At 37.8% G+C, this 72,089-nt stretch overlaps 1 pseudogene; it reads left to right on the top strand.

Moving 5' to 3' along the window:
- The first annotated feature begins 40,612 nt into the window (after positions 1 to 40,612).
- On the top strand, positions 40,613 to 43,798 carry LOC100660852 (protein FAM3C-like; annotated as a pseudogene).
- Positions 43,799 to 72,089: the final 28,291 nt, after the last annotated feature.

The raw sequence follows: 72,089 nt of genomic DNA, 5'->3' as shown, positions 1-72,089 counted from the left end.
GTGACAGAATATTCCTTTAGGGGAAGATTCTTATCTCTCCCTGCTTCTGGTAGCCCCACAGATTTTTTTGGCATTCCTTGGCTTGTGGATGCATCTTGGCATGGCTGTGTTCAGGCCCTCCGTCTCCCCTCCCACCCCCAGCATGCTTCTCTCTGTGTCCCTTCTCCTCCTTTTATAATGACGCTGCTCAGAGTGACCCACCTAACTCCTGTATGACCTCATGTTCAAAGGCTCTACTTCCAGACAAGGTCACATTCGCAAGTACCAGGGGTTAGAACTTCAACATGTCTTTTGGGGGGGACACAATTCAGTTCATAATAGTAGGTGATAGCTGCCAAGTTAGATATAAATGTACACGTGTGTATATAGGTAACAACACTGTAACAGATCAAAGGATTCTCTCCCTCCCTCCTTCTCTCTGCCCTCTTCCCCTCTTCCTTCCTCACATTCTTCTTTTTTTTTTTTTTTTTTTTTTTGCTGTGACAAGTGGAGCTGTTTATCTGATGAGTACTAAGTGAAAATGTCTCCCCTTTCCATAAAACTATAGGCAAGCTGTGGTTTTGAAATCCATGGCCTCCAGAACTAGCTGTCTTTATCCTCCAAGGAGGTAAACATAGATTTTGTTGCTAATGTCTAGTCTTTCTCGATGCCTCATTGTCACATTGGAGAAAAAAAAAAAAAAGGAGAATGGGATTTTGACTAGGATGGAACAAAGAAGTGGGAGTTATAAGGATACCAGGACTCAGAGCCCTGGAATGCCATCTCTAAGCAAAATTCAAGAGTATATTGACTGGTTAAAAAATTTTAGAGTGAAGTATCCTAGAGGGAGAGTACCTCTGGAGACACTGCTCAAATTCCTGAAACCACAATAGTTCCAGAGAACTGATGCATCTGGTCATTTCATGAACCATTAAAATGAAAACACTTGGTAGCCACCTGGAGATATTGTCAACTCAATTCCTGAGGAGGAATATTTCCCTGATATTATGCAGAAACCTCTCTGTTACTGCCCAATAGTCAAACGATGGGCATGAGGCTTCTCACTCTGCATCATCCAGCTACTCCATGAAGACAATTCCCAGCAATACTCAGGACTTTTTAAATCAATGGAGGTAACAAAACTCCCAAGTGAGGTCAAAGGAAGGCTTCCCGAATCTATATTGGCACACTAGGATACTCTAGAGAAGATACCCCACTTTAATATATATTTCATAACAGCTAACATCTATTTATCTGCACGTGCCAAGCACTGACCTAATTACTTCACATGCATTACCTCATTGATTCTTCATCAGAACTCTGTGGAAAAGGCACTACACTCTTCTCCATTTTACAGATGACAAATGAAAAGCCTAAGAAGTTCAATAAACTGTAAGTCCTTCTCGTGTGGCTAGTAAATGGTAGAGTCAAAACTCTATTTCATGTCTGTCTGACACCAGCGTGTGTGTGTTTAATCACTACGAATGAAGTGAGAGGGACTATTACTCCCAAAACCAAGAGTGGGGGTGGAATTGAGGAGGGGAAGTGGGCAAGAGGTACTTCCATATCCTGAACTCAGCCCAGTTAAATAATTGCAAATTGGGAAGCTAATGCTCTTAGACTAAACAGGGTTGGTAAAGGACCTTACCTATAGATGAACGTAAAGATTTTTTCAAACAAGCAGAATGGGACACATACACCTTTGACTAATAATTGGTGTGCATGTAGTTACTTCCCAAATACATCCTGTTCTTATTTGTCTGTTTGGTAGGCAGTTCCTGCCTCAAGCCACAAATACACATGTCTGCATATCCAGGAAGTCTCTATCAATAGATTTGAGATGAAGGGAAAGCAATTAATCTCCCAAACACACACACATACACACACACACACACACACACACACATCCCTCCACCTTTTGGAAGGAAACATACAGCATACCAATTCTGAAGAAATCTTCTCTCTATATCCTATGCTTAGCCTGTCCAACTTCAATCCCTTTATTGCTTTGGAATGGTGACGGGACAAATTTCCCCACACCAGTTTTAAACCATTTCGTCTGTATGTCTTCCTTGGGTAGCCTATCTCACTTTCTTCTGTGGGAGGAAACAGAACCTTTCTTCTTGGGGACTGGTCAAACTTGAGACCACGACAGTTCCGTGTTAATATCTGTTGCTCCCCCAAAACAGGATAGAAACCTTGAACTCTTTCACTCCACATTAAATCCATCTTCTTACCTCTACCCTGTTCACCTGCTTCACTTTCATTGCTGGTTATAAAACAGTGGTTCTGTGATGAGGGTAATGACTTCCATTGTAAAGGTATGCAAATGAATTCCAAGTGTGCTGTCAGATGATGAGAGGAAAACTGATGACAATTTTATTCTACTTGTTCTAGAGTAAACATTGGTAAACCAATTACATAATACACCTCCACTGAATATCTATGAATGGAGAAAGAGTCTCTGATTACTGGTTTTGTCTTTATTTCTATTTGATGAATTACATTTAATCATAGTGTAATTAGGTAACACCTTTAGCATTAAAGAAAAATAAGCCATGTAATAACATATAATTTCTGAGAACAGCATAAATTCTGATGATTGTAAATAAAGAAACCACATGATAACTCTGTGAATTCATCATAACAGTTTGGTTTTTTTTTTGTTTTTTTTTAAAAAAAAAAAAGATTGCTTTGCATAATATGGAATGTTATTCAGTGTCAATTCTAGATTGCTTTATGAAAAAAGCAACTGAAGAAATCAGTCTTACATGTAAATAGGTAAAATCTGCCCACCTATAATAGGAAAATGAAGCCTTGACTTTTTCAAAAATCCCCACCACATTCTCAGTAATTGAAGCAAATGCTAATTTTAAAAAGTGGTTAACAAGTTAATCACCATTAAACAGTAAATTTCCAGCTCTCCCAGTTGACATTTAGCCAGGAATTTCCTATGTCTCTCTCTTCAGTTCCCTCATAATACCTTACTGTTTTCCTGCATGAGCAGGGTGGGATTTCTAGAAAACACTTTCAGCAGGGTCCATTTATCCAAAGATATTTCAGTGTATCTTTTTGGTCAAAACACAAATGAGTGCTATTCATAACTCATTTTCATATCCCATTAAGTAAATAAGTAAATGCCAACAAAGAGCAGAAATAGTTGTTGACAATAACAGTGGCAATTCCAAATCTTGCTACTCTACAGATTAGGGACAAAGGCTCATAAGAGGGTGGGGCATCTAGGCAGCTTTCACACAACTGCTCATCATATACTTTCTAACCCATTTCTCTATTGAGAGGAGAGGTGAAAGATCATTTCCTCCATGGCACAAAAACTTTGGGCACCACTGACGAAACTTCCAGGATATATTGAGATAAGATTATGCCTTCTCTAGCAAATCTGGGCATGACAATTCTAAGATTGTTCCCTCTGATAACTCTAAAAAGCACTTATAATATAGTTGCTCCCTTCAATTCTATTATCCTGTGATGATAGAAGTGTCTCTACTGAAAACTGTATCTAAAATCCACTCCCCACTGCATCTGGAATACTCATCTCATAAACTGAAGGCTTTGGTACTCAATCATGGTCTTAATCTCCACTTGCACTTGTCTTACCCAGACCCAGTGCCATCGAGTCAATTCCGACTCATAGCAACCCTATACGACAGAGTAGAACTGCCCCATAGAGTTTCCAAGGAGCGCCTGGTGGATTTGAACTGCTGAGCCTTTGGTTAGCAGCCGTAACACTTAACCACTATGCCATCAGGGTGATTCCAAATCAGTGTTGATGACACAAACAACATACCAGCCTTGCATTACCTTGATCTCTTTACCTTCAGGCTCTCCACTCCACCTCAATCAACAAGCCCTATAGATATATGCTGGGTAATTTCATTACCAAAACTTCCCCACCTTTGTAATACTAAATTCAAACATTATCCTTCATGACCACATCTTCCTCTTTCCATCTTGTTTCTTGAACCAGGTTAGCTACTGTTTTTCTACCTCACTGGGACCATTAATATACCAACCCCTCTACTTTCTAATATCAGTTCCCCTTTTCTTCAGTTTTATTCCTACATATAATTTATATTATAATTATATAATATATATGAACATTGTATGTGTATATACATGTATATTGTTCCCATTGTATTTTTCTTGCTCAATAGTCTATGTTTCTTTTACAACTGCCTCAGGGAAATAGGGGGAAAAATCTACCTGGAGAAAGAAGATGATATGGTATGGTGCTAGTTATTGTTCCAATAAGACTCTGACATTAAGGATTTCTAGCTTTTTGAGAGAAGCAGCTAAGAGAGAGGAAAAATGAGAAGTATAAGGACAAGAGGTAAACTTAAGGGCCCTTGTCCCCCAACAAATAGGTGTTGAATTCTATCAAGAGGCCATCTGGGAAGAAAGGGATGATGGTGGTACCCCATAAAATGACAGAAATATTCATGAAAATAATTCTGAACTTTGAATTAACGAAATATTTGCTCTGAACAAGACTATTTTAAAATGGAAGATCAAATTATTTTTAATTGGCAAGTTTGTTTTTACACTGTCATAGGAAATGAAAGACCCAGCTCATGATGAGTTCAGAAATTGAAAATGCAGATACATTTTTGCACATTGAAGTCATCATGTGTAACGCCAGTCTATCAATTCAATTCTGTGGCACATTAGTTTAAGCATTCTTTTGCCAATATGCTGAACATAATTTCCCCACTGTCCTTTAGTTATCCCCTCTGACAACATCCCAGCCTAGGATGTACCCAATCATCTGACATCCCCACTCACACTATGGAGCTAATATATGAAACTATTATAAACTCAATGGGGCCCTCAATCCTGCTCTGGAATCCTGCTAGATTTCTCTAGTTGGTCCTCTCTCACCTCCTGCCATTTCACTCACCCCCAAGAGATTATCTCACCATCTATTTCACAGAGAATCTAAAAACCTTGAGATGACACTATCTCTACTTCACACCACCACATCCATGAATCTACCTGAAATGGCTCCTGTCTTTTCCACCTTCCCTCCCATTAAAATGGATGAAATATCCCCATTCTTTAAGAAAAGAAATACTTTCATGACTTCAAATAAAACCCCTAAACACTGAGGTAGCATTCTTCTTCTCTTCAGGAAAACCTCTTTAAGATGTTTTCTATACATGATAGTCTTCATTTCTTTGCCTTTTTTCTCTCCTGAATCTCCTCTGAAAATCTACCCCACCACTCAGTTGATAACCTCCCCATGTTCCTGAACTTCAGGGACCAGAGAAAAGTATCCAAGGGCATCCTTGCAGTCTGCAGAGCACAGCAGGGAGGCCAAAGGAACACACATGTTGTATAAAGACAGTTTCTCTCCTGGCACCACCACTCTTCAAGCCTCCAGTGCTTCCTTATTCCCCAACTCCTGGAAATGTTTTTTATGCTGTTAGAAGGCCTTCCTTACTTTACAGTTGTCTTCATTGTGCTGTGGTTTTTTCTTATTTTCTCATATCACCACAGTGATGGAGGAGTAAGTCTGCAGTGTGACAGAGTTCCAGTTTTAGCTGACCAAGCTGTAATTTTGGCTGGGCCTTTAACAATCTAGAAATGGAAATATTACCTTAAAACCATGTGTGATCATTAAGGTTGTGTGTCAACTTGGTTGGGCCATGATTCTCAATGGTTTGGCAGTTATGATGTAGTTTGGCAGTGGTGTGATGATGTGATCATGTCTGTGATGAGATCTGATATAATGTGGTCACCTCCATCATGGGATTTGCTGTGAGTAGGCGATCAGTTGAAAGGGTGTTTCCTTGGGGGTGTGGCCTGGATCAAATATAAGTGGACTCTTTGGCAAGGCTTGTGGGCTTTTGCTCACTCTGGATCCTGCAGCCTGGCTCCTGTTCATCTGACCTCCAGTTCTTAAGACTTAAGCTAGCAGCCTACCTATGGTCCTGCCTGCTGATCTTGGGATTCATCCATCTTCACAGACTGTGAGCAAGAGCCTTGCTATTTGACCTGTTAATCTTGAATTCACCAGCCCTTGTGGTTACACGAATCAGGAGAAGCCTGACTTGGGATGTTCCAGCCTCTACAACCACTTGAGCCATTTTCTTGATATAAATCTCTCTGTATATTTTTATGCTGTACTGGTTTTGCTCCTCTAGAGAACCCAGCCTAAGATAGCATGTTATCTGTGAATTTCACCTAATCATGAATTAAATGTAGTTTGTTTAAATCATGCATTTACCACCCACACACATTCTACCACTGAGGTCACCTTCACTGAGGTCACCAATGGAGCGCAGATATCAAAGCCCAACCAGAACATTTATTATTATTACCTTACTTGACTTTTCAGGGGAATTTGACACAGTTTATTACTCATTCTTTTTACAAACAAACCAGCAAAACATTGCTCTTTTGTGACCATGTGAAAAACTCTCCTGGTTTTCTCTTCTGTCTCAGGCTGCTCCTTTCAGCCTCCTTTGCCAACTCTTTCTCCTCAGTTTGACTATTAAGTATTGGAATTGCACAAGGCTTCACACTAAGCCCCATTTTCTTTTCATTCTATCTTTTCTTTCCAGAAGATCTCACCAAGTGCAATGACTTTAATTTTTACCTGTGCATCGATCACTCCCAAATGTTTTATCTATAGCCAGATGATTCTTCTGATTTCATATCTGCATCAGAAACATAGAAAGCTTATGACGTCCAAAATAAAACTCATAATCCCAGTATTTCCCCTCCAAAAAGTGGACTTTTCCATTCTTATTTCCATTTTAGCACTAGCCTTTACCCAATTATTAAGCCAGATCCGAGATGCTTTGTGAACACATGTGTGTATATGATGATATAGAATGTTTTTTTACTGTGGATAGCATTCAGAAAAATGTTTGAAAGCTAAATTTAACAGATAAAGGACTTAAAATAGTATCTGACACAGGGTAACTAGAAATTAATTATTATTACTATTGTCCTTAACCTATCATTTTCCTTCACCACCTTCACACAGCCAGTCCATCACAAATCCTCTTGTTTGTATTACCTCCGTGTATCTTTAACCCATCTACTTTTCTGCAAGCTTCCTGCACTAGCCTATTTCAAATCAACATGTCTCTCAACCCATCCACTCTAACAAGCCTCCCAACTGCTCTCTTATATCCATTCTCGCCCCTCTTGAGCCCTTTCTCCACCTTGCCTTCCATGTAATGTCACCATGAAGCAAATCTGACCACATCAACATCAATGAACCAAAAACCAAACCCACTGCCATCAAGTCAAATTTGACTCATAGCCACCCCATAGGACAGAGTAGAACTGCCCTGTAGGGTTTCCACAGCTGTTATCTTTACACAAGCAGACTGCCACAGCTTTCTCTTGCGGAACAGCTGGTGGGTTCGAACTGGCAACCTTTTGGTTAGCAGCCGAGCACTTAACCACTGTACCACAAGGGCTTCTTCCATCAGCATCAATGCAACCCCCAATAGCATCCTTCAAAAAATTCATTATTAATAGGGTCTACACGGCCCTGAATCATACGCATGTATATTCACTCATATCACTCTCTCACCCCATCATATATTGCAGTTACACTGGCCCTTCTCTCAGTTTCCTGAACTCACCAAATTCCTTCCCAATTCTGAGCCTACAAACATTGTGTTTTCTCTGCCTGGGACACACATCCTTTACTTCATTGCCTAACTACCCTCTATTACTTTCTTATTTTAAGATCATAGCTTAAAGTTTACATTCTCCAAGAAGTTTTTTGTGCTTTTAATCAGCAATTTTTAAAATACATAATATGGCCCATAATGTTGCATGAAATTAATTCAGTGGGTCTATATCTAGAATTAAAAAAATATATATATGGTAGAATGGTGTGATGTGGCCTGCCTTGGTCTGGTGGGCAAGGGAAAGGAAAGGAGTGGAAAGGAAAAGAAAGTATAATACATGTAGTTAAGGTTATTTTATAAATGTGTGTGTGCACGTGCACATGTGGGTTGAGTGATAAAAGGAAGTGTATTTTTCTTACTGTGAGTCACATTCAAAGGTAAGTTTGAAAGCCCAAGTTTGAAATAAAACTGCTTTCGTTGATGTTCACGATTTATGTGCTTTCTTAGCACCAACACGTGTCATTCAGCAAAATGAAGACACTCATTCCATTATCTGTATCTTTGCATCAAAAATAATTATCTTAAATAAGATATAGGGAATAAAAGTAAATGAAGACATACTTCCATTAAATAATGTATCAAAATATAACCTCCACTGAACAATAGATTATTTTCTAAAGATGTACCTGCATCACTGAGGGTTTTTTTGTTTTGTTTTTTAACCCTGATGGCCTAGTGGTTAAGACCTACGGCTGCTAATCAAAAAGTCAGCAGTTCGAATCCACCAGGCGCTCCTTGGGAACCTTCTGAGGCAGCTCTACTCTGTCCTACAGGGTCAATATGAGTGGGAATCAACTCAGCTGCAATGAGTTTTTGTTATTGTTACAATGAAATGATGAAATGAGGAACATAATGGATCTTTTGCTACAGTTGTTGCTATTTCTGCCAGTTTCAGTTTCCACTACCTCTACAAACGTGAGTCTTCCAAGCAGACATGACTGAGCCTTAATCCCTTTGTCAGCTACCAATTTAAGACCTTTGGCAAGTTACATAACTCCTTGAAGTTCTTTTTTTTTAACTCATTTGTTTTTGCAGATGACATCCTGTACCTTACTGAGTTATGAATATTCAGTGAGGTAGCACATGCTTAGTATAGGGTCTATCAAGTGGCAGACGTTTAATAAAGGTCTATTTCCGTCCACTTCTTCATGCCTTTTACAGTCCTCAGATGTGATTTCATTCTTAATTGCAGTAAGCATCCGAAGACTCCTGGCTTGATCACCTCACAAATCCTTTCCTTACACACAATATATGATTATATTTCACACTTATTTTCTAATGTAATTTTAATGCAAAGAAACTAATTTTAACAACAATATAAGTCAAACTAATGGCACCATGAAATTTTCTTTAACTTTTTTTTTTTTTCCCCTTAATCATTTTCTCTTCTATTCTCCTGTTTGGAGCAGGCTGCCTTTTTGGACTAGTCTGTCTCAGTAATTCCAGAATTCATATTCAAATATTCCAAAGTCAGGATTGGAAATCTGGAATCTCTTCTGTATCCACGGAGCAGTTTGCCATCCAATATAGTTACACCCTCAGCTTCTTTCAGATAAAACACATCTCAAAAGGAAGATCCTATTGTAAAAAAAAAAAAATGCTTTAAGAAATAAATGCAGAGAATAGCACAATTTAATTGACTTAGCAAAAATTTCACATTTTACTCTGCCTCAAATCATGGCCAGAGAGTGTATCGTCGTCATTTGCTAAGAAATTCATGACTTTCTAAACAAATAACTTATCAAAAAAATGAGATGGGAAGAAGAAAGTAAATTAGAGATTTGAAAATGCAATAAAATTTGTAACAGAAGAAGAATTTTTGATACTAGTAAAAGTCTCATTAATAAAATAAATCCTTGGGTGATACAAACAGTTAACATACGTGGCTGCTAATAGAACTGTTGGAAGTTTGAGCCCACTGAAAAGCACCTCAGAAGAAAGGCCTGGAGATCTATTTCTGAAAAATAAGCCATTGAAAACCCTGTGGAGCACATTCCTACTCTGACATACATAAGGTCACCATGAGTTGGAATCTACTGATTCCAACTGGTTACTGGTATTGTCAGCACTAAATTAATGGAGGTCGGGAGTTAGAATTTATATGGCTTGATTGTCTTCTGTCCATCTGGCCACATTGATTTCAAAAATCCCTCAATATGGAAGACCTCTAGAAGAAACAAACCAAGGTGAATTAGCTACACCTAATTACCACAATAGCCCCAGAAATTCACATTAAAGATAAAGCTTCTATACTAATTCTTTAAAGTTTTTTTTTTTTTTCTTGCCTTTTAAAGAAAACTCTTTTCAACCAGACATGCCTCTGTTTCCGGATGTCAAAAAGAAAAAGAAAATTGAGCATAATAGTTTCAAGAGACACAACTCTGAAAGCAGCAATGCTTTATGAGCAATCTAGTCCTCAATTTGTAACTACCCTGATTTTCTAAATGTGCTTATTTCGTAACATGTTGAAACATTTCTACAATCTGGTAACAATATTTATTTGAGTACATTATTTTGGAAAGCGTTAGGCAGATAGTTTGCTCCTGAACAAGGTCACATATTTAAACGCTTCTGTATAGAGCTCGCATAATAAACATAACCACAATTTTGCTTTATGGTAGACATAGCCATAAATAACTTAATGCTGCATAATTTAAAAATGTTTTATTATATTATTATTATTTGTAATATGCTTTCATCCACAAATTTGAGTGGGGTCTTGCATTGTCACTTTATAAATGAAGAATGTATTAAACAATATGACTTTGATAATTTTCCCAGGGGATGGATCAAGCCCTATAATAACTGAACAGGTGTCTGCTCTGTGAACTAAAACCAGAATATAGGTTTATGGAAATAGGAAGTTTGGTTTAAACTGGGAAAAAACAGTTCAGTGCTATTATTTTTTAGTTGACTTGCTGAATCATTGTCACTGTACATCACCCATTCCACTCCTCTAGCTGACACACTTTATTTCAGTTGAGTTCCCCTAGGTTATATTATCTAATAGTAGAAATCAAAGGGAGGCACCAGGATCAAAATTCTAGGTAGAAATTTGACCAAATTCCCCTTTGTAAACATGCTGAATCTGAATATACACCTTCAGTTTTTTTTGTAATCCCATGTACAGAAAATTCACTGGGAAATCTCTTAATTTGTGAAAGATTGTGCCCAATTAAACAAAAAAGAAAATACTGCATTTTTTTTCTAATTTTTTAATTAAATTTCCCCTGTGAAAAACTGAACTAATCAAAAGTAAACTTTTTTGTTATTTTTGCCACAACTCATCAATTAGGGAATAAAAACCGGATCTCCAAAATTTTTATTTTAGGAAAAAAAAATATGCTTCAAAAATAATGAAGCAATATTTTTATCTTCTGGCTATCTAATAAATAGCATTAGTTATCTATCTCCCCTTGGGTCTGTATGCCTTGCACCATCTTTGGCCAAAACCCAATTCACACCTGCTCCCTCTCTATTAATAAATAAATAAATAAACCTGATTCCGACTCACAGCAAGCCTATAGAACAGAGTAGAACTGCTCCATAGAGTTTCCAAGGAGTGACTGGTGGATTGGAACTGCTGACATTTGAGTTAGTAGCTGTAGCTCTTAACCATTAGGCCACCAGGGCTTGTACCAATTCTAAAGCAGAGTCAAAAGAGGGAGTAGAAAACTAACATCATTTATGTTCATAACTATGGGATGGACATTACATTCATTAGACACTTAATATCTCTTATCGTACTTGATGCTCTGGTATTGTATATAACAGAAAATAAAAATTAGTAATACATAACTATATTAGCTTTAAGTCATTTGCAAATGATCAAAGAGTTTTGCCCTAAATTTCTAAAATGTAGTCTCTCCAACCATCATTTTGATTATTGGTGACATATTTTGACATTATGCTAAAGGCAGATCATTTTCATTTCTTGTTCTTAAACCCATTGCCTTTGAGCCAATTCTGACTGTAGCAACCCTACAGGACAGAGTAGAATTGTCCCATAGGGTTTCCAAGGCTGTAACCTTTACGGAAGCAGACTGCCACATCTTTCTCCCACATAGCAGCTGGTGGGTTTGAACAGCTAACCCTTCAGTTAGCAGTTGAGAGCTTAAACCACTGCACCACCAGGGCCCTTCTTGTCCTTAGTCACATTGAAATGTGTATGTTTTAAACTAATTAAATTTCAATTAATTTTGATTTGTTGATTCTTTTCAATCACACTGAATTTAGAAAATTAATTAACTTTATGACAAGATACAAAAAGAGGATTATGTGAAAGGCCCATATTTAAGACCACATGAAAAATAAAATGTCATCTGTCATTTTAATTTATTGTCCTTTATACTTAACTATCAAATGATATAGTTCTGACATTTAGAAGAAAGACAATGTGCATAATAAATGTCAAGACTATTTTTTCTCCAAATACAACTTATTTTCAAAAAGCATAACAACAACAAAAATGCAGGTGTCATGTAATTTCTTCTTTTTTTTTACACTATATGCTTTGCCTAGAAACACCCATCAGACAAACCTGATATCTGTTGCCTAGCAACCATCTGACAATTGTATGCCATAGATGACCTGGATATATTTCTTACTGTTAACCCTTATACAGCTGAGCTAATTAAAAAGAATATTCTTAGGGTAATAAAATATTGAAGTGGAATTTAATTTTAACCTTGGACAATTTAAATAGGTCAATTTTCTTATTAAAGAGTTGAAGAATTGGAAATAAACATTAAAAAGTTTTTCAAATAACAATAAACTATAGGAATAATGACTTGAATAGTCTCATCTGTGGACTTAAAAATAAAAAATATTCTTATAATTAAAGGTTCAGTTTCTACCTTTATCATCTAATTCACATGCATACATGTTTTTCCAAAATTTCAATGTCACCAAAGATTACCGAAAAATAAGATCATTGACGTTAGCTCAGTTTTGTCAATGACAGACTTCTCCGGTGCTTAACACAAAAATCGTAAAACTAAACAAAAAGATGTGAATTTGCCAAGCGTTCAGGCAAACATGTTAATATCTAATGCAAATACAGAGCAATAAAATTAAGCCCTGCATCTGCTGAGAACAGTTATACTTCCAACACTTATAGTTACTGGACGTATTACGCAAGCACTCACAAAGCAGGGATAAAGAGACAAAGGAGAGAGAGTCTAAAAGTCTTTTAAAAACAATGATATTTTAACAAGTAAAATTTTCTCACTTCTTGCAGCTGAAAAATAATCAAACACTTTGCTGGACTCTCTGAGCACATTTGTATCTTTAAAATGTTAATTTCTACTTGGAACAAAGTTTTCAAAGTTCTTAAAAATTTTAAAGTAGTTATAAATACATTCATTTCCCTCACCTCAGTAGTCAAATTATTAATAAATGTGATATGGCAAAGGTAGGCAAAACACACACACACACACAATTTATCAAAATTCATTCGCTTAGCAATTTTCAGAACGTATTTTGCACCAGGTACTAAATAACAAACATAGAATAAAAGTAACCAGCACCAGGCTTCTAACCTGGTTTTTTTTTCTCTGTTCCCTTCACACATTACCTTCTAATTTAAAGAAGCTAAATTGAATGCCTTTTTCCCTGGTGGTAAGCAACAAAGAGATTCTAACAAGGTAGCCATTGTTTTAATCAGCATAAAATATCTAAACCACAGGTTGAGTGGATTTAGTATATAAATCCCAGAGGAAAGTTAATGAAACTAGATTGTTGCACACTGTTACATATATATTCAGCCACGTTTGGCCAGGAGTAAATGTTGGTTTTATATAAGCAATCAAGCTAAAATAATTACACTGTGCTAGTATTAGTATTAGTAAAGATTCAAGTTAAAGGTTAATAGAATAGCTCACACATTTGACTAATATTTATTGAACACTTCCTAAGTGCCAAATATTGTGTTAGGAGTTGCAAGGGTAAGAATGAGCAAGACAAATGTGGGACTAGGTTTTAGAATCTACTGCAGGATAAAGATAAGCAAGCAGGTAATGGAGATACAGTGCAGTATGTGCTATGATGGGGCAAACAGGGTTATTATCATTGTGGCAGAAAATAATAACGTAAGAATGCAATTTCATCAGGATTTGGGGGTCAAGGAGTATGTTCTGGGGAAAAGATATCCATACTGAGACAGAAGGATAAATAATAAAGGTGGAGTAGAGAGAGAGAAGTATCTCAGGCAAAGAAAATGGCAGGGCAAAGCCTCTGAAGCAGGACAATGAATAACCTACTCCAGGAAGTGGAAAAGGATCGGAGGAGCTACAGCAGAGACTGCCGGGACAGGGGGTAGGGGAGAGGGATGAGGCTGGAATGGGTGACTAGAGCTAGATCATGAAGGAAACTGTAAAACAGGTCAATTAAGGAGTTGAACTTTCACTTTACGGCACAGGGGAGACATCCACATGTGGTGAGCAGGAGAGTGACGTGATACAAATTAGTCAGTGGTTTGAATCCACTGAGAGGCCCCTCGGTGAAAGACCTGGTGATCTACTTCCAAAAGATCATGCCACTGAAAACCCTGTAGAGCCCAGTTCTGTTCTGAAACTCATGGGGTTGTCATGCGGTGGAGTCAGCTACAAGGCAACTGGTTTGGTTTGGTTTTTATGGCTGTATTTGGATCTATGCAGAAAAGCCAAGTCGGATGCTACTGCAAGTAACCTCGGCAATGTATGCTCATGGCCTAAAAGGAAGTAGTGCTGTAGGGGTGGAGAGAAGGCAATGGATTCAGTAAGGAGGTAGAATTCAGAAGATTCAGTAATTGGTTCAACATGGGAGGGCTAATCAGGAGAAGGAGGCATTTCGGGTGATTTTCAGTTTTTTTAGTAAGTAAGCAAATATCTGGGTACTGTACCCTTTCATTAAGAATTAAGTGGAGTGAATGGATAAACAAGATGTGGTATATACACACAATGGAATACTACTCAGCCAGTAGGGGAAACAAAATCTTGATACATACTACAATATGGGTGGAAACGGAAGACAGTATGCTGAGTGAAATAAGTCAAATCACAAAACGACAAATACAGTATGATCTCATTTATATAAGGAGCACTAGGGGCACAGTGGTTAAGAGTTATGGCTGCTAACCAAAAAGCCAGCAGTTCAAATGCACTGGCTACTCCTTGGAAACCCTACGGGGTATTTTTACTCCAATTTATATGGTCACTATGAGTAACAATTGACTCGATGGCACAGAGGAAAAATAAAAGTATTATCACTTATATAAAAAGTCAAGAAAAGGCAAATGTATAAAGACCAAAGTTTATTAGTTGTTACCAGCGCAGAAGGGAAGGGGAAAAAGGTGGTTAACAGTGATAGAAATATTGCATGGATTAAGGGTAGAGCTGCACAGTCTATTGTAATTGCTGTCAAGAAATTGTATACTTGTAAAAAGTTGAATTGACAAAACTTGTATGATAGGTGCATTTACAACAATGACAAAAAAAAAAAAACAAGAGTAACTGCTGATGCTGCTTATGTACAACCCAAATACTCATGGAATTTGGCTTCTTTGCTTGGAGGTTTAGGGTCACGGTTTCATGGGACATCCCAGTTAATTGGCCTAATAACTTGTCTAGTGCTTCTGTTTACCTTCTAGTCTGTCATGTAGTGACTGGGGTCTTAAAAGCTTACAAGCAGGAGGCGGGGCCAAGATGGCCGACTAGGTGGACGCTACCATGGATCCCTCTTGCAACAAAGACTCGGAAAAACAAGTGAATCGATCACATACATAACAATCTACGAACTCTGAACAACAAAAACAGACTTAGAGACGGAGAACAAACAAATACGGGCAGACAGTGATCGTTTTCAGAACTAAGAGCCAGCGTACCAGGCAGGTGACCTTCAGAGCCCGGGCTGGGGCAGAGCCCAGGGGGGCAGACGGCACAGACAAGGGGCCCAGCCCTACCCCCCCTGAACCCATCCCAGGAGGAAGTCTAGCTGGTTGGCGTGGGCGGCGTAGCGGCGCAGCCGGAGGGAGAAGCACCCGGGAGGCAGTGACTGATCTTGGAGCGGGGAGAGCAGCGTCCCAGCCGGGGAGCCGTCCTGCCGAGAGTTTGGAGGGAAGCGGGCGGGGCCCGAGCGGGGGGGGGGAGTCAGCTATATATCCCTAAAGTGACCCCGGGGCAGGACCCACACGTTCGTGCGGGGGGACGTCCACCCAGTTCGCTTGTGTGGTGCGGCGCACCGGAGGGAGAAGTCCCCAGGAGGAAGTGACTGGTCTTGGAGTGGGGAGAGCAGAGTCCCAGCCAGGGAGCCGTCCCCCTGGGATTTTGGCGAAAGTGGGCGGGCTGTGAGCGCGGGGTCCAATTATATTCTCCTGAATAGACCCTGGGGGCGGGCCCACCCGTTCATGCAGCAGACGCCCACCCAGTTTGCGCGAGCGGTGCGGCGCACCGGAGGGAGAAATCCCTGGGAGGAAGTGACAGGTCTCGGAGCGGGGAGAGTAGCGTCCCAACCGGGGAGCCGTCCTGCTGGGATTTTGGTGGACGGGGGCGGAGCGTGAACACGGTGATCAGCTCTATATTCTGTGGTGCTACACTTCTAGCTCTCTGATCCCTCCCCCACCCTCCCCAGGCGGCTCCATTAACATCCGAATACCCGGAACCAGAGGGAGAATTCAGATAGGGAGCTGACTGCATTTTTTTTAGCTGATTACCTGGAAAATCTAGTTTCCCAGTGATGGCTCGGAGACAGCAGTCCATATCAAACCACACAAAGAAACAGACCATGACAGCTTCTCCAACCCCCAAACAAAAGAATCAAAATCTTTCCCAAATGAAGATACAATCCTGGAATTATCAGATACAGAATATAAAAAACTAATTTACAGAATGCTTAAAGATATCACAAATGAAATTAGGATAAATGCAGAAAAAGCCAAGGAACACACTGATAAAACTGTTGAAGAACTCAAAAAGATTATTCAAGAACATAGTGGAAAAATTAACAAGTTGCAAGAATCCATAGAGAGACAGCATGTAGAAATCCAAAAGATTAACAATAAAATTACAGAATTTGACAACACAATAGAAAGTCAGAGGAGCAGACTCGAGCAATTAGAATGTAGACTGGGACTTCTGGAGGACCAGGGAATCAACACCAACATAGCTGAAAAAAAAATCAGATAAAAGAATTAAAAAAAATGAAGAAACCCTAAGAATCATGTGGGACTCTATCAAGAAGGATAACTTGCAAGTGATTGGAGTCCCAGAACAGGGAGGGGGGACAGAAAACACAGAGAAAATAGTTGAAGAAATCCTGACACAAAATTTCCCTGACATCATGAAAGACGAAAGGATATCTATCCAAGATGCTCATCAAACCCCATTTAAGATTGATCCAAAAAGAAAAACACCAAGACATATTATCATCAAACTTGCCAAAACCAAAGACAAACAGAAAATTTTAAAAGCAGCCAGGGAGAAAAGAAAGGTTTCCTTCAAGGGAGAATCAATAAGAATAAGTTCCGACTACTCAGCAGAAACCATGCAGGCAAGAAGGGAATGGGACGACATATACAGAGCACTGAATGAGAAAAACTGCCAACCATCCAGCAAAACTCTCTCTGAAATATGAAGGAGAAATTAAGATATTTACAGATAAACACAAGTTTAGAGAATTTGCAAAAACTAAACCAAGACTGCAAGAAATGCTAAAGGAGATTGTTTGGCCAGATGACCAATAATATCAGGTACCAGCACAATACAAGGTCACAAAACAGAACGTCCTGATATCAACGCAACTCAAATAGGGTAAGCACAAAAACAAACAAATTAAGACTAATTCTAAAAAATAAATAAACAAAACACATAACAGGAAATCATGGAAATCAATAGATAAACGATCACAATAATCAAAAAGAGGGACTAAATATAGGAGGCATTGAACTGCCAGATGGAGAGTGATACAAGGCGATATAGAACGATACAAGTTAGGTTTTTACTTAGAAAAATAGGGGTAAATAATAAGGTAACCACAAAAAGGAAAATCAATTCCATAACTCAAGAAAAAAGCCAAGAAAAATGTAACGACTCAACTAACATAAAGTTAAACATTATGAAAATGAGGATCTCACAAGCTACTAAGAAAAACGTCTCTGCACAAAAAAGCATGTGGAAAAATGAAATGGCCAACAACACACATGAAAAGGCATCAAAATGACAGCACTAAAAACTTATTTATCTATAATTACGCTGAATGTAAATGGACTAAATGCACCAATAAAGAGACAGAGAGTCACGGACTGGATAAAGAAACACGATCCATCTATATGCTGCCTACAAGAGACACACCTTAGACTTAGAGACACAAACAAACTAAAACTCAAAGGATGGAAAAAAATATATCAAGCAAATAATAAGCAAAAAAGAAGAGTAGCAATATTAATTTCTGACAAAATAGACTTTAGACTTAAATCCGCCACAAAGGATAAAGAAGGACACTATATAATGATAAAAGGGACAATTGATCAGGAAGACATAACCATATTAAATATTTACACACCTAATGACAGGGCTGCAAGATACATAAATCAAATTTTAACAGAATTGAAAAGCGAGATAGACACCTCCACATTTATCGTAGGGGACCTCAACACACCGCTTTCGGAGAAGGACAGGACATCCAGTAAGAAGCTCAATAGAGACACGGAAGACCTACTTACAACAATCAACCAACTTGACCTCATTGACTTATACAGAACTCTCCACCCAACTGCTGCAAAATATACTTTTTTTTCTAGTGCACATGGAACATTCTCTAGAATAGACCACATATTAGGTCATAAAACAAATCTTTGCAGAGTCCAAAACATTGAAATATTACAAAGCATCTTCTCAGACCACAAGGCAATGAAACTAGAAATCAATAACAGAAAAACGAGGGAAAAGAAATCAAATACTTGGAAAACGAACAATACCCTCCTGAAAAAAGCCTGGGTTATAGAAGACATCAAGGAGGGAATAAGGAAATTCATAGAAAGCAACGAGAATGAAAATACTTCCTATCAAAACCTCTGGGACACAGCAAAAGCAGTGCTCAGAGGCCAATTTATATCGATAAATGCACACATACAAAAAGAAGAAAGAGCCAAAATCAGAGAACTGTCCCGACAACTTGAACAAATAGAAAGTGAGCAACAAAGGAACCCATCAGGCACCAGAAGAAAACAAATAATAAAAATTAGAGCTGAACTAAATGAATTAGAGAACAGAAAAACAATTGAAAGAATTAACAAAGCCAAAAGCTGGTTCTTTGAAAAAATTAACAAAATTGATCAACCATTGGCTAGACTGACTAAAGAAAAACAGGAAAGCAAACGAATAACCCGAATAAGAAACGAGAAGGACCACATCACAACATAGCCAAATGAAATTAAAAGAATCATTTCAGATTACTACGTAAAATTGTACTCTAACAAATTTGAAAACCTAGAAGAAATGGATAAATTCTTGGAACAATACTACCTACCTAAACTAACACATTCAGAAGTAGAACAACTAAATAGACCCATAACAAAAAAAGAGATTGAAACGGTAATCAAAAAACTTCCAACAAAAAAAAGTCCTGGCCCAGACGGCTTCACTGCAGAGTTCTACCAAACCTTCAGAGAAGACTTAACACCACTACTAATGAAGGTATTTCAAAGCATAGAAAATGACGGAATACTACCCAACTCATTCTATGAAGCTACCACCTCCCTGATACCAAAACCAGGTAAAGACATTACAAAAAAGAAAATTTTAGACCTATATCCCTCATGAACATAGATGCAAAAATCCTCAACCAAATTCTAGCCAATAGAATCCAACAACACATCAAAAAAATAATTCACTCTGATCGAGTGGGATTTATACCAGGTATGCAAGGCTGGTTTAATACCAGAAAAACCATTAAATGTAACCCATCACATAAATAAAACAAAAGATAAAAACCACATGATCTTATCAATAGATGCAGAAAAGGCATTTGACAAAGTTCAACACCCATTTATGATAAAAACTCTTACCAAAATAGGAATTGAAGGAAAATTCCTCAACATAATAAAGGGCATCTATGCAAAGCCAACAGCCAATATCACTCTAAATGGAGAGAACCTGAAAGCATTCCCCTTGAGAACGGGAACCGGACAAGGATGCCCTTTATCACCGCTCTTATTCAATATCATACTTGAAGTCCTAGCCAGGGCAATTAGGCTAGACAAAGAAATAAAGGGTATCCAGATTGGTAAGGAGGAAGTAAAGCTATCACTATTTGCAGATGACATGATCGTATACATGGAAAACCCTAAGGAATCCTCCAGAAAACTACTGAAACTAATAGAAGAGTTTGGCAGAGTCTCAGGTTATAAAATAAACATACAAAAATCACTTGGATTCCTCTACATCAAAAAAAGAACACCGAAGAGGAAATAACTAAATCAATACCATTCACAGTAGCCCCCAAGAAGATAAAATACTTAGGAATAAATCTTACCAAGGATGTAAAGGACCTATACAAAGAAAACTACAAAACGCTGCTACAAGAAATTCAAAAGGACATACTTAAGTGGAAAAACATACCCTGCTCATGGATAGGAAGACTTAACATAGTAAAAATGTCTATTCTACCAAAAGCCATCTATACATATAACGCACCTCCAATCCAAATACCAATGTCATATTTTAAGGGGATAGAGAAACAAATCACTAATTTCATATGGAAGGGAAAGAACCCCCGGATAAGCAAAGCATTACTGAAAAAGAAGAAGAAAGTGGGAGGCCTCACTCTACCTGATTTCAGAACCTATTATACAGCTACAGTAGTCAAAACATCCTGGTCCTGGTACAACAACAGGCACATAGACCAATGGAACAGAATTGAGAACCCAGATATAAATCCATCCACGTATGAGCAGCTGATATTTGACAAAGGACCAGTGTCAGTCAATTGGGGAAATGACAGTCTTTTTAACAAATGGTGCTGGCATAACTGGATATCCATTTGCAAAAGAATGAAACAGGACCCATACCTCACACCATGCACAAAAACTAACTCCAAGTGGATCAAAGACCTAAACATAAAGACTAAAACGATAAAGATCATGGAAGAAAAAATAGGGACAACCCTAGGAGCCCTAATACAGGGCATAAACAGAATACAAAACATTACCAAAAATGATGAAGAGGAACCAGATAACTGGGAGCTCCTAAAAATCAAACACCTATGCTCATCTAAAGACTTCACCAAAAGAGTAAAAAGACCACCTACAGACTGGGAAAGAATATTCAGCTATGACATCTCAGACCAACGCCTGATCTCTAAAATCTACATGATTCTGTCAAAACTCAACCACAAAAAGACAAACAACCCAATCAAGAAGTGGGCAAAGGATATGAACACACATTTCACTAAAGAAGATATTCAGGCAGCCAACAGATACATGAGAAAATGCTCTCCATCATTAGCCATTAGAGAAATGCAAATTAAAACTACGATGAGATTCCATCTCACACCAACTAGACTGGCATCAATCCAAAAAACACAAAATAATAAATGTTGGAGAGGCTGCGGAGAGATTGGAACTCTCGTACACTGCTGGTGGGATTGTAAAATGGTACAACCACTTTGGAAATCCATCTGGCGTTATCTTAAACAGTTAGAAATAGAACTACCATACAACCCAGAAATCCCACTCCTCGGAATATACCCTAGAGATACAAGAGCCTTCACACAAACAGATATATGCACACCCATATTTATTGCAGCTCTGTTTACAATAGCAAAAAGCTGGAAGCAACCAAGATGTCCGTCAATGGATGAATGGGTAAATAAATTGTGGTATATTCACACAATGGAATACTATGCATCAATAAAGAACAGTGACGAATCTCTGAAACATTTCATAACATGGAGGAATCTGGAAGGCATTATGCTGAGCGAAATGAGTCAGAGGCAAAAGGACAAATATTGTATAAGACCACTATTATAAGATCTTGAGAAATAGAAAAAGCGGAGAAGAACACATACTTTTGTGGTTACGAGGAGGGGAGGAAGGGAGGGAGGGAGAGGGCTTTTTATTGATCAATCTGTAGATAAGAACTGCTTTGGGTGAAGGGAAAGACAACACTCAATACAAGGAAGGTCAGCCTAATTGGACTGGACTAAAAGCAAAGAGGTTTCCGGGATAAAATGAAAGCTTCAAAGGTCAGCAGAGCAGGGGCTGGGGTCTGGGGAACTTGGTTTGAGGGGACTTCTAAGTCAATGGGCAAAATAATTCTATTATGAAAACATTCTGCATCCCACTTTGAATTGTGGCACCTGGAGTCCTAAATGTCAAGAAGCGGCCATCTAAGATACATCAATTGGTCTCAACCCACCTGGAGCAAAGGCAAAGGAAGAACACCAAGGCCACACGACAACTAAGAACCCAAGAGACAGAAAGGGCCACATGAACCAGAGACCTACATTATCCTGAGACTAGAAGAACTAGTTGGTGCACAGCCACAATTGATGTCTGCCCTGTCAGGGAGCACAACAGACAACTCCTGAGGGAGCAGGAGACCAATGGGATACAGACCCCAAATTCTCATGAAAAGACCATACCTAATGGTATGACTGCGACTAGAGGAATCCGAGAGACAATGCTCCCCAGAACTTCTGATGGCACAGGACAGGAACCATCCCCGAAGACAACTCATCAGGCATGAAAAGGACTGGTCAGCAGGGGGGAGAGAGATGCTGATGAAGAGTGAGCTAATTAAATCAGGTGGACACTGGAGAGTGTGTTGGCAACTCTTGACTGGAGTGGGGATGGGAAGATAGAGAGAGAGGGAAGATGGTAAAATTGGCACGAAACGAGAGACTGAAAGGGCTGACTCAATAGGTGGAGAGCAAGTGGAAGAAGGGAGTAAGATGTATGTAAACCTACATGTGACAGACTGATTGGAATGGTAAATGTTCACTTGAAGCTTAATAAAAATTAATTAAAAAAAAAAAAAAAAAAGCTTACAAGCAGCCATCCAAGGCACAACTGGTCTCTATTTACGTATAACACCAGAGGAAGAAGGAGCATTAAGAGTAGAAGCAGGATATGGAAATTGTGGGTAATTGCCTCCAGGAACAACTACCTCCTTTGCCATGATACCAGAAGAACTGGATGGTGCCCAGCTACCATTACTGAATATTTTGATCAAAGACTCTACAGAAGAATCCTGATCAAAAAAGGGAAAACGCGGAACAGAATATAAAATTCTCATGGATTCCAGACTTTCTAAAGCCATGAAGTTTGGCTGAACCCCTGAAACTATTGCCCTGAGGTCATCTTTAAACCTTAAATCCCTGAATATCCCCTGAAGTCTTCTTAAAACCAAACAACAGTTTTGCTTAACTAGTCAAAAACGTCTGCCTTGAAGCTACTGTCCAGAGGTGAGATGAGAAGGCAGAGGGGGAGAGGAGCTGGTTTAACAGACACAGGGAATACAGGATGGAGAGGAGGAGTGTGCTGCTTCATTAGGGGGAGAGCAGCTAGGAGTACAAAGCAAAGTGGGTATAAGTTTTTGTATAAGACTGACTTGATTTTTAAACTTTCACTTAAAGCAGAATAAATTTAAAAAAAAAAAAAAGCTTAAATCAACTAGAAAAAAAAATGTCTGCCTTGAGCATTATGCTCTTTTAAGAACTATCTATATGGGAACAAATTGACAACAGCAACTTGAAAGACTAGATGGGAACTTTAGGGGGCAGTGAATTTATGTTAATGAGGGAGGAACAACTTGGAAAAGGAGGGTGAGAATGGTAGCACAACTTGAAGAATATAATCGATGTCACTAAATGATACATGCAGAAGCTGTTGAATTGGTGTATGTTTTGCTGTGCATATTCTCAACAACGACAACAAAATTAATGAAATTTTAAAAAAGAACTGAATGGACGAAAAATTATGGGTTCAGCTCTTCCTATTTGTAGTTTAAATCTCTGTAAGATGTTGAGTAGGCACTTTGAAAAGCAGGCATGGAGTTCAAGGGAGATCTCAGATGGTTTTATAGATCGGGAAGTCTTTTGAACATTACAACTGTAGCCCCCTTGGAGAGAATGAGATTTCCCCAAAGAGAGCACTCTAACATTCTTATATAGTAAACTGACTGAGTTTAAAAATATATGGAAGAATCAATAAGGAACTTCAGTTACCTTTCCATTATTAATACAACATTGTTGGTAAGGAGAGCAATTTATAATAGACTGGAATCAGATGCTAAAATAATTCTGTGCCAACAACTAATAAAGAAAGAAACAACTATAGAAAAACACCCAACACTGATGTAAAAAGAGATAAAAAATTATTATAACTAATATTACTCAGGAGAGGTATTCAAGAATTTTGATATCAAATGAGATTTATTTTTCAAAGAAAGTACCAATCTATCAGCTTCATGTAATTCAGTGAAGGCTCAAGGAGCCATAGTTTATTCCATTTTCTTCAAAATGGATTTCAATAATATAGCTAGCCATCTATAGTGAAACAAGACCACAACTTTTATCTCAAGGTGAAATCTGAAGTTCCCGTTACAAAAAACTTCATATCATTTATGAAATAAAATTGTATCTTGAGGAAAATCACACGGCAGATTTCATGTGTCGTGTTATGTTCAGTGACTATTAAGTTGGTCAAACACCATTTTGTGCCATTAGTACAAAGCATCAGTCAAAAAGCCAAGGAGTGAGTCTAAAAATGTCAATATCATAACAATCCAAGTGGAATGCACATTGCTGTTCAAAAACTGTCCTTCATAAATACTATCCAAATAAAATAAATACAACTTTTTTTCTTTTTCTACTTTTCCTTGTTATTTTATGCTATATTGTTTCCCTCCAGTTTACCTTTTTTTCAGCTTTGGGATTCCAGTCTCCTGAGAGAGACATCAAAAAAGCTAGTTCCTATGAGACAGCCCCCACACTGCTGTATTAAAAATCCTATTTTCTTTGCTTGGCGTCCTCCCCCTCAGCTTCGCATTTGAATCCTGCTTTTATATAAACCCCATTGTACCTGCCTAGTATGATTAAGAATGTTGCTGACGCAACTTGTGTGAACTCCCTACTTGTAAACCCCTTAAAAGTAACTTGTCTGTCCGTCCGTGGAGAGCAGTCTTGGCAGCAGCACCTCTGAATGGCTCCTTTTCCTTGTACAATGAAATAAATGTGCCTTTCCTGTTCTCCCACTTCAATCTCTTATTTATTGGCCAATAGAAATCATGTCGAGTAAGAACCTGGGGTTTCCACCCAGTAGCACCTAAAAAAGAACACTCTCAGTATACATTTAGAAGAGAATAACAAATATATTTCCTATTGAAAGCAGAAAGAACTTCACAAAAAATGAAGAAAGGAAAAGCTAGAGTGGAAATGTAAAGATAATAACTATAATAATAACTAACATTTGTTGAATGATGCTGCATGACAGACACTGTCAAATACTTTACTTGCTAGTTAAAACAAAAATTTGAATAACAAAGCATTTTATTTAATGAAAGAAAATGCTACAAAAAAGGAAAAGGAAATAACATTTGTTGAAAACCAACAATGTACCAGAACCTTTGCAAATATTATTAAATTTATTCTTCTCGGCAACCTTTTTGTATTAGTTATCTATTGCTGCTATAATAGAAATACCACAAGTGGATGGCTTCAACAAAGAGAAATTTGTTCTTTTACAGTCTAGTAGGCTACAAGTTCAAATTCAGGGCATCACCTCGAGGGGAAGGTTTTCTCTGATAGCTCTGGAGGAGGGTTCTTCTCATCAATCTTCCCCTAGACTAGGAGCTTCTCCTCCCAGGAACCTCGGGTCCAAAGGACTTGCTCTGCTCCCAGCACTGCTTTCTTGGTAGTACGAGGTCCCCCACTCTCTGCTTGCTTCCCTTTCCTTTTATCTCTTGTAAGATGAAAGGCGATGCGGGCCACATCCCAGAGAAACTCCCTTTACATTGGATCAGGGATGTGACCTGAGCAAGGGTGCTACATCCCGCCCTAATCCTCTTTAACCACAGGCAAAGATTATGATTATATCAATCACAAAATGGAAGACAACCACACACGCAATACTGGAAATCATGGCCTAACCAAGTTGACACATATTTTTGGGGGACACAATTCAATCCATGACACTTTTCAAGAGAAATTAGGATTCAAAGGCAGAAATGTTTGGTCACCAAATCCTCATGCTTTTCCCAAACTAGGCTGCTTTCACCTTTAGCCTCATGAGGGAGGGAAAGACCCTGGTCCTAAGTTAGCTCAAAACCATACCTCTGGGAAAAGCATCCATAGATAAAAAAGGGCTCTGGAAATAAAAAGGAGAGATTAATTTTTTTTTAAGGACATAACTGGTGGCCTAACAAATAAAAGAAAACAAAAAAGGGCATAGTCAATAATGAGAGCAATCAATGGATACCCAAATTACGAGCAGATGAGAAATTTTCAGTAGTGAAAAATGAGGTGTTGCTATTTGGAACAGATTAACAAATGTACTCACATAACTCAGAACACAGAAGGTCTTTTTTTTTTTTTTTTTAAACAAATGCATGCCTCTGGGAGAAATCATTCCTAGCTAGCCACTTCCTAAAAGGAGTAAAATGGTGTTGTTATTATTATGAAATATTGGATCTTTCAATAAAATCTTCCATACATTTTAAATGACCTGGTTTAAGTTTGAAACATATGTAAATATGCTATTTTTAGTTGCATTTAAAGAGTAAATTATTGGAGAACTTGGTCTAAAATAAGAAAAACAATGTCAACAAAGAGCCAGGTTTTGTCTTAAACACCTGAAGAAATCAACTACATAGCTATAATTTCAGGGTTCTGGGGAAACAGACTGAATCAGAGAGTTACTGACCAACTTCTGTTCCATCGATTAAGAAAAACTCAGTCTTGAGACCCACTACGTTGTGTAAGGACCTTGTAGAGAAGACCTGATTCCAATTCAAATTAATGTCACTCTTAATTTTTTAAGATGTTCCATGGCATAATAGTTGAGGTCAAGACCTCTCCCATGTACAGAAAAATGTTATTGAACAATAGGGCTATGGAAAGATAGCATTGGTACTTCCTCACTGATATCAGATATACAAAGCTGGAATTTTTTTCAGGATATGCAATTGGAAGTATAGCTAAGAAAATACAAGCACTTTTGATGAGTCATTATTCTTTTCCTTGGTTGAAAAATAAAATTGAAACACAAGCTGTAATTCAGTCTAGTCAAAATAGGGCTGTCATTGGGATTTAATTTTAAAGGAATAAAAATTGACAGATAAGATCAGTTGAGAAAATTTGCTTGACTCTCATAGAGCTTGGAGCTGGGGCACAACACTTAAGGAGTGCCAAAAGACAGGATTAGTTCAAGCTGATTCTCTCCATTGACTTGTTAGTGAATATAAAAATAATACACACAGCAGTCCGCTACCCCAGATACATCTACTTGAAGAAAAGGAGGTCATTAATGATGATATGACTTAAAAAATTGTAATGTACTCTTTCATTATTCCATTAATTCCCCTTAAACTTGCAAGAGTTTAGGAGGTCATTAATGATGATATGACTTAAAAAATTGTAATGTACTCTTTCATTATTCCATTAATTCCCCTTAAACTTGCAAGAGTTTAATTTAGCTATCCTTAAATGTATAATCTTAATGAATATTAAAGACCTTTTTAAATGTAAATATAAAAATTGTCAATTTTCTTAAGGCTCCTATAATTTTTTTCTTTAAAGAAACACAAAGAAAAGAACTATTTGAAAAAGAGAACAGGATTTGTACAGCCATTACTGTCTATATTTACAAATATTTAGATCTGTATGTATTGTATATAATGAATTGATATTCACCCTAGCTTTTCCTTGTTTTAATGCATTCTATGTCCTTCTTCCATTTGTTGTTGTCATTAGGTGCTGTCCATTTTGTTCCAACTCATAATGATCCTATGTACAACAGAAAGAAACACTGCCTGGTCCTGCACCATCCTCACAATTGTTGTTATGCTTAAACCCATTGTTGCAGCCACTGTGTCTATCCATCTCATTGAGGGTCTTCTTCTTTTTCACTGACCCTGTACTTCACCAAGCATGATGTCCTTCTTCAGGAATTGATCCCTCCTGATAACATGTCCAAACCATGTGAGATGTAGTCCCGCCATTCTTGCTTCTAGGGAGCATTCTGGTTTTACTTCTACAGCTTCTAGCATCACAGCAAAATGCAAGCCCCCACGGTGTGACAAACTGACAGATGCATAGGAACCTCCCCCATTGGCCACTTTAAATGCCTGGAGCTTTACTGTTTTTGTGGAAAATATCTCTCCTGACATTGTGCTTTTGATTGAGTGACATGCAGAACACACACCACCAAAAAAAAAAAAAAAAAAAGTATGTCAAAGAACACGATATGATAAAACCAAACAATGTTTAATATTCTTTTGGTAATTTTCAAAAATTTAAACTTAATGGAATTTGCTGTGCCTCTGATAGGGTAACCTTATGAACTATACACCATGCTCTTCCTTTTATTTATGGAAAATTACAAACATATGCAAAAGTAAAGAAAATAGTATAATGAACACCCATTTTATCTACTACCTATCGTAACAATTATTAACCTTTTACCAATTTCAGCATGTCATTTAAAATTTTGTGCCCTTATAAAAAAAATAAACTCTACACCATGAAGTAATAAGACAACTACTATATTTTTCATTATAATTTAGGTTTAAACTAAATCCCGTACGCCCAAGAATTTAATAAAAAGGGCAAATACTTAATGGATGCTGAGTTTGAATAGAAAGCAGCACACTGGAAGCCAGATAAAATTATGCAAGTCAGATTTTCAGGACTCAGCTCCTTCTTTCCGGGATTAAGGGTTAAAATAAATGAGCTTTAAAGTCTCTTTCAGCTCTAAGATCTTGTATTTGCAAGAGAGCACACTTCAGTTTCATATACACCAAAATCATCATCAATATTTGAGATTTTGTTCTAATTTAAGTGGCTTTACCACAATTTCCAAATTTTTCTTTTGTTAAAAGAAACCCCCAAAACCCTTGCCGTCAAGTCGATTCTGACTCATAGAGACACTACTGGACAGAATAGAACTGCCCTACAGAGTTTCCAAGGAGCTCCTGGTGGATTTTGAACTGTTGACCTTTTGGTTAGCAGCCATAGCTCTTAACCACTATGCCGCCAGGGTTTCCTGTTAAAAGAAGTCAATTTAAATTGATCAAAATGTGTAGAATAAATGCTATACTAGAGGCAAAATTAAAGCAATATTCATGAACTATGCTGTATACCCCATCAGTAATTAAGGAGTCTTCTTTTTTTAATTCAGTGTTTTGTAAGAGCAATTATCCTAGAATGTGATCGAAATTTCTATGGGCCTACAGAAAAGTATATAAAGCAGTAAATTTGAGATTCATGACAGGAAACAAAACATTGAGTGAATGGCCCCAAAAGTAAGTACAGTGAAGAACATTCTCCCCAGATTATAAGACAAGCCTTTAATATTGAAGACCCCATTACAGTTCACAACTGGATTTATATTTGTTTTTTATACTGTAGTTAGTAGCCATGCATTTAGTGGTTTAAAGCAACACAAATATATTATCTTATATTTAAGTCGGTCAGAAGACTGGCACAGGTCTCACTGGGTTAAAATCATGGTTTTCACAGGGCTGTATTCCTTTCTGTAGGTTCTAGAGAAGGATCAATTTTCTCTCAGTGAGGGAAGTGACTTTATTTGGAACAGAATGTAGGAAATTTTGAGACTAAGAGTACTTTTTAAAATGGTAGAGATTATGGTGATATGAAATTACAAGGATGGTAGCTCTAGGAGAGGAAAAAGCTAAACCGTACACCAGCTAGATGTTTTTAAGAGAAAAGCAGGGAAAGAAATAGTTAAGACATGCCTCTTCAGAATGGAATAAACCTAAAGATTGGCCTCAAATATTACCCCAGCAAAAGTTTCTAGATTTAATTGCATAAGGCTGTGGAGCTTTTTATGGTAAAAGCATTATTGAAAACAATAGAATAGTCTGTTGTTAGTTGACCATAAAAGCTGCATGTAATATTGAGAGCGGCAGACAGCTTAACAGAGAGATTAAAGAAAGTGATAGTAAAAGAGAGCCCTGCTAAATCTACTGTATCCCAGGTAACTATGCACACAACCAAGGTAGTACCCTCTGAGTAATTACATCAGAGGGTTCACACTGTGGGAGAAATAGACTTCACTAAAATTGTTGAGCCAAGTAATTAAACACATAAACATGCAAAAAACAACAAACCATGAGGGTCAGAGAGGAAACCAGCATCCAGAGTTACTACATTTTATCCAAATGTCCAGTTTTCAACAATTTATGAGATATACAAAGAAATAGGAAAGTGTAACCCATATGCAATTAAAAAAAAAAAAAAAGTAGGCACCAGAAATTGCCTTTGAGAAGTCCCAGACGTTAAGCTTAACAAATAAAGACTTCAAAGAAACTATTATGAATTATGTTCAAAAAACTAAAGGAAATTACACTTAAAGAAGTAAAGGAAAATATAATGTATCATAGAATGTCAAATTACTTAAAAAACCAAACAGAAGCTCTGAAGTTGAAAACTATAATAACTGAAATGAATAATTCACTAGTAGGATCAACAGTAGATTTGAGCTGGAAAAAGAAAGAATCAGAAAATTTGAAGGTGGATCAATAGAGATTACTGAAGAACAAAGTAAATAAAGAATAAACAAAAATGAACAGTCTCAGAAAAAATGTGGGACACCATTAACACACTAACATGTGCATAACGGGAGTAACTTGAGATAGGAGAGACAAAGGAGCAGAAAAATGTTTGAAGAAATATGGCTGAAAACTTCTCATACTTGATTAAAAAAAAAGCATTAACCTATACATCCAGGAAACTCAATAAACTGAAAGTAGGAAGAACAAAAAGAGATTCACAAGGAGACATATCTTAATACAAATGTTGAAAACCAAAGACAAATAGGTAATCCAGAAAGCATGTACAAGGGTACCTCAATAAGCTTAACATCAGAAATAATGGAGGTCAGAAGATGGTGGGATGACATATTAAAATCCTGAAAGAAAAAAAAAAAACTGTAAACCAAGAAACTTAGATCCAGGAAAACTATCTTTCAACAATGAAGACACTATAAAGACATTCCATACACAAAAACTGAGAGAATTTGTTGCTAGCAGACCTGGCTTACAGGAAATACTAATGAAAGCAAATAAACCCAGACAGTAAATCAAACCTACAAAAAGAAAAAAAAAAAGAATTCTGGTAAACATAATTGTTATGGATTGAATTGTGTCCCCTAAAAATCTGTCAACTTGGCTAGGCCATGATTCCCAATATGGTGTGATTGTCCACCATTTTGTTATCTAATGTGATTTTCCTATGTGTTGTAAATCCTACCTCTATGCTGTTAATGAGGCAGGATTAGAGGCAGTTATGTTAATGAGGCAGGACTTAATCTACAAGATTAGGTGGTATCTTGAGCTAATCTCTTCTGAGATGTAAAAGAGAGAAGTGAGCAGAAAGACAGGAAGACCTCATACCACCAAGAAAGTAGTGCCAGAAGTAGAGTCCATTCTTTGGACCTGGGATTCTTGTGCTGAGAAGCTCCTAGACCACATGAAGGTCACTGACAAGGACTTTCCTCCACAGTCAACAGAGAGAAAGAAAGCCTTCCCCTGGAACTGGTGCACTGAATTCCGACCTCTAGAACCCAACACAGAAAATTAAGTGGATCAAAGAAAACATCAACAATACCAAAAAAAAAAAAAAAATCAAAATGACAACATAAACTCATATCTAAAAGTAATTACACAATATAAATGGCCTGAATGCACCAGTAAAGAGACAGAGTGGCAGAATCAATTAAAAAAAAATGATCCATCTATATGGTGTCTATAAGAGACACAACTTAGACACAAAGACATAAACAAACTAAAACTTAAAGCATGAAAAAAAAAATATATCAAGCAAACAATAACCAAAAAAGAGCAGGAGTGGCAATATTAATCTCCGATAAAATATATTTTAAAGCAAAACCCACCATAAAGGATAAGAAAGGACACTGTATAATGATAAAAGGGTTGATACACCAGGAGGACATAACTATAAAAATATATATACACCCAATGACAGGGCCTGAAAATACATAAAACAAACTCTAACAGCAATGAAAAGAGAAACTGACAGTTTCACAATAATAGCAGAAGATTTCAACACGGCACTTTTGATGAAGGACAGAACATCTAGAAAGAAACTCAATAAAGCTACAGAAGATCTAAATGCCGCAATCAACCAACTCAACCTCATAGTCATAAACAGAACATTCCACCCAACAGCAGCAAAGTATACATTTTTTTCCAAGGCACATGGAACGTTCTCCAGAATAGACCACATTTTAGGCCACAAAACAAGCCTTAACAAAATCCAAAACATCAAAATAATACAAAGCATCTTCTCTGATCATAATAGCATAAAAGTAGAAATTGATAACAGAAACAGCAAGGAAAAAATTCAAATACATGGAAATTGAACAAGTTTTTGCTTAAAAACTACTGGGTAATAGAAGAAATCAAGGATGGAATAAAAAAATACATAAAAATCTAATGAGAATGAAAACATATCTTACCAAAACCTTTAGGACACAGCAAAAGCAGTGCTTAGAGGTCAATTCATAGCAATAAATGCACACATCTAAAAAGAAGAAAGGACCAAAATGAAGACATTAACACTGCATGTCAAACAAATAGAAGGAAAGTACAAAAGAAGCCCTCAGGCACCAGAAGAAAGGAAATAATAAGTAGGGCAGAAATAAATGAAATAGAGAATAGAAAAACTATTGAAAGAATTCAACAAGACCAAAAGTTGGTTCCTTGAAAAGATCAACAAACTCAACAAACCACCAACCAAACTGACAAAAGAAATCAAATAACTCAAATAAGAAATGAGACAGGTGGTATGACAACAGACCCAACTGAAATAAAAAGGATCATAACAGCATTGCCCAAAGCAGGTCCTTCTCGGTGAGGCTTCTCATCAGTGAAGATACACCAAGGTGAGGAAAGAGGAAAAGCATTTATTGCAAGCATGCAGGCAAGGAGCAAGGATGTGTATACCCCAAATCAAGCTCCCTGAACAAAGGGAGGCAGAACTTTTTACACTGTCTCTCACAAGGAAGTACGTACAAACATTATGTACTACATAGGTTATCACAGCACACAGGTACAGTAAGACAAATTGCATTTTTTTGTTTGGCATGTAACCTAGTAAACTGGGTTTGACTCTCTTGAGCCACACCCAGCACTTTGAGGACAATGGACAGGAAGGGCAGATTCCTCTTGGTCTGAGCAGCTCCCAGTTGAGCCACACCCAGTGTTATCACTTAAGGCTTTGTTTGATAATAGCTAGGCAGTTCCTGGCTGCATGGGCTATCAACAAAACCAAAAAAACCAAACCCAGTTCCATAGAGTCAATTCTGACTCAGAGGCTATTAACAGAATAGTATGAAAAATTGTACTCTAACAAATTTGAAAACCTAGAGGAAATGGACAAATTTCTAGAAACACACTACGTACCTAAACTAACACAAACAGATGTAGAAAAACTAAACAGACACATAACAAAAGAAGAGATTGAAGAGGTAATTAAAAAAAAAAAAATGCCCTGGCCTGGAAGACTTCACTGGAGAACTCTACCAAACTTTCAGAAAAGAGCTAACACCAATACTGCTCAAGTTGTTTCAGAGAATAGGAATGGAAGGAATACTCCCAAACTCATTTTGTGAAGCTGGCATAATTCTGACGCCAAAGACAGGCACGGACACCGCAAAAAAAAAAAAAAAGAAAGAAAGAAAGAAAACTACAGACCCATATAGAAGCAAAAATTCTGAACAAAATTCTAGCCAACAGAATTCCACAGTTTATCAAAACAGTAAGACATCATGACCAAGTGGGATTCATACCAGTTATGCAGGGATGGTTCAATATCAGAAAATCAATCAACATAATCCACCACATAAATAAAACAAAAGAACCATTTGATGTTATCAATAGATATAGAAAAGGCATTTGACAAATTCCAATACTCATTTCTGATAAAGCTCTCACCAAAATAGGAATAGAAGGGAAATTCCTTGACATAATAAAGGCATTTTATACAAAGCCAGCAGCCATCATCATTCTAAATGGAGAGAGACTGAAAGCATTTCCCCTGAGAACTGGAACCAGACAAGGATGCCCTTTATCACCACTCTTATTCAACATTGTGCTGGAAGTCCTAGCTGGAGCAATAAGGCAAGAAAAAGAAATAAAAAGCATCCAAATTGGTAAGGAAAAGGTAAAACTATCCCTATTTGCAGGCGATATGATCTTATACACAGAAAATCCCAAAGAATCCGTAAGAAAACTATTGGAACTAATACAAAATTTCAGGAAAATAGCAAGATACAAGAATAACATACAAAAATCAGATGGATCTCTCCAAACCAACAAAGAGAACTTCGAAAAGGAAATCACCAAATCAATAGCACTTACAATAGCCTCCAAGAAGATAAAGTATATAGGAATAAATCTAACCAGGGACATAAAATACCTATACAAAGAAAACTACAAAACATTACTACAAGAAACCAAAAGAGACCTACATGAGTAAAAAAATATACTGTGCTTATGAATAGGAAGACTCAATATTATGAAAATGACAATTCTACACAAAGTGATCTACAGATACAATGCAATCCCCATCCGAATTCCAACAGCATTTTTTAATGAGATGGAGAAAAAAATCACCAGCTGTGTATGGAAAGGGAAGAGGCCCTGAATAAGTAAATCAATACTGAAGAAGAAGAACAAAGTGGGAGGCCTAACTACCTGATCTCAGAACTTATTATACAGCCACAGTAGTCAAAACAGCCTGGTACTGGTACAACAGACACATAGATCAATGGAATAGAATTGAGAACACAGACATAAAACCATTCATCTGTGAGAAGTTGATATTTGAAAAAGGGCCAAAGTCCATTAAGTGGGGGAAAAACAGTCTCTTAACAAATGGTGATGGCATAACTGGATGTCCATCTGTAAAAAAAAAGAAAATAGATCCATACTTTGCACCATACAAAAAAACTAACTGAAAATGGGTCAAAGGCTTAAATAAAAAATCTAAAATGATAAAGTTTAGGGAGGTAAAAATAGAGGCAATGCTAGGGGACCTAATTTACAAAAAAAAAAAAGAAAACATTGCCTTTGAATCAATTCTGACTCATAGCAACCCTATAGGACAGAGTAGAACTGACCCATAGGGTTTCCAAGGAGTGGTGATGGATTTGAACTGTTAGCTTTTTGGTTAGCAGTCAAGCTCTTAACCACTGTGCCACCTGGGCCCTAATATATGGCACAAATAGGATACAAACCATAACTTATGATGCACAAACACCAGAAAAGAAACTAGATAACTGTGAGCTCCTAAAAATTAAATACTTATGCTCATCAAAAAACTTCTCCAAAAGAGTAAAAAAGAGAACCTACAGGCTGAGAAAAAAATTTTGGTTATCACATATCCGACAAGACAAGGGTCTAATCTCTAAAATCTACAAGATACTCTAACACCTCAACAACAAAAAGACAAATAATCTAATTAAAAAATGGGCAAAGGACATGAACAGACACTTCACCAAAGAAGACATTCAGGTGGCTAAGAGACACATGAGGAAATGCCTATGAACATTAGCCATTAGAGAAATGCAAATGAAAACTACATTGGTATACCATCTCACCCTGACAATACAGCAAAACCCACTGCCATCGAGTTAATTCCAACTCATAGCGACCCCATAGGACAGAGTAGAACTGTCCCATATAGTTTCCAACGAGCACCTGGGGGACACCCTGACTATACTGGCACTAATTCAAAAACCACAAAATAACAAATGAAGAAGTTATGGAGAGATTGTAACCGTTACGCACTGCTGGTGGGAATGTAAAATGGTACAACCATTTTGGAACACAATATGGCACTTCCTTAAAAAGCTAGAAATAGAAATACCATACAATCCAGTAACCCCACACCTAGGAATATACCCCAGAGAAATACGAGCTGTCACACGAACAGATATATGCACACCCATGTTCGTTGCAGCATTATTCACAATAGCAAAAAGAAGGAAACAACCTAAATGCCCATCAACAGATGAATAAACAAATTATGGTACATACACACAATGGAATACTATGCAGTGATAAAGAACAATGATGAATCTGTGAAACACCTCACAACATGGATGAATCTGAAGGCCATTATGCTGAGTGACATAAGTCAGTCACAAAAGGACAAATATTGTATGAGACTACTAACATAAGAACTCAAGAAAAGATTTACACACAGAAAAAAGCATTCTTTGATGGTTACAAGGGAGTGGGAGAGGGGAAATCACTAACTAGATAATAGACAAGTGTCAACTTTGGTGAAAGGAAATATAACGCAAAATATAGGGGAAGTCAGCACAATTGGGACAAATGAAAAACTTAGAAGTTTCCTAGACACATTCAAATACTTTGAGGGGCTGAGTGAGTATTTGGGGCTGGGGGCTGGTGACCATAATCTCAGGGGACATCTAAGTCAATTGGCATAACATAGTTCATAAAGAAAATGTTCTACATCCTACTTTGGTGATTAGCATCTGGGGTCTTAAAAGCTTGCTAGTAGCCATCTAAGATACATCTATTGGTCCCATTTCACTCAGAGCAAAGGAAAATGAAGAAAATAAAGGCACAAGGAAAATATTAGCCCAAAGGACTAAAGAACCACATGAACCAGAGATTCCACCAGCTTGAGACAAAAAACATAGATGGTGCCCAGCTACCACCAACGAACGTTCTGACAGGGATCACAACAGACCTGCCCGGACAGAGCAGGAGAAAAATGTAGAACAATTGAAATTTATGAAAAAAGATCAGACTTACTGGTCTGACAGAGAAAGGAAGAACCCCAAAGCTATGGCCGTTGGACACTCTGAAACAATTCCCACAGCCTACCTTTCAGACAAAGATTAAGGAGGACTATAAAACAAAAAATGACACGTGAGGAATGTGCTTCTTAGTTCAATCGAATACACTAGACCAAATGGACAAGTCTTGCCTAAAAGCACAAGACGAGAAAGCAGGCAGGGACAGCAACTGAAAGAATGGGCACAAGGAACCTGGGGTGAAAAGAGCATGTTGTCACATTATGCAGATTGCAACCAATGTCATAAAACACTATGTGTATAAATTTTTGAATGAGAAATTAACTTGAGCTGCAAATTTTCACCTAAAGCACAATAAAAAAAAAAGTTACAGTAGAAAATATTAATTTAATGCCAAAGAAAATAGTAAAGGATGAATAGAGGAACAAAAAAGACATGACATATAGAAAACAAAATGTAAAATAGTACACTAAATATAACAGTACCAATAAGAACATTGAACAGGAATGAATTAATTCAATCAAAAGACAAAGAGTATCAAAATGGAAAAGGTAACAAGGCCCAGCTGTATGGTGTCTAGAGGACACACATTTTAGATTCAAAGATACAAACAGGTTGCAAGTTAAAGGACGGAAAAATATATATTATACAAATAGCAACCATAAGAAGGATAGAGTGACTATACTGTATTAAATAACATTCAAGTCAAGATAACTTTAATGGTGAATTCTACCAAATATTTAAAGAAGAATTAATATGAATTCTTCACAAAATTAAAAAGGAACACTTCCCAACTTATTCTATAAAGCTAGTATTACTCTGATACTAAAAAAAAAATAGATAACCACCCCCCAAAAACTATACACAGTATCACTCACGAATATAGGTACAAAAATCCTGACCAAAACGCTAGCAAACTGAATCCAGTTTATAAAAGCTGGATATCTGTTGTATAACAACCCTGCAGCACCTGATCCCAAGGTTGGCTGCATCTCCAAGAGACTGAAGAAAGACAATGGAACCATAGATAGTGGCATATGGTTTACTGGGAAGCTTATTTATGGAACCGTGGCCCAGGGTGGCAGCTGGACCGCTTTAGTACTCCATAATTGCCTAGGAAGGGACACAAGTTTATATACTGTTCCACCTGGGACCAAGGATCATTATTTTTCTCCCAAGTCTTTGATCAGTCAGCATTCCCAGGCACTTCATGTCCAGGCCCAGATGTTTTTCTTCTTGCTGCTAAGGCATTCCTCGGCCTTAGTCACCGACCCAGTCATGCCACTCCCAGCCTGGTACCTTAGCTGAGTTCATCCCCAGCATTCTTTGGGGAAGAGCGAAACTGGCCCCATTAGGAGGGAATGCATATAGCTGAATAGCATTACCCTACAATGTCAAAATGATTATACGTCACAACTAAGTGAGATTTCTCCTAGGATTGCAAGATTTTGCTACATTAAAAAATCAATTAACATAGCATATCATATTAATAGAATAAAGGACAGAAAACACATAGTCATTTCAATAGAAGCAGAAAAAGCCTTTCATAAAGCCTAGTTAAAAAAAAAAAAAAGCCTAGTACCCTTTCTTAATTAAAAAAAAAAAAATCAATAAACTGGGAATAGAAGGAAACTTTCTCAACCAAATAAAGGGCATCTCCCAAAAACTCATATTTAATTGTGAAAGACTGAATGTTCCCTTCTAGGATTAGGAACAAGACAAAGATCCACTCTCACCAGTTCTGGAGGTTCTAACCAGGTCAACTCAGCAAGAAAAAGAAATTTTAAAAATTCAGATTAGAAAGGAAGAAGTAAAACTTTCCCTACTTCAGATTACATGATCTTGTATTTAGAAAATCATAAGGAATTCATAAAAAAAAGTTTAGAACCAATAAGGGAATTCTTCAAGTTTACAAGGTATAGGATCAATATTAAAAAAAATCTGTTGTATTTATATACACTAGCAATAGGCAACTTGAAAATAAAATTACAAAGCAGGACAGAATACCTGGATGAGATTATCAGCCTGAATGAAGCATTCAGCAACAAACCATGTCCTCCCAGCCTGCAGGCTGCCTCGCTGGGTGCTCTCCCGCCTCCACAGCTGGCCAGAGACAGCAGACCTTGGGTCTAAGAAGGAGAGTGGTCTGGCTGGAATTTAAACAGAAATAACTGGTATAAAATAGAAAAAGGCTTGGGAGTACACTCAGATGTGGGTTTCAGGCCAGGAGCAAGTACAAGAAAACCTTTGACATTGTCCCAAGTGGGACTGACTTTCTTATGATGCAATATTTCCTCAAGGGGTAGCCATTGCAACCTCCAGGTGACTGCCCAATTTCCTTTGTGTGTTCTTGCTGAGGGATCAACCCATTTCTATGTGCACACTTCCAGGAGCAAGGGGCTCACTTCCTCCTGAGGAAGCCAATCTCACATTCAAGCCCTTCTGACTACTGAAAAGTCTCCTTTGGGAGAAGCTGAATCTGCTTCCCGACTGCATCCTGACTTTTGCCTTAGAGACTGTCTTGGTTATCTAGTGCTGCTATAACAAAAATACCACAAGGAAATGGCTTTAACAAACAAATTTATTCTCTCATGGTCTAGGGGGCTAGAAGTCCAAATTCAGGGTGCCAGCTCTCAGGGAAGGCTTTCTCTCTCTGTCAGCTCTCAGGGAAGGTCCTTATCATCTATCTTCCCCTGGTCTAGGAGCTTTTTAGTGCAGGGACCCTGGGTCCAAAGGACTCTCTCCCCTCCTCGTTCTTCATTCTTGGTGACATGAAGTCCCCCCGTCTTTCTGCTCACTTCTCTCTTTCATATCTCAAAAGATATTGACTCAAGATACAATCTAATCCAGTAGATTGAGTCCTGCCTTATTAACGTAACTACCTCTAATCCTGCCTCATTAACATTATAGAGGTAGGATGTACAACACAGAGGACAATCAAGTCAGATGACAAAATGGTAGACAATCGCATAATACTGGGAACCATGATCTAGTCAGTTGACACACATTTTGGGGGGACACAATTCAATCTATAACAGAGGCAGAGCAAATCCTTGATTTAGTGCCCCTAAGCTATTTTTTTTTTTTTTTTAAGCTATAAGACAGCACTTCAGATACCTAAAATCAGCATCCAACTGAGTTCTGAGGGCTGGGCAATTAGAGGGTGAGTACCACCTGCCCTTGTGGAGTAGGTATCTGGGGGTTGAGTGCAAATACGTACTAACCAAGACCACCTGAGGCAGCCTTGCTGGGTAAGAGCCTGAGAGTAGCCTATTGGGAAGATACGAGTTAGCCAAGGTCTTCAGTAGTGAAGTTGGTGCCAGAAAGTTGAGAGCAATAAGGGTGAGGTGTAAGGAGATAGTCAGAGTGACTGTGTCAGAAGCAAGTGTGGCTGTGAGGAGTTTGGGCTGGTGCTTCCCTTTTGATGGCACACAGCATATGACTTCCCTTACAGACCCTGCAGAGCTGGGATGACCAGGAGCACATTTCCCTGAGTCTCCTCTGAACTAACAAAAACAGGGGCTTTGAGATGGGTGTGAAGAGGGGCTTGGAGAACGAGCACTTTGAAATCAGACGTACCCAGACCCTGTCATATCCCAGCTGTGTGACCTTAGGCTGACAAATATGGTTTTTCTGAATCTTAGTTTTCTTATTGGTAAAACGGGAGTAATAAAAACTACGTCTTAATTTTCATTGTGAGCATTAAATGCTGAGGACCGTAGTTAGCACTTCCTGGCATATAGAAAGGGTTCATAAATTGCAGCTTTAAAAAAAAAAATTTTTTTTTTTTTCTTTGCTGGGCAGAAAAGTGAGGAGAAACATCTGCTATTTCTAAAGGCACCTGTGAAGTCAGCCCTTACTCCTTGAGGAAAATGTGTATCTTGGTTGATTCTCAATTTTTAACCACAGACCATTAGCTTCAACTGCTTGCCTTAGGATGTCGGCTTACAGTTTATCAGTGTCTCTTGGCTCCCACCATGATCCAGACCCTGAGAGTTTCATAAACAGCGTCTCATTTAATTTAACCCTTACCACAGCTCTCAGGGCTATTACCTCCATTCCTTCTGTACAGGTAGCTCCTGAGTCGTGCAAATGGTTAACATGCTCAGCTGATACCAAAAAGGCTGGAGCTTTGAGTTTACCCAGGGGACTTTTGGAGGAAAACCCTGATGATCTACCTCTGAAAAATCAGCCATTAGAAACCCTATGGTGCAATTCTACTCTGACACACATAGGGTGACCATGAGTCAGTATTACTCGATGGCAACTGCTTTTGTTTGTTTTTGTTTTGTGCGGTGGAGGGAACTGAGGCTCAGGGAAGTTAAGAGAGGCTAAGTGGCTTTCCCAAGGAATACAACTAATGAGTGAGGGGACCAGGAGCACTTTTTCCTGAGTCTCCTTCATTGTCTACCCTTCCAGAAGGGTCAGGGAGGCTCCCAGGGAAGGGAATGTTTGAGCTGGCTGGTCTCTGCATTCTGTCACTCCTTCTCAGCCCTCCACCATCTCCAGACTCTCCTGGGGAACCGGCCACCGGCAGGGAGCTGTCCCCAGACCTCTGGCCCTGCACCAGGTCCTGTGGCTAGCAAACTTCCTGACCCCTGCCAAGCCTAGCAAGAGGCTGTCACCCAGCTCTCCCAGGCAGTGCAGTGGCAGGCTGCTGGAAAGCATAATCAGCTGCAGCTAATCCAATCAAAGTGGGGCTCCAACAGCTGAGTGGTCTACCTCAAAACACATGCTCCTGGGCCCTTTTCTGAAATCTGTGGTCTTCCTGCTTGAAATTACCTTTAATTTCCCTCAGGAATCAACAAGCATTTAGAGGTAAAGAAAATCACACACACAAAAAATAATAATAACCAAAAATAATAAAATATACCAAGGAATAAATTTCATAAGAAAAGTGCAAAACTTACTCTGAAAACTATAAAACATTGTTGAAAAAATTAAAACAATCCAAATAAATGAGAAGGCATCCACGTTCATGAATCAGAAGACTTAACGTTCTTAAGATATCAATGCTCCCCACATAGATCTACAGATTCAACATGATCTCTGCCAATATCTTAGCTGGCATTTATTTTCAGAAATTGACAAGCTGATCTTAAAATTCATATGGAAATCAAAAACAAAAACAAACAAAAAAAAACCAAGCCTGTTTTCATCAAGTCAATTCTAATTCACGGAACAGAACAGAAATGCTCCATAGGGTTTCCAAGGAGTGGCTGGTGGATTCGAACTGCCAACCTTTTAGTTAGCAGCTGAGCTCTTAACCACCATGCCACCAGGGCTGGAAATCAAGGGACCCATAATAGTCGAAACAACCTAGTGAAAGAGGAACAGAATTTGAGGACTCAAACTTCCCTAAGCTTACTGCAAACCTACAGTAATTACAAGGTCCCATGAGTGACACTAAAGGATGGGAGCGCTAACCAACTCAGAGGTCCTGCAGAAGACAGTTTGGTGATCTGCTTCTGTATACATTACAGCCAAGAAAACTCCATGGGGCAGTTCTACCCTGTAACACATGGGGTTGCCATGAGTAAGAATTGACTCAATGGCAATGGCAATGGCAATGGGTTTGTTTTTTGTTCTTATTGTTTTGTTTTGTTTTGCTTTCGTACCGCCATAAGGATAAACATATAGACCAATGGAAAAGAATAAACTAGCAGTTCCTCAAAATATTAACCACAGAGTTACCACATGACCCAGCAGTTCCACCCCAGGTATATGCCCAAAAGGAATGAAAACATATGCCCACACAAAAACATCAACTGTCGTAGCAGTATTACCCATAATATCCCAAGAGTGAAAATGATCCAAATATCCATCAACTGAAGAATGGATAATAAAATTTTGTATATTCATGCAGTGTAAATATTATCCAGCAATAAAAAGGAATGAAGAACTGATACACGCTACTACAATGTGGATGACCCCAAAAAACGTTATGCTTAGTAGCCAGTCATAATAGAACACGTTACCAATTATTTAATTTATATGAAATCATGTACCATTAGCAGTCCCACCTATAGACCCTTTAGACCCCACCTCCCCCACCCCCGTAAGCCTAGACAAATCTTTTGTGACAGTAATATACCAATAGGCCCTTCAGCCTCCGGCAAGACTGACGGCAGGCAGGCCAGAGCAGCAGGCAGGTACAGTGGCGGTAGCTGCTGGATTATAAGTTTTTAAGCACAGTTCTGGTTTGGTAAATGAGAAGAACTGCAAGAAAAGGTTTAGAAGCTTATTTAACGAGAAAGTGCCATAGGCCGAAAAAACAAGCCTGAGGGTGGCAGGTGCCGCAAAGTTGGTGGTAGCTGTGGCAGCATATTTACTGACATTTTATGTAATATCTCAAGTATCTGAAAACAAATGGATGCAAGTTTAGGAAACATATTTGCAAGGTCAGCATTGAACACAGCTACCCGTTCTACTAAGCCTCCAAGATGTGAATGTGGCATCTCAAAATCTTGCCCTGAGAAGCATTTTGCTTCTAAAATGGCAAGTGGATCAGCCAACATGTTGGGCCCAAAAATTTGTTTGGAAGACAATGTTTTCATGAGTGGTGTTAAGAATAACATTGGAAGAGCAATCAGTGCTGCCTTGGTAGATGGAAAAGGAGGAGAAGTATTAGACAGTAAATATTTTGACATGTGTGGAGGGGAGCAGCACCATTTATTAAGTTTCAAAGTCTATACAAGATGGAACAGTAGTCATAATTGGAACATACGATGATGGAGCAACCAAACTCAACAACGAGGTATAGCGGCTCATTGCTGAATTGGGGAGTACATCTTTTACTAATTTTGGATTTAGAGATAGCTGGGTCTTCTGTGGTGGGAAACGCATTAAGATAAAAAGCCCTTTTGAACAGCACATAAAGAACAATAAGGATATGAACAAATACGAAGGATGGCCGGAAGCCGTAGAAATGGAAAGATGCATCACCCGGAAGCAAGACTAGAGGAACATGGGGACAATTAAAGGACGCGCACTTTCACTACTAATGGGAAAGCCGTCCCGAAGAAACTACAGGTACATATTTTAAGAGCATGCAGCTCTCTCGTTGTGTGCATGAGCGTTATCTCTTTTGATACCAGGATTATAATCGACTCTACGGCACTGGGTTTACTGGGAATGTAAATAGAGACCTTTGTAAATAGTCCCCATAAGGAGCAAATCAATGAACTATTTCTAAGCACACTTCCCTAGTATACAATATTTAGACGGCTGTGGTAATAACAGTTTTTAATTCTAAAAGCATACTGAGCAGATAACTGAACAGATCGTGAAAAATATATTGATATATAAACTGGCTGCTGTGAAAATCTATCATGGAATAACATGGATTTTAGGGAGGAGCTGTGTTTCCTTTTATATCTGTGTGTGTATATATATATATAGTCTTTTAAATTAAAAAGATATTTGGTTAGTCACGTGTGTAATGTTGCTTTGTAGTCTGACTCCCCATGAGCTTCATTTCCTGGTCTTTCTGTTTTCTACCCCACGTCTTTAGAAACCTAGAAATGTTTGATATGAAAACTTAAAGCACAACAAAATTCTTTGTTTAATGTACACAGTAAAAATGAATCTATAAATGTAGATGGCTTTCAGAACTACAGCTTGCTGGACTTTGTGTTAGCAATGTGAATAACTTTGTCCTAGCTACTTAGAGCGAGGCTAGTGGTGGTGACTCCACAGAACTAGAGAACCAGGGGAAGTCCCCAGCCCGACCTTATGAGGTCATTCGGAAAGGCTAAGTTAGTCTATTTAGGGCAACACTGGCATGCGTTTTCCCTATTTGTTACAGCTTGACCAAGTGATTTGGAAAGAGGACACGCTCGAATATCATGATAATTTTGATTGGTAAACTAAGAAATTAATCCTGTATTCATCTAACTTCATAGTAGCAATTTTTTTATTGAAGCTATAATGGCATATCTAGAAAGGTCCTAGGTACTGAGAGGACTGATCATAACATTTTAAAAATAATTTTATTTGACCCAAAATGGTTTTATACCCAATTATACATAAAAATATAGATGAGACACCTAACTTTTTTGTTAACTTCTGATAGCCACTAAATGATTAAATCTTTTTTTTTTAATTTTAGGGCATTAAATATTGTATACAAAGTATCTTAAACTGATACATAAACAAATTTAATGATCAAACTGCCATTCACACCATAAGTTAGCACTTAAATTTTCAAATTAAATTTTAGATGACTTGTGTACAAAAACTAAAAGCAGTATTCATTATTTTGCTGTGAACCAAGTTTCAAATTATTCAGATATTTCTTAAATATTAATGAGCTTTGAGGCACTGTTTACATTGAAAATACTTCCTTCAATTCTGTAAATCAAAAGAACAGTTATTTTACAGTTCCAAGTATTATGAAATCAATGTTGCATGCTTTTAAGTAGTAAAAATAAATACTCTTGGTTTTGCATTGTAAATTTTTTGTTATTATCTGGCGAAGTAAGATACCTATGGAATTTTACATCAATGTTTGCCAAGCATTTATTGTACCACTTAAGTCATTCCTGTATTTAAACGTACCGTTATCCTCTGGATAGCTCTTAAAGTGTATACCCACCCAATGCTGTAAAGTGTATAGAATTTAAGTATCAAGGTGGCAGGACATCACTTTCAATATAAAGGCTGTAAAATGATGGCTTTTTTGTAAAGGTCTATAAAATGTCAAAAAAAAAAAGAGGGGGGTAAAGATTAGTTGTGTAACTGCTTTGGTAGTTTGCTTTTGTCTCAATTCTATCTTGTATAGATTCTGCCAACTTAGCTTTGGAAGCAATAATTTTACTTCATTTCATTTACAGATCTCTTCTTAAAATCATAACATAAGTGAAACAATTGCTCATTTAATGTTCTTAGGAATTTTCTTTATTAAAAGCGGAAATTTGGCTTTGACATTCTGGTGTTGCAGATGGGATTTAAGGGCTTATGGATGTGTATTTTTCACTTGTAGTCACAGATGCTTTCCCAGAACAAGTGTATTATAACATGGCTATTGAAATCGAGCAAATGGAAAAGAGAAATAAGTAATATTTGGGAAATTAAAAAAAGTTGGGCCAGAGTCTTTATATTCCTGACTTTAACGTGATTAAAGTGAAATTTATTGTTTCCTAAAAAAAACACATATGTCTGTAATAGATTGAATTGTGTCCCCCAAAAACGTCTGTCAACTTGGCTAGACCATGATTCCCAGTATCATATGATTGTCTGCCATCTTGTATCTGATGTGATTGTCCTATGTGTTGTAAATCCTACCTCTGTGATGTTAATGAGGTGGCATTAGTGGTAGTTATATTAATGAGGCAGAACTCAATCTGTAAGATTAGGTTGTATCTTGAGTCAATATCTTTTGAGATATAAAAGAGAAAAGCAAGCAGAGAGACAGGGGGACCTCATACCACCAAGAAATAAGAGCCAGGAGAATAGTGTGTTCTTTGGAACTGGGGACCCTGTGCAGAGAAGCCCCTCAACCAGGGAAGATTGATGGTGAGGACTTTCCCCAGAGCTAACAGACAAGGAGTCTTCCCCTGGAGCTGGCACCCTGAATTTGGACTTCTAGCCTCCTGGACTATGAGAAAATAAATTTCTCTTTGTTAAAGCCACCCACTTGTGGTATTTCTTTTACAGCAGCACTAGATAACTAGACAATATCAATGGGCTAGGGGTGAAGGTACAAGACGTGTTCGACTGCTAATGCTACATGATTAATTTGGGGGGTGAAGAAAAGGTTCTAAACTTATGATGATTGTTACACAACTCTGAATATACTAAAAGCCATTGAATTTTACACTTTCTATGTGTGAATTGTATGGTATGTGAATTATATCCAATAGAACTATTTTTAAGAGTGTCTACTACAAATTTATTCCCAGCAGCCTGCTTGGTTTGTATATTGCTTTCTGATCTTCATTTCTTTTATTACTTTTTATCATACAATGTTTTCTTGTCTATTGTCAATGATTGCTTCTCTAATGTTAAACAGAAGCAATTACATGGGAATACATGTCTTGTTCCTCACTTTAAGGGAATGTTTCTAACACTTCATCATTAAGTATTATGTTTGCCATAGATCTTGGAAGATATCCTACTTATATCTTCTCCTTGTCATGGTTAGTTGCTGTTGAGTCGGTCCCCAACTTTTGGCAACCCCATGCACAATGGAATGAAATGCTGGACCATGGTGATTTATAGGGTTTTCATTAGCTTATTTTCAGAACTAGATTACCAGGCCCTTCTTCCTAGTCTGTCTTAGTCTGAAAGCTCCTCTGAAACCTGTTCAGCATCATAGCAACGTGCAAGCCTCCACTGACAGACAGCTGACGGCTATGCATGAGGTGAATTGGCTGGACTCAAACCCAGGTTTCCTACATGGAAGATGAGAATTTTACCACTGAACCACCAATGTCTCAACTTTTATCTCCTCCATGAACCATTCTCAGACCATCCCAGCCTTGAATCATCTTTACCTCTTTGAATACTTCTAGTACTTACTGTCTGCCTCACCAATGTAAAGGTCATATTGCTTAACACCAAACAATCTTCCAAGGGTCAACTGAATGTCCATAAATCTTCCTAGATCACACAAGTATAGAATGACTTAGTTCTCTAAATGCCCACATCAGTTATTTAACATGCAGTACTGAACTTATTTGAAACAACTTTTGCATGATTACCAACTTATATTTTATATATCTTTTCTGACTGGATCTTATTTCTCTGTTTAAGCTCCTAGTGGTCAAGCATTTATTTGCATTTCCATGAAGTTTTAAATCTGATAAATCCTTAATAAATATTGGTCAAATTGATATTATATAGTCCTTTAAAGGCTTGTGTTATCATTACCACGTCAGCGTTTTAAAAATGTACCCAACTCTTTTTCTTCCACGTCTCTGTAAACACAAACTGTTTTCAAAGGTGAGGGATATGAATTGAGAGCATTGGATTAATCACTATGAGCATGTTAATAATTATAACTGTAAAGTCAGCAGCAAAGTAGTCTAGGCAACGAGGGCTTGCGGAACACCAGTCCACCTGAGAATGAGATACAACTTTTTTGATTTCCCTTCATGTTTGTTTTTTCTTTTTTTTTTTAATTTGATCATTCTGTTTCAATGATCAACTGCTTCAGCTGTGATTTTGTGCAATCACAGAATCCAAGCAATTTTAAGAAACCATTCTTGAGGTAATTCAGTCCTACACTTTTCATTTTGAAGGTGAGCAAAGAAAAAAATAAACCACTCACCAAGCTCTTGTAGTGAGCTTGTATGAGTACTGTAGTTAAACCTTCCCGATTGTGTTCTGTTGATTGGGCAACAGAACTGTGCTCTACGTGCTTTGCTTTTGTACCCTTCCCACCCAAGACTTTTCACTTAATGAACTGGTTCTTGAGATTTGAATTGTTGCCATTCCTTGGGCTGCTGAGTTAAAAATATCCAGCCTTTATCAAAAGGAATTATTAGAGCTAGATTTTTTTTTCAAGTTTGCCAGTGTCATCATAAAAATGTGAATAACATGTTTAGATCAAATAGTACATAAAAGAAACTTTAGCAATAAAAATTAATAGTGTATCCATTTACTGCCTTATGGCCTCCTGCTTATTGAATTAGTCCAGTGGCTGATGTTAAAACCATGAAGCATACTAAAGAAAAATACCATAAAAGCGTATTTGTTTATGATCTCCCAATACCAAGAGAGGAATCAAATCTGTGATTTGAAAGCCATTGTTCAAAAATGCAACAGAATATAGAATAAAAAACAATTTACTCAGAAGGGTATGTTAAGACAGCAAGAATAAGGCAGGGAAACTCTCCACTATGCATGGTTTTTCAAGGTGAAAGAAATCCTTGTCAAACCCCAGCAGTGAAGGGAAATGAGTAAGGATGATTAATAACACTGTTGGCAAGAAAAATAAACCTTGAAATCTAAACAATCTACCATCACAAAGGAAGCACATGAATCTATTTTATCTCTGCATTTTAATTGTTGATTTGTTATTTCTAAGGTACTGTGGAACTCTGTTTAAATGTGTGCAAATATTTTTCAGCATTAAAGTGGAATTATGGAAATTGTTAGTGAGCCATATAAATACCTGATATCTCCTATTGCTCGTAAGTGCAGCTTCTCCTGTAGCCATTTAAAAGCAATTCCTAAATCAACATTGCTCACACACTGTGCATCTCACAGTTATGGGTGGGAGGGAAGTTTCAAGCTACAAAAACTAAATATCATTACTCCTTGGGATGCCCTATTCCAGATCATTATGTGAATTACTATGCCTACCCTTTAAAACAAACAGAAAGCAAATATAAGGATAAATATTTTTTATTATGTGGGTACCTTTATTTTAAATGAACCACAAGAGGCAAAAAAGTAACACAATAGCTCTAATATCCTCCCCAAGAATCTTTCACCTGATTGACAAACTCCTAAATATTATTTTTCTTTTTCACCTTGATTTATAGATTTTAGCCCTGGTGGTGCAGTGGTTAAAGTGCTCAACTGCTAACTGATAGGTCGGTGGTTGGAACCCACCAGTCCTTCCATGGGAGAAAGGTGTGGCAATCTGCAAGATTTAGGCCTTGGAAACCCTGTGGTTTCCTCTGTCCTATGGGTGACTGTGAAACCCTGGTGGTGTAGTAGTTAAGTGCTACGGATGCTAACCAAGGGGTCGGCAGTTTGAATCTGCCAGGCGCTCATTGGAAACTCTGCGAGGCAGTTCTACTCTGTCCTATAGGGTCGCTATGAGTCGGAATCGACTTGAAGGCACTGGCTTCAGTTTTTTTTTGTTTTTTTTTTTATGGGGTGGCTGAGTCGGAATCAGCCTGACAGCAATAGGTTTGGTTCAGGGAATGATAAATTGTGTCCTCTCTGAAATAGGATTCATCTCTTTAGAATTGTTCAAATTTGAGCATTCATTTTTCCTCATAAAATAATTATAGCAGTATTAGGGGAGAACTCTTAGCCTACATGATTGTATAAATTAGGGTAACACTAGCTGTTGTTAACAAATATATCCCCAAATGATTAAAAAACACATGAGATTATTTTGTTGTTTACATAATATCACTGGACAGGTGAATATGTTTGCAGGGCAGCTTTTGTCCAAGCAATAATTCAGAGACCTGAATGTGGTATAAGCCACTGCCCTTGAGTGGATTCCAAGTCATAGCAACCCCACAGGGTTTCCAAGGCTGTAACTCTCTACAGAAGCAGACTGCCATGTCTTTCTCCTACTGAGCCAGTGGTGGTTTCAAACCACCAACCTTTTGGTTGCCAGTTGATCACTTTAACTATTGTGCCACCAGGGCTCCTTGAATGCTGTATAGAGGCACTAAAAAGATTATAGAGATGATTGAGAAAATGTGTGAGAAAGTAGTCAATATTTCCAATATACACATATAATAGGTGCCCAATTGTGTTGTTTCAAACATCACTCAGACATTTTAACAAAGGAAAATTCACGCCTAGATGGTTTCACTGGTGAATTCTCCCAAATATTTAAAGAAGAAATAATGTAATTATGCACAATATCTTCCAAAAAATAGAGAAGACTCTTACCATCTCAGTTTTGTGAGGCCAGCATTACGTAAATACCAAAAGCAAAGACATTACAAGAAAATTACAGACCACCATCCTTCATGTATATACATACAAAAATCATCATTAAATATAACAAATTGAATAAAGCAATATATAAAAAGATAATATATTACAACCAAGTGGGTTTATCTTGGGAGGGCATGGTGGTTTGACATTCAAAAGTCAATCAGTATAGCTCACTATATAGATATGCTAAGGGAAAAAAAGCAAAACAAGATCCTCTCAAAATATGCAGAAAAAAACATTTAACAAAATTCCACATCCATTCCAGATTTAACAAAAAAAATTATCAGCAAACTAGGAATGAAAAAGAATGTCCATAATCTGATAAATGGCATCTAAAAAAATTACAGCATGTATCGTACTTAATAATGAAACACTAAATGTTTTCACCCTCGGATTAGGAAAAGCAAAGATGCCTACTTGCACCACTCCTATTCAACATAATAAGAGACGTTTTAGTCAGTGAAATAAGGCAAGAAAAAGAAATAAGCATCCGGATCAGAAGGGAAGAAATAAAAGCGTCACTAAACATAGACTACATGAATGTCTACATAAAAAATTTTGTGGAATCTTTTTTAAAAAAGGGTGAGACTTCTAGAATTATAAGTGAGTTTACAAAGTCACAGGTACAGGGTCAACATGCAAAGTTTAATTATTTTTCTGTGTACTAGTAATGAGCAATTGGAAATTAAAATTTAAAAAGTAATATTATTTATAGTAGTACACACAATGAAATACTTAGGTATATATTTAATAAATACGTATAGGATCTGTATGCTAAAAACACAAAGCACTGATAAAAGAAATCAAAAGCAACCTAAATAAATTAAGAGATAAAATATGATCATGGATTAGGAGACTCAATATTATAAAAATGTCTACTTACCCAATATATACATAGACTCAATGTAATCCCAATCAAAATTCCAGCAGTTCTTTTTTAGCAATAATCTAATTCTAAAATTTATGTGGAAAGGCAATGTAATTAAAATGGCCAAAACAATTTGAAAAGGACAAAGTTGGAGAGCTTGCACTACCTAATTTTAAGGTTTACTGTGAAGTAGCACTAATCAAGACAGTGTGGTTATTGGGGAAAATATAGGCATACAGACCAATAAAAAAGAACAGTGTGTAGAAATAGACACACGTTTATACGGATAATTGATTTTTATAAAAATGGAAAGGCAATTCAATAAAAAAAATAATAGTCTTCAAAATGAGGGTAAAACAATTGGACACACCTAATTATTTTTTCTTTTTTAATGCTGCAAAAGACCTCTTTAAAGTGTTTAAAAGCAAAAATGTCACTTTGAGGATTAAGGCGCGCCTGAATCAAGCCATGGTATTTTCAATCACCTTTTACGCATGCGAAAGCTGGACAACGGATAAGGAAGACCGAAGAAGAATTGACAACTTTGAACTACGGTGCTGGCGAAGAGTATTGACTATACCATGGACTGCCAGAAGAACGAACAGATCTGTCTTGGAAGAAGTACAGCCAGAGTGCTCCTTAGAAGGATGGTAAGACTTCATCTCACATACTTTGGACGTGTTATCAGGAGGGACCAGTCCCCAGAGAAGGCCATCATGCTTGGTAAAGTAAAGGGTCAGTGAAAAACAGGAAAACTCTCAATGAGATGGATTGACACAGTGGCTACAACAATGGGTTCAAACATAACAATGATTGTGAGGATGACACAGGACTGGGGAGTGTTTCATTCTTTTGTACATGGGGTCTCTATGAGTTGCAACTGACTTGACAGCACCTAACAACATTTCTTGTTTTATCTTAAAAGGATATGAAATTTTGTTTAATGCTTTTTCTGCATATTTAGAAAGGCTCTTGAGGATATTTTCCTTTAGTACATTTATATAGCAAATTATATCGACTGATTGTTGCACATCAAACTAGCCTTGCACTCCTAGGATAAACCCACTTGGTTATAATGTTTTATCTTTTATATATACTGCTATATTCAATTGGTTATATTTTTTTGATGATTTTTTTCACCTATATTCACGAGGGATATTATCCATCTGCCTACCCGTTTACCTACCTACTTATTTACCTATACCTCAATCTATGCAAAAATTAACTCAAAGTGAATCATAGACCTAATGTGCAATGTAAAACTATAAGCTTTCTAAAATATATACATATGAGAAAATCTGCATTAAATTAGGTTAAACAGAAATATTTAGATACAATTTCAACAGCATGATCCAAAAGAAGAAAAATTAATAAATTGAACTTTGTCAAAATTTAAAACATGTGCAAATGACACCCTTAATAAAAGACAAGCCACACACTGGGAGAAAACAGTTGCAGATCACATTTCTGACAACAGATTTATATCCAAAACATAGAATAAAAACTCTCAAAACACAACAGTAAGGAAAAACAAACGAAAGAATCCAGTTTTAATAAATGAGCAAAATATCTGAACAGACACTTCACAAGAGAAAATACAGGGATGGCAAAAAGCAGATGAAAAGATGCTAGCGTCATTAGTTTTTAGGAAATGCAAACAAAACCACAGTGAGATAACACTATCTATCTAGTAGAATAGCAAAAATCAGCAAAGCTTACAATATGAATTGCTATTGTGGAAGTGGGTAACTGGAACTCTCACACATTGCTAGAGAGAATGCAATATGGTACAGCTGCTTTGGGAACAGTTTGACATTTTCGTACAAAGTTAAACAAACACACAATCACCATATAATACGGTAATACCTCTCCTAGATATTTACCCAAGATAAAAGAAAACTTACGTTTAAACAAAAACATCTGTCTATGTTTTATACCTGCTTTTTTCATAATTGCCAAAAACTGGAAACTACCTATATTAGTTTTACATTGCTATCATAAAAAATTACTGCAAACTTACTCATTTTAAACAACATGAATTTATTATCTCAGTTTCTGTATGTCAGAAGTCAGGAAGGTTCAGCTGAGTTTTTGCTTAGACTCTCACAAGGCTAAAATCAAGGAGTTGGTAGAGCTATGTTCCTTTCTGGAGGCTCTAGGAGGCCGATCTGTTCTGTTGCTCATTTGGGTTGTTGGAAGAATTCAGTTCCTAGCAGTTGTACGACTGAGATTCCTAATTTCTTGTTCGCTGTCATTGAGGCCTATTCTCAGCTTCTGGAGGCCACCATATTCCTTGATTTATGTCCCTCTTTCCCCATTTTCAAACCAACAACAGCAGGTAAAGTTCTTCTCATATCACATCCCTCTCACTGACTCTTCCACATTCCTCTTCCCCTTTTAAGGGTCTGTGATTACATTGAGGAGTACCTGTGTGACAAACAATTAACACTCCTGACTGATAATCAAAAACGGTTGGTGGTTTGAGACCATCCAGAAGCACCTAGGAAGACAGCCCTGAGATCTACTTCCAAAAAATCAGCCATTGAAAACCCTGTGGAACACAGTTCTACTTTGACACACACTGAATGGCATTGAGTTGGAACTGACTCAACGGCAACTAGTACTGGTTGGACTATATTGGACCCCCCAGGGTAATTCAGGATAAATCCCCTATTTTAAGGTCAGATGACGATCAATCTTAATTCCATCTGAAGTCTTAATTCCCTTTTGTCATGTAAGGTAATATATTCACAGGCATAACACTAGAGGGGAAAGATCATGGGAACCCAAATCCTGCCTACCACACTACCCAAATACCCTTCATCTGGTGAATGAATAAACTGTGGAACATTCAAGCAATGCAATACTGCTCAGAACAAGAAGAAGAAGGAAAAAAAAAAATGCCATTGATACTCCCCATAATACAGATGAATCTCAAATGCATTATTCTAAGTGAAAAAAGTTAGACTCAATGTATGTGTCCATTCATATGAGAAGCTATAAGAACAGATCAGTGGTTTCTGGGATTAGGGTAAGTAGAGGGTTTGACTAGAAAGGCTCAACGTAAGGGAGATTTTTTGAAGTGAGGAAATTTATGCATCCTGATTATGATTTTGTCAAAGCCCACAGAACTGTAGACCAAAAAGTAAATTTTTCTGTATGCAAAATTAAAAATAAATTTTAAACATATAATTATGCATGGTCACTGATACTTTTCGCTTGCTTCAAAGTCTTAACAGTTTGACTTAGAAGGTACCAATATAAAGAAATGTAGCAATGGGGTATTTTCTCTCCACCTAACCGTAGGGAGTCCAAAGCCACTGATAAACTTCCTCAAAATTTTACCAAAAGTGCCTCTAAAAGTGAGTAGGTCACTGAGATAACTTTTCAAATTTTCCTAAAAGTTTCCATATCAGGTTCCTCTCTAGGTCTATCCTTGGTAGTGTGGCTCGTGAAGAACAGGGATTGTCAAATTTTAGAAAGGTATTAAAAGAAATTCCTATGATGTCATCCGACAGCCCCCACTCAAACTCTCACTAGGAGTGTGGGTGCCATCATCTAATAGACTGCTTGAAGAAATGAGGGAAAACTCATAAAGATAATAAAGATCCAGCTATGTAGTTCCATAATGGGGATGTCATTAATATTAAAGTTGTCCTCACAAAGAAAGACAGCTAAAACTGAGTTCTGGAGATTTAAAAAAAAAAAAAAACCACTGCCATCAAGTCAAGTCCGACTCATAGCAACCCTATAGAACAGAGTAGAACTGCCCCCCAGAGAGTTTCCAAGGAGCGCCTGGCAGATTTGAACTGCCAAACTCTTGGTTAGCAGCTGGAGTTCTGGGGATAGTGTTTACGTATTTATGGCTGCCAGAAAACTTTATCTGAAACTTCCTAAAATTTGGTTAGATACGCTTCGATTCTCATTTTACCAACTCATTCGAAAACTTTGGATATTTTCTGCACATATATGGGAGACAGAAACATTGGATCTTTAATGGATGCTTGGGAGCCCTGGTGGCATGCTGGTTAAGAGCTATGGCTACTAACCAAAAGGTCAACAGTTCCAATCCACAGCCACTCCTTGGAAACTCTATGGGGCAGTTCTACTCTGTTTTATAGAGTCACTATGAGTTGGAACTGACTCGATGGCACCTAACAACAACAACAACAATGGATGCTTAATGGTGGCACAGCAGTTAAGCACAGGGCTGCTAACTGAAAGGTTGGTGGTTCAGACTCACCAGCCTCTCTGTGGGTTAAAAAATGTGGCAGTCTACTTCTGTAAAGTTTACAGCCTCGGAAACCCTATGGAGTGGTTCTACTCTGTTCTATACAGTCACCATGAGTTGGAATTGACTCGACGGCAAGGTGTTTTTTAACGGATGCTTTGGAAATTTGTAAAAATGATAGCCAATTTGGAATTCTTCGGATCCAGACTGATTCCCAACTTTCACATCCCTCCTCATTCCAGAACCACAGACCAAAGTAGCTGCTGAGAACAAAGTCTTTAACTAGTTCTACCCTCATTATCTGGTGGTATCAGCATCACTGTTACTGTTAAAATAATCTTGAGGCAAGATCCCAGTTCTGATAACTGTGTTTCTATCTTGTTCCCAAACATCACTTTAGCTCATGTGTTCCCATTTCTTATGTCTGTCTTTCCATCTAGGTTGCTGTTTCTGAATTCCTTTTCCAGCACTTTGTACCATATTCTATTCACTTAGCAAGATAAGAGTATTTTTCTTAAGTTCCAGTCCAGTGTTTAAAGACCGTTTTACCCAATGACTATTTTCTGATGCTTGTTACAAGCACTTCTGAATATTGCTTTTGCCAGATTTTCATTTCCAATACTTACCCTCCCAATGGGATATCCTTTTTCATTTAGGCTTTTTTTTTTTTCTATTTCCTTTTCCAATTGCTTATTTGAAATTTATCATTGCCAGTACATCTTGCAAAAGGCAAAATTAGTCCCATAGTTGATAACTCATGGGATATGATGAAAGATTCATCACTGATGTTCAATCCATGTGATTATGTGTATATGTACATACATGCGTAAGAAGTAATAAACTGACCATTTCACTCAGTTCTCATATATTGACCACAAGGTAATAATAGTTAATGATATAGTAGTTGTTGAATATATAGTCTTTTACTCAAAATTCATTCATTTATAGCAATCACAATAACTGAAGCTTGGGATGAAAGCTTTAATTTTCTTGACCCATGTCTTCCTCTAGACAGTAAAATTTTTCTCAATTCATCCTTCATATTTAATCTAAAAAAAAAAAAATTTTTTTTTTTTATTTCATCTACTGCCATTACCCTGATGTAAGTACTTTTTACTCTATTCTTTGTCTATTGAATTACCCCCACCATCAATCTTCACAGTTTACCAGAATCAGGTTTGTCTTCCTAAAAAATTCTGGGATTTAGACTTTATGCTACTGCAAAACTTATAGTGATTCCCAATAGAAGTCCTGGATAAATATTTGTGAAATGAAATAATAAGTATTATTCAGAATGTCTACTGTGGTACTTTGCATATGACAGGGATTCAATAAGTATTTTCCAATTAATGTTTTTAATTGATCTTGAGAGAGGTCTGAAAGCTAGAAACTCTAAATATATTCTTCATAAAGAAGGAAATTGGACTTAGCTATCAAAAAAATAAATATGAACAGCGTTCCATCAGTGTTCCCAAATCCTTAAAATGGTCCTCTTAGCAATGTATGTTCTGATTTTGTCATTTTTAATAAGCTCATGATTTGCTTAGTTTTCTCTAAGTTTTTTCACATTTGAAGTTTCCCATAGTTTCAAACCTTTCCTCCAAACTCTTCATATTTTCTATAATATTTCTAGTATGCCAATATCGTAGTATTTGTTAAATAAACACACACAAAAATTCAACAAATGAGTAAATTATAAAAATCCAAAGTAAAGCTTTATGCTTATTTCAATACTTTATTTGTGACCAGAAGTACTTCTTAAAAATCAATTATTAGAGTAGTTTTACTTACTATAGGATCACTATGAGTCGGAATCGACTTCATCGCACACAACAACAAAAACTTATTTTCAGGGTTACTTTTTTTTTTTTTTGCACAGCTGCAATAGCCCCTTAGAATTCTAAATATCTAAAAGTTAAACCCTAAAAAAACGATAAACAACTTAGTGTGCTAGGCAGTTTAATAACTAGAAATTAGAAAACCAACTGGCTGGGTAATATAAATTCCTGCCGCAAAAAAAAAAAAAAAACCCAAAAAGCTAGCCTCAAGGATGTAATAGAAGAAACAGTAGTACTACAACGTATAAAGGCTAAAAAGGTTTCATTTTTAATCCCTTTTCTTTAATTTTTGTCATTTAGGTCATGCCAGTCATGTATGGTAATCACGTAATTTTATTTTGCTAACTGGTAATGAACATTTTTGCAGAAGATAATGTACAAGGTCAAAAACAGTGCGCATGGTTCTATAAGGAAAAGTGTTTTGAACAAAGTTCATTTAAGACCACTTACTACCACAGAGGTAGAAAACTGTTTCTATTATCCACATGAGCCAGCATTACTGCTGTAAGTCCAAAGCAGTTACCAAGAATGATGTGAGTCATTAAGCTTGGAGCACTTGCTAAGACTCAGAAGGTCCAGCACGTTGCACGCTGTTCCAGTATACTGCAGCCCATAACTTCTAGGTAATCAAAGGTCAAAAAAAGAGAGCAGAGTCTACTGTTATCGAAGATTATTTGGCACACACTCTCAATCTTCACTGTCTTCCCTGATGGTCGATAGCATTAACCTGAAATACTATAAATTTGATTCAGAACTTGACACAGGAAGCATAATTCCTTTAGACACAACTTCGAAATGAATTGCCTATAACACGAGTAGCTATTGCATGCCAATTTACTCTTTCAATGCCCAATTTTGAGTGAAAAGAGATTTAATAATTTCACTAGTCCCGATCTTTACATCATCACACCCTAGTCTCTGCACAGTAAATATGAAGACAGAGAACGTTCACTTGGGAAAAAGCACAGCACTTGGTATTTTCTCATACACACAGCCAGAATGGAGGACTACAAAAGGGAGAACCATAGACTTATTTACTCTTTCAATGCCCAATTTTGAGTGAAAAGAGATTTAATAATTTCACTAGTCCCGATCTTTACATCATCACACCCTAGTCTCTGCACAGTAAATATGAAGACAGAGAACGTTCACTTGGGAAAAAGCACAGCACTTGGTATTTTCTCATACACACAGCCAGAATGGAGGACTACAAAAGGGAGAACCATAGACTTTTCCTTGAAAGACATATCTCCGTTATTTTCATCTTAAATATGAGCCAAAGTAATAAACACTACTTTCACTCTCGAGAAGGGATATAAATTTAAAATCTAAGAGGTAATGATATAGAAATAGAGCAGCAAATATACCAAAATCCATCAGATAATTTAACAGTTTTCCAACATCCCGAGTTTCTCCCTCTATAACTTCTCCCTTTCTGCCTTCAGGTATGTTAATTACTATCCCAGCCCCGTAATTACTATACCTTATTAAAAAAATAATAATAATTCATACCACTTTTTTATCTCAGTTTTTAACTCTCATATTCTGCCTTCTTTTGTGCCGTCATTCCTCAATGTTTTCTCTGTGCTCACTTAGAACTCCATGGTCCAGCCATATTGAACTAGGAACAATTTCCCAACACAACCCGCTCTCATTCCAGGCCTCTGCAAATGCTGCCCTCAGCTTGAAAAGTCATCCATGCTGGTCTTGATGACTTAACCAATTCTTAGTCTAATCACTTCTTCTGACAGACAGACTTATGATGGTCATCCAAGCCAAGGCAAGCCAAACCAAAAAGAAACCTGTTGCCATCAACTCAATTCCAACTCATAATCCAAGCCAGTTGCCATCAAATCATTTCCAATTCAGGGGAACCCCATGTGCCTCACCATAAACCTGTGTTCCACAGGGTTTTCAGTGGCTGATTTTTTGGAAGTAGACCACCAGGCACTTCTTCCAAGGAGCTTATGTTTGGACTCAAACTATCAACCTTTTGATTAGTAGATGAAAATTAACTGTTTATTCCACTCAGGGCTTTCAGTTACCTGCAATTTCTCAATGCTTCTTTTATATCTTATTTTTATTGTACCACTTTTATGCTATATTTTATGTCTTATTATTTTATTTGAGACTATATTCTTCCTGAAGAGAAAAACTGTGTCTTTCATTTGCCTATCCCAGGCACGTAAGCACAGTCCACAGCACTCAACAGATACTAAATAAATACTGTTTGAATAAACAAATACAAAAATAAATAAAGTGTATTTTAAAAAAGCAAGGCATCACCGCACTTTTATTCTATAAATTCAGTGTCTAGAAATTTATCTGAAGTAGTCATTTAGAAAACTATATAAAGATATCAGTACATGTAAAACCCTTTGCCATAGAGTCAATTCTGACTCATAGCAACCCTATAGGACAGAGTAGAACGGGCCCAAAGCGTTTCAAGGAGCAGCTGGTAGGTTCAAACTGCCAACCTTTTGGTGAGCAGCCAAGCTCTTAAACACTACAACACCAGGGCTCCATGGGTACATATAAATCCAAAACCCATTGCTTTTGAGTTGATTCTGACTCATAGCAAACCTATAGGACAGAGTAGAACTGTTCCATAGGGTTTCAAAGGAGCACCTGGTGGATTCGAACTGCTGACTTTTCATTTAGCAGCTGAACTCTTAACCACTATGCTACCAGGGTTTCATCAGTACATACAGGGGACTCAATTTTTATTTCTTGAACTTCGTGATACGTACATTGTGTCTGTTACATTTTATTTTACTATTTCTTTTTACGTCAGAACCATGTCCTAACAAATTTTAAAAATTAAAACAAAAAAATTAAAGATACAAGTGCAGGGGCATACATGAAAATATTATTTATGATGGTGAACAAATCAAAAAATTATAGTATATTTCAATAGAATATGGGTAAAGTAAACTAGTATATAAGTATAAATTGAAGTCTATATAATCGCATATTCACTGAAAACTAGCGTTTAAGCCTTCTCTTACATGGAGATATAAACATAATATGTTATTCAGTGGGGAAAAAAAGCAGATCATAAAATACAAATTATATTATGACTTCCCTTATGTTAAATTGTGTGTTAATACAAAAGATATTTTATAAAAGATGTTTTCAAAAAGGTTTATTGCAATTAGTTCTAGGTAGTAGCTATATATACCCTGGTTTAAGTATGACGTAAATGTTTTTAAAATAATTTACAACATTAATAATCAGAAAAAGAAGTTATTTTCATTCGAAAAACAATTTCCTCAAAATATTAAGTAGTCCCTTTTTTACTTCTTTTCAAACTCTAAAGGAGTCAGGAGGGTGCTTTTTTGTTGTTTTTGGCTTGGTTTTTTGTTTGTTTTAAAATAACTAATGATCTACAGGTAAATAATAAACCAAGGAACGCATAACATTATTTTTAGATACAGAAAACTATAAAATTTATCATTCTCTCTTCTTTATGCTATAATCAGGAAACAAAATTTTCCATGTTCATAAAGATATACTTTATATCCACATTATGAGGAGAAAGACAGGAGTGAAGAGAATAGAGAAAATGAGTTGATGAGACAAAAATAAGGGTGACATACAAAGATGGAATAAAAATTCTCAAATTTATTTAATTTTGTTCCTTGTTGAAAATGTGACCAAAAAAAAGGATCTTCACCAAAAAGAAATGCTTACTCATAGAACACATTGTGTGCAACTTTAGAGGGTTCATAGACTCCATGAAGTGTATGCATACCTCATATGCTTCAAAAAGAAATATGACCAAGAGACACAAAATAACAGAGAATCATGCAGTTAGTTGCAAAAATAAGGAGAAGCACAACCCAGAGGCAGACTGTTTATGACAACCCTTTTTTGTGTGTCCTTTTTAATTATAGCTGCTACAAACAAATTTTAAAACCAGAAGAGACTTTACAACTTCAGATAGGAGTAGGAAGTAATATTTCTTACCACTTGTCTTAAGAAGATTAAAAACCAAAAACACAGCAGAGTTTCAGATCTGGTGGCAAATGCAAACACTTGCACCCACACTTTACCAGTTACTCCAGATGTGAACATAGTAGGTTCACAACAAAGGAGCCCTGGGGGAGTAATGGTTAAGCACTTGCTTGGCTGCTCACAGAAAGGTTTGCAGTTTGAACCCACCCAGTGTCTTGACAGGAGAAAGACCTGGCGGCCTGCTTCCATAAACATTACAGCCAAACAGTTCTACTCTGTCACATGGTGTCGCTATGAGTCGGAATCAACTCGAGGGTGCCCAACAACAATAGTTTCACAACAGGTGAGGATCTTTGAATGGAATTTCATCAGGCCAAGCTTTCTGATCTTGAATGCCTGGTTTCCCATAAACCAGTGATAAAAACCTTGGAAGGACAATATGCATTGGGAGGAATGGTGAGGAAAATTCAATCAGAATTTAATTTAAAAAGAGAAAGTAGAGAATTTCACAGAACAAAATCAGTGCCTTTAATTAGAATAAAACAGAATAAAATCTGCGACTATGTCAATAACTACGTCTAAACAGCAGTTGTTGAATTTTTACACATACTGGAGCTAACTCAAAGAACTGAAATAAAAAGTTTGTTATTTTGTCTGTAATCCATTCTTCCTGCTGTGTCCCTCCATTTTTGTATAAATAAGTGCTCAATCTAACATATTATCTGATACCAAAAAAGACTTCTTCAGGGTACGTTCAATCTCTTAGATAAAAATGTTTAATTTTGCAATTAACTTCCCTCTGGCTGCTTCCCTCCTTAAGACTGAGATGGATGTGCTGCTCAAATGCTCTAGCCTAGAGGCAGAGGATAGGAGTCCTGGTGGTCAAGTGCTTGTCTGCTAACCGAAAGGTCAGTGGTTGGAACCCACCAGCCGTTCTGCAGGAGAAAGATGTGGCAGTCTGCTTCCGTAAAGACTCACAGCCTTGGAAACACTAAGGGAGCAGTTCTACTCTGCCCTATAGGGTTGCTATGAGTAGGAATCAAATCGATGGCAGTGGGTTTGGTTTGTTCTAGAGGCAGAGGAAAACAACTTATGGTTCTTGATGAAGCTTCCTTGCTAACGTGTTGCCCGACTCCCTGGCCTCCGGTGCAGAAATCTGCTCCATCTAAGCTCTCTGTCCATCTTCTTAGATTAGACACATTCCTATTCAGGGTCCAGGCCCAGAAGGTCTCATCTCCACTGGTACTACAGATAGCTCAAAGGTCTGACTTTGTTCCTACTCCTACCTCCTGACCCAAATAATCCATCCTGTGGACATTGCTGAAAAGCCGAACTGCTATGTCAATGCTTTCTGTCAAGCTCTTTCCAGGCGTATTTTCAGTGATGTGGAAATGTCCCAAGTTGTCTTGGTTCTGTCTGCAGGGTCCAGATATAGCTTCCTCCCAGAGTTGCAAACAGGAATGAGAAAAGCCCCTTCTGCACTTCCTGATATCCTCGTTTATCTGACATACACCCCCTCCAGGTTGAAGTTTGAAGAATGGAAATTGAGACCCCTGCATTTGATGCCTTCACACACACCTTTGTCTCTTTTATTTTTCTCCTTCTCATAATTCCTCAAGACTAGAAAAGGAGAGCATTCCCCCTTTCTTCTTCCTCTTCCTTCTATCTAGGTTTCTCTTATGTAAAACTCTGTAATCTCTCCCGCCAAGCAAGGCCTTTTGTATGCTTAAAGACAGAAAAATTTTACAAATTATCAAACAACAGTCTGGCTTGTAAAAACAAAGTAAAGATACCACGGTGTGATGAATTACTTAGTATGGTCTTTCTTACCAGGTCTTGTAACTCCCACCCAGGTAACAGGGCAGGGCTGTGAAAATAAGATGATTGTGGCCCACCAAGGGAATTGGTCAGTTTTACCTTAAAAAAGAGCCAATTCCAGAGCAGAAAGAAGAAACCACGACCATCAAAGGAGAAACCAGCAGCAGAGACCACCAGCAGAGACCAGCAGCAAAGACTCGAGTCATCGCAGGAAAGACCCCAAGGAGAGACCCACAGCAAAGACCCACTGGACACGGTGCAGTGGGCTTCCTGACCCATGGAGTTAGAAAGCTGAGTGCCTTTGGGCAGAGACTGAGGGCCAGGGAAAGCATACTCCTGACCCGTGAATTTGGGACTTGCTAGCCTCCACAACTGCGTAAGTTATTTCCTTTATAAGGTTTATGAGTTCTGTGAGGCTTTGCGGCAAATTAGGGAACCCAAAGACAGGAGGGAGAGCACTGAGAGGAGGAGTAGTCGATGTTAGAGATGATAGAACACTACAGCAGCTTGGAAAAGTTGGACATTTAGGATGTCTTTGACCTCCGCCTCATAGGAACCAGCTTTGTACTAATCCTTATAAAAGAAATTATTTGTTCAGGTACCAAACCCCTTCTTTTGATTTTCAGTCTGAAATCTCTTCCTAAACTCATGGATGCTTAGGTGGATAAGAGTGAAAGAAGGCTCAGAAGGTCAAATAGGAAATCACATTAAAAAATCTGAACTATTAACATTGTTTCATATCCTTTGTCAAGGAGTGTTCATGGTGCAGTGGTTAAAAGTGCTCGCCTGCTAATAGAAAGTTTATCAGTTCGAAGCCACCATCTGTTCTGAAGGAGAAAGATGTGGCAATCTACTTTTGTAAAGATGTACTAACTCAGAAACCCTATGGGGGCAGTTCTACTTTGTCCTATAGGGCTGCTATGAGTTGGAATCAACTCAAAGGCAGCGGGTTTTTTGGTTTGAGATCCTATGACATCCCCAAGTGGCACAAAAGTTTGCACTCAGCTACTAGCCAAAAGGTTGGCAGTACAAATTCACCCAGTGGATGAATCGGCCTGGTGATCTACTTCCGTGAGATTACAGCCATTGAAAACTCTACTCTGAACACACATGGGGTTGCCATGAGTTGGAGTCAATTCAAGAGTAATGCGTAATAGCTACGTCAACACTCCTTTGCCCTCCAGCATAATTAAATAAATTAAGCACCCTTTAACAGCAAAAGTTCATTTATAGAAAGCACTGACAAAAAGTAATCAATAGAAATGGTACCAGTGTCTGCCACCTTCTCTACTTTCCTACCTCTTGTCCCAAGGCATGCTGGGATGGATGTAGTGCACAGCTAAAGCAAAGTTAATAGCTTTTCTTGAAACACGTACAGTTCAGTTTCCAGCAATCTCAGTTCTAGGTAGAGATTCAGAAGAATTCTGTTGAGCCTCAGGGCGTCACCTTGAATGAAATCAAGACAGCAATTAACATTATTTGCAGTAACCTCAGTGGATGTACAGGGATTAAATTACACAGTTCCTCTCCCAAATTCTGTCCATCAGAGTGAAACCTGGTTTTTTGTTTTTAGTTTGTTATTCAAAAATTTATTAACAAATTGCTTTGTGACATTAGTTGCAATCTCTGCAATACATCAGCACTCTCCCCTTTTCCCTTTCCACCCTGGGTTCTCTGTGTTCATTCATCTAGTTTTCCTGTCCCTTCCTGCCTTCTTGTCTTTGCTTTTAGGCAGGTGTTCCCCTTTGGTCTCATATACTTGACTGAACTAAGAAGCACATTCCTTATGTGTGTTATTGTTTCACAGGTTTTTCTAATCTTTGGCTGAAAGGTGGACTTCAGGAGTGGCTTCAGTTCTGAATTAGCAGAGTGTCCAGGGGCCATAGTCTCAGGGGTTCCTCCAGTCTCTGTCAGATCAGTAAGTCCGGTCTTTTTTTGTGAATTTGTATTTTGTCCTCCATTTTTTTCCATGCTCTGTCCGGGACACTCTATTGTGATCTCTGTCAGAACAGTTGGTGCTGGTAGCCTGACACCATCTAGTTCTCCTGGGCTCAGGCTGGTTGGGTCTGTGGTTCATGGGAGCCATTAGTCCTATGGACTAATATTTTCCTTGAGTCTTTGGTTTTCTTCGTTTTCCTTTGCTCTAAACATGATGGGACCAATGGATGTATCTTAGACGGCCCCTCATGAGCTCTTACGATCCCAGATGCTACTCATCAAAGTAGGATGTACAATACTTTCTTTATGAACTATGTCATGCCAATTGACCTAGCTGTCCCACAAGACCATGGTTCCCAGTTCTCGGCACCAGCAACTCAGTCCCTCAATGTGTTTGGATGTGTCTAGGCAGCTTCTATAACTTTGCCTTAGTCAAGTTGTGCTGGCTTCCTCCGTATTGTGTATTGTCCTTCCCTTCACCAAAGATGACACTTGTCTACTACCTAGTTAGTGATTTTCCCTACCCATCCCTTCCTTCCCTCATAATGACCAAAGGTTGTTATTTTGTTGGTGGGAACTTAGGTTGTTTCTATCTTTTTGATATTGAGAATAATGCTGCATTGAACATGCGTGTGCATATGTCTATTTGTGTCATAGCTCTTATTTCTCTGAAATATTTGCTGAAGATCATTCAAAAGCATCTGTAGCAGTACATCAACGGGGAACTGCCAGAAATTCAAGCCTCATTCAGAAGAGGACATGGAAGCAGGAACATAATTGCTGATACCAGAAAGATGTTTACCTGTGTTTCGTTGACTATGCAAAAAGGCATTTGACTGTGTGGATCATAACAAATTAAGGATAACATTACAAAGAATGGGAATTCCAGAACACTTAATTGTGAGCATGAGGAACCTGTAAAACAGAAAAAGGGATACTGTGTGTTTAAAGTCAGGAAACGTGTGCATCAGGATTGTATCCTTTCACCACACTTATTCAATCTGTACGCTGAGCAAGTAATACGAGAAGCTGCATTATATGAAGAAGAATGAGGCATCAGGATTGGAGGAAGACTCATTAACAACCTGCATTATGCAGATGACACAATCTTGCTTGTGGAAAGTGAAGAGGACTTGAAGTACTTTCTAATAAAGATCAAAGACTGCAGCCTTCAGTGTGGATTACACTTCAACTTCAAGAAGACAAAAGTTCTCACCGCTGAACCAATAAGCAACATCATGATAAACAGAGAAAAGACTAAAGTTGTCAAGGATTTCATCTTACTTAGATCCACAATCAACACCCACAGAAGCAGCAGTCAAGAAATCAAATTACGCATTGCATTGGGCAAATCTGTGGCAAAAGGCCTCTCTCAAGTGTTGAAAAGCAAAGATGTCACCTTGCAGACTAAGGTGCACCTGATCCGAGCCACAGTGTTTTCAATTGCCTCATATGCATGTGAAAGCTGGGCAATGAATAAGGAAGATGGAAGAACTGATGCCTTTGAATTATGGTGTTGTCGAAGAATATTGAATATACCATGGACTGCCAAAAGACGGAACAAGCCTGTCTCGGAAGAAGTACAACCAGAATGTTCCTTAGAAATAAGGATGGAGCGGCTACGTCTCACATACTTTGGACATGCTATCAGGAGGGATCAGTCCCTGGAAAAGGACATCATGCTTGGTAAAGTAGAGGGTCAGTGAAAAAAGAGGAAGATCCTCAATGAGATGGATTGACACAGTGTCTGCAACAACAGGCTCAATCATAACAATGATTGTGAGGATGGTGCAGGACCAGGCAGTGTTTCTTTCTTTGTACATGGGGTCGGTATGAGTCAGAACTGACTGGACAGCACCTAACAATAACCGTATTTCCATTTCTATGTTTTTGAGGAGGTTTCATACTGTTTTCCATAGTAGCAGTACAATTATTACAGTCCCACCAGCAGGGCATAAGAGTTCCAATCTCCCCACAACGTGTCCAACATTTGTTATTTTTTGTTTGTTTGTTTTATTAGTGCCAGTAATGGTAGGATGAGGTGGTATCTTATTATAGTTTGATTTGCATTTCTCTAATGGCTAGTGATCTCGAGCATTCCTCATGTGTCTGTCAGCCACTTGAATGTCTTTGGTGAAGTGTCTGTTCATGTCCTTTGCTCAATTTTTAATTATTTGTTTTTGTTTCTTTTTTTTTTTGTAAAGATGTTGGGTTTTCCTATAGATTTTAGAGATTAGACCTTTGTCAGATATGTCATAGTTAAAAAATTTTCCTACTCTGTAGATTCTCTTTTCACTTTTCTTGTGAAGTCTTTTGATGAGCATAAGTGTTTAATTTTTAGAAGATCCCTTTTATCTAGCTTATCTTCTAGCATTTGTGTATTGATAGTAATGGTTTGTATCCTATTTATGCCATGTATTAGGGCCCCTAGCATTGACCCTATTTTTTCTTCTATGATCTTTATAGTTTTTGGTTTTGTATTTAGGCCTTTGATAAAATTTGACTTAGTTTTTGTGTATGGTGTGACATATGGGTCCTGTTTCATTTTTTTACAGATGGACATCTAGTTTTGCCAACACCATTTGTTAAAAAGCCTGTCTTTTCCCCTCTTAATGGACTTTGGGCCTTTTTTGAAGATCAGGTGACCATAGGTGGATAGATTTACATCTGTATTCTCAATTCTATTCCATTGGTCAGTGTGCCTATCACTGTCCCAAGACCAGGCTGTTGGTATTTGGATAGAGATTGTGTTATAACTGTAGATTGCTTTAGGTAGAATTGACATTTTTACAATTTTGAGTCTTCCTATCCATGAGCATGGTACTTTTCTATTTATATTGGTGTCTTTTAGTTTCCTGCAATAGTGTTTTGTAGTTTTCTTTGTATAGGTCTTTTACGGCCCTAGTTAGATTTGAGTTAGATTTATTCCTCAATATTTTATCAGTTTAGAGGCTATTATAAATGGTATTGCTTTCCTGATTTGTTTTTCAGAGCTCTCTTTGTTAATGTATAGGAATCCAACTAATTTTTGTATATAGATCGTGTATACTGCTACTCTGCTGAATCTATTAGTTCCAATAATTTTCTTGTGGAACCTTTGGGGTTCTCTGTGTATGGGATCATATCATCTGTGAATAGGGATAGTTTTACTTCTTCCTTTTCAATTTGGTTGCCCTTTACTTCTTTGTCTTTCCTATTTATTGCTCTAGCCATGACTTCCAGCACAATGTTAAACAGGATTGGTGATCAAGGGCATCCTTGTCTTTTTCCCATCTTCAGTGGGAATGCTTTCAGCCTCACTCCATTGAGACCGATGTTGGCTGCTGGTTTTGTATAGATGCCCTTTATTGTGTTGAGGAATTTCCCTTCCTTTCCTATTTTATTGAGAGTTTTTACCAGGAATGAGTGTTGGACTTTATCAAATGCCTTTTCTGTGCCAATTTAGATAATCATATAATGAAACCAGGTTTTATTGTTCTCTCTTCCAAGGGTATTATACCAGGATTATTTCCTCCTTAGACTTAGGAAGAGGAGACTCAGGATGTCTATTAGTTCAACTACTTTATTTTTCTTACAGAGACAAGTTTAATAAATCAGAATGTTCTATGCCTAGGTCCTGTCTATCCATGTTATCTTTAGCCCATGAGTATACGCACTATCTGAATTTTGAAGAGGAGCATAGTATTGACTCTTTTTTAATCTCTAAGGGAAAATCACCACAAACAAACTAAAGTCTTATTTCACCTTTTTCATCCCAACCTCCAAGTTGACATATTTACATCCAGGTTCTTAAGAAGGTAAAAGAGATTCATGGTGGGAGACAGAGAAAAAGAGGGCAAAGTTCAAGTCCGTTTTTTATCCACTGTGGTAAAACCAGAAGATGATCTGTAAGGGAGCACATTGAGAACAGAGTGAGAATGAAAATAGAAAAAAAAAAAAAAAATTTTTTTTTCCAAGAAATGCTCCTATATATGGTGAAGAGTAAAGAGGAGAAGTAAAGCATATTCCCGGTCAGGATATGCTGGGAAACACTTTCAGGGGATATCTGGAGAAAAGAAAGTCAATTTTCTAGGACAGGGCTTGCAATTTGACCATTGCCCCAAAAGTATCTGGTCCATAGCAACAGAGTTTTCATAGAGTGAATCAAGTTGCCTGTTTTCTGTTGAAGTACTCTATCAAAACATTTAGGCTTTTTGCCACCTTTCTCACAATATCATTTCATAAATTTTCTGGCAATATAAAATACTTTAATTTCAAAATTTACCTTATGTATTAAGCATTACCCCCAAGGAATTCTGAGTTCACTAAGGGCAAGTAAAGAGGTTTGTTCCTCTCTGGCCAACACCAACTGTAACACTTCACATATAATAAATGTTGCTGTTGGTGTTGTTGTTAGGTGCTGTCAAGTTGATTCCAACTCACAGTGAACTCATGTGACAGAGTAGAACTGCCTCACAGGGCTTTCTTAGTGGCAATCTTTACAGAAGTAGGTTACCAGGTCGAGAAATAAGGAGGGGTACTGGAGGGAGAAGAGAAAGAAGGAAAGAACGAAAGAATAGAAGGGGAGAGGGAAGAAGAAGGGAAGGAAGAAACAAGAGACAGAGGGAAGGAGAATGAACAAGCAAATATTAGGCAATGCTTTTTTCTTGACTGGCAGGAAAAAGTAAATCTTATATTAGTCGTGGACAGAAAACTCCTTATGGAGTTCCTGAAGGAAAAGTTAAGCAAAAATAAATACCTTTTTATCAATCGTATTTTAGATATTTGAGAATGGTCTTTACCTGGGTCTGAAAAAATTTCCTCAGATAGCTGTAGATGTGACCAAGACAGATCAAACCTCTCTTCACAAAGTAGTCAGGATAAAGGTCACATTCACAGCTATAGGAATTAGGACTTTTTTGGGAGACACAATTCAATCCATTAAACTGTTTTAAGCCACTAAGTTTTGGGATGGTTTGTTATGTAGCAATATAAAACTGAAATTTTTCCCTTTAAACTTGGTCTGATTCAGTGATTTTTCTACCTAACCACAAGATCTGGAGAAGACTATTGAGCAGGAGGATATTCAATTAACCATATATGAAATATACTGTGTTAGTCATCTAGTGCTGCTGTAACAGAAATACAAGTGGATGATGGCTTTAGCAAAGAGATATTTATTTCCTCTCAGCAAAGTAGGCCAAGAGTTGAAATTCAGGGTGTCAGCTCCAGGGGACAGCTTTCTCTCTCTGTCGGCTCTGGAGGAAGATTCCTTGTCCCAACTTCCCCTGGTCGAGGAGCTTCTCAGGCACAGGGAACCTGGGTCCAAAGGTAGGCTCTGCTCCTGGTGCTGCTTTCTTGATGGTATGAGGTCCCTCTGTCTCTCTGCTTACTTCTCTCTTTTATATCTCAAGAGATTGGCTCAAAACACAATCCAATCCTGTAGATTGAGTCCTGCGTCACTAACACAACTATTGCCCATCCCCCCTTATTAACATCACAGAGGCAGGATTTACAACATATAGGAAAAGCACACAATAGGGGGAATCATGGCCCAGCCCAATTGATACACATATTTAAAAAAAAAAAAAAAATTTTTGGAGGGGGGGGCATAATTCAAGCCACTACATATACCATGCCACCTAGCAGGCAGAAGTGGCTACAGCCAGATGTGGACTCAAGCAGCATTTTTCCCCTCTTTTTCACAGGGCTGATGAATCCTTGTTAGCGACCCAATAAAAGCATAAAACCCGTTGCCATCAAGTAGATTCCGACTCATAGCAACCCTATAGGACAGAGTAGAGCTGCCCCATTCAGTTTCCAAGGAGCATCTGGTGGGTTGCAACTGCCGACCTTTTAGTTACCAGCTGAGCTCTTAACCGCTATGCCACCGGGGCTCCAATAGAAGCAAAGGGGATGATTTATCAGATATCAATTGTCTCAAAGTCTTTCTATGTAATTTCTAAATCATATTTCCCTCTGAAATTTCAAGACATGATGCATAACCCTTGACCAAAAGTGATTAATTTGCAGTGAGTTACAGATTTTTTTTGAAATGAGAAATGAACTGGTCCTCAAGGAAAAACCCGAGTGGGAAGAACAGCAAATAAAACTGAAAAAACAGAGCTACTATACCCAGCAAAACCCAGTGCCGCCGAGTCGAGCTACTATAGTTAAAGAAAAAGTGGTGCCTGGAAACCCATCTATTGTCTCCAGCCCTCCATTTACATATCCCCATCCCAGATTCTTCCACAGAGTCTAGTCTGTAAATCACTGTTTTAAGTGACACCATAAAATTAAGTATATAGAAGAGAGATGTAAAAAAGTAATATGGTTGGGAAGGGTGACCCAAGCTAATACCAAATATGGAACAAGGAGAGACTGGATTCATTCTAATACAGGCAAAGAAAATAATTTATGAATTACATTGGACAGAGGTTCAAGATGAGATAGTAAATGATCTGCTGCTTTGAAATAAATTGGATAAACAAACCATCCCAGGTTTATGCCTGAGGTCCAACTGTAATTATTAATAGCTCCCCCTTTCACTCTCAAAAGGAGCTCCTGGTTGATGCAAATAATTAAGGGCTCGGCTACTAATCAAAAAGTTGGAGGTTCAAATCTGCCCAGAGGCACCACAAAAGAAAGGCCTGGCAATCTACTTCCAAAAGGTCACAACCATTGAAAACCCTATGGAGCACAGTTCTGCTCTGATACACATGGGATCACCATGAGTCAGAATCAACTCAACAGCAACTGGTTTGGTTTGGGTGTGGAGCCCACCCAGTGCCGTCGTGTGGAATGTGGAGAATAAATTACGTATTCATCCAAAGAAGGCCCTGGTTCTCTCCAGGTTTGTTCTAGTGGGCACAGCAGCACCGAGATGCCCTTGTTTATTCTGAAGTCAGCGCAGTACATTGAAGCAGCCCCTGCAGCACCTGAAAGAAGAGCTACCAGAGTAATGAACACATGCTACTGAAAGAACCAAGAAAGAAAAATATTAGATTGAGAAAAGAGCTCTTGTCAAATTGACAAAATTCTCCAAAATTGTTTCTTTTTTTAAAAGTGAGGTTATCACAATGGCTTAATGGAAATGCTTTACCTTAGAGGGAAAGACAAATGATGTCTCACATTCACCCTTTCCTCCACA

The sequence above is a fragment of the Loxodonta africana genome, chromosome 14 (genome assembly GCF_030014295.1).
Source record: "Loxodonta africana isolate mLoxAfr1 chromosome 14, mLoxAfr1.hap2, whole genome shotgun sequence".
In the NCBI taxonomy this organism is placed as follows: Eukaryota; Metazoa; Chordata; class Mammalia; order Proboscidea; family Elephantidae; genus Loxodonta; species Loxodonta africana.
The sequence above is the reverse complement of the archived record's forward strand: the minus strand, read 5'-3'. Positions and strand labels throughout refer to the sequence as shown.